Source organism: Limanda limanda, chromosome 20 (genome assembly GCF_963576545.1).
Source record: "Limanda limanda chromosome 20, fLimLim1.1, whole genome shotgun sequence".
NCBI classification, from domain to species: Eukaryota; Metazoa; Chordata; class Actinopteri; order Pleuronectiformes; family Pleuronectidae; genus Limanda; species Limanda limanda.
Window position 1 is genome coordinate 7892647 of NC_083655.1, and position 71029 is coordinate 7963675.

Here is a 71029-nt window from a genome sequence, read left to right on the forward strand (position 1 = left end):
GCAGAGAGAGGGGGGTGCAAGAAGAGGGTGAAGTGTGGGGTGGGGAGGAGAAAAGAGAATGATTGCATATCTGAAGGCATCAGCAGAGCAGGTATGGATGTTGGAGCAGTGACATGCTCGGACACATCTTGGCTTTCTTATTAGTGAGGACCCGTCCGGACACTTTGGGCCCTTTCCTGCAGGGCCGTGATGAAACCCCCCCCCCACGGTGCATCGGTGGAAAATGGCCGAGGGGAAATCACCGATGAGCATCACTCAAAGACAGGGAGATGTCAACAGGCCCATAATGATAGCTGATGGCCCCAGAACCCTCTCCTTCTCCCTCTCAGCCTCACCTGCCCAAGTTGCACTACACTGGAAAACGTAATTAGAGGTAAAACAGAGAGACGGAAGCTTTATCTCTGTGTATTCTGTAAGCAGCTCCCTTTGTTTTTTTATCCATCCAGGAGTCCTCTCTCTCTCTCTCTCTCTTTTTCTCCTCCCCAATCTCTCTTTCTCTTCATGGAGGAAAGGAGGAGGAGGAGGAGGAGAGCTCCCTCTGTGAGATGCCAAGGTGCTCCCAGTCCATTGTGCTGCTGGCTGTCAGGTTAAATTAGGGAGTACAGGCTCCGTGAGTGTAAAAAAATCAATACTTGATGGAAGATTGCTCCCCGGAAAATCTGTTTTGATTCCAGGATTAATTCTTGACCAAAGGCTCCAGCAAAATGACATGCCATTAGCCTGAAAATGAACACATTCTGCAGTGGAAATTGGATGGAAATGTGTCAGGTGATTGCCCCGGCTGGTTGTTTTTGACTCTTTGAGCGAGCGGGGGGGACTGAAGGTGTGGCTGCTGCGAATGAGGCCTCTGGGCAGACTCTGTTTTCCGGCACAGAGACGACTCCTCCGTGGCCTCAGAGTATTCTCAAGGCCATTGTTGTCCAGCGGCTGCAAATGCATTCCACCAAGGTGAAATGCATTTGCCCGCCACCCGGCCTCTCTTGTGTTTTCCATAAAGCGCGGCACGAGGAATGAGAGAATCTGAAAATAAAACAGGGAGGATTCCCCCCCCCCACTCGTTTGTTTACCCAACAGAGAGAAGAGAAGAGTGAGATGCTTTATTGATGAGTGAATAATGTGTTTGTCGTGACGGTCGACGTCTCGTTGTTTGAAATCTTAAACAGGAAGCGGTGAAGATGCACCGGACATTGATTTGAGCAGCCGGAGCGTTCAGGCTGCACTAAACATCTGTGTTCAGGAGTGGGAGGAAAACACACACAACAGGAGACGTGATTTCTGAGGCTCTCACGTGTTTTCTGACCAGAACACGACGGATTCAATCAGAGGATTTCGCTTGTTTTTCATCTAAAACACGGTTTTCATGAAGCACTTGATAAAATGTCACGTGGGTTTAGATCGAATATCTAAATGCAGATCTGATCAATATAAATTATAGATACTGGGTGATTGATTTGTATTGTATTAGATCAAAATCACAAAATCAAATCAGAAAATTATTTAAATATTTTTAATCGTTGCTTTTTATGAGATTATGAATCACGTACTTTTTTTTGATTTGAATCTGATCCATCTGAATGCAAATCAATTACCAAGAATCCGAATATTACAACTTGCATTAATTAAAAGGACTATTTTGAAATGCTATGAGAACATCCTTTATTTAACCTTGAGGATAAAGTGAGATCATATGATAATTTCATTATTATTTTATATTATACATATTATAACATCAAATATTATTATTATTATATTAACAGAGTTGACCATGTAATGAATTTTGAGTCCTGCAGTGAACCTCTGTGGACAGGTTTTACAGTGATGCTTTAGCGCCACCCCCTGGATGAAAAACGCTATTACTCTTATAATTATTATTATTATCTGGTGTGCCTTGCCGCTAGGTGGCAGTGTGCGGCAGCTTTCAGCTTCTCGTTTCAACACCACAGAAGAAGAAGTGTGGACAGGCACGCCCCAAAACCAAAGTTTTACAAATGCTAAATACCGAATATACAAATACATAATGACATTAGAAATACTGTAATTTGAATAATTAAAAAAATAGATAAATAAATTAAATAAGAATTGAATTATTAATCATTGTAATAACGTCTTTTTATATATATATATTTTTTTTTTTTTTTTTTTTCCCCAGGAGTTTCATGTTGTTCATCACCAAGTCTCTTAATGTCCCTTAAGTTAATAATAATTAATAGCGAACACGATGTTTTCTCTTGTGATTTAGTTTCCAGGCGGATCCTCTGTTGACGTCGCGGGGTGATGACGTCCCCCGGTCATCTGTCACGCTGCTGCGGCGCCTCGCTTGTTCTCGTCCCGCAGAGACAACACGACCCGTCGCTGAGACACGTCCTGTCTGTCCCCGGAAGCTGAAGATGTCCTGGCTGAAAGCTGCGTCCCTCCGCTCCGAGGACGTGTTCGATGAGGCCGGAGACGAGATGAAGCTCCAGAGTAGAGAGTGGAGCTCGAACATGAACAAGCGAGTGAAGGTGAGTGTCCTCCTGCTCCTCGTCCATCGTCCACCTGGAAGCTGAGTGTCCCCTGAGCTCATGTGTCTCTGTCCCGGTCAGGACGGGTACGTGGACGGGGTCAACGCCGGGGAGGACGAGGCGCTGCAGGTCGGGTTCAACCAGGGCTTCCGGGAAGGAGCCGCTCGGACTGCGGCTGTGGGTCGACTCAAGGGAATCATCAGGTGATAATCGATCAGGTCGATCAGATCTTAGTCGATCAGAGCTGCGAGTTGTCAGACTCCAAACTTAAAACCTCTGCACACAGATTAAAACCTGAATGAAAGTTTCATATCATTACACAAAGCGAAGCAGCAAGCTGATTCTACTTGAGAAACTGGAGGCAGTATTTTGTTTTTGTAAAAGTATGAATCAAAGATGGTTAAACATGAGAGAATTCAGCCAGGGAAATATCAAATAATGCAAATAAAGGCTGAATAAGGTAGAAAAATACAAGTAAAAAGGGGGAAATATGAGAAAAAGACAAAGTAAAATACTTTTTGTTGCATACAGAGCTTCACAACCCTGAGAGATCATAGTGACCTGATTTTAATCTTCATTTCCAATCAAGAAATTGCAGCTGCACATTTGATACAGATTATTTTGTGTATGTAAGTTCAGAAAGAGGATTTTGAAAATCCTCTTATCACATGGTTTATTATTTTACTTGTTCATATCTACACTTTTCTGAGCACGCAAATAGAGTGAGGTGAAAAAGCCTGATACAGTAAGCCTTATCATATTGTTCTGCCTTTCTTTAAACATATGATAAGATATTAAGGGAAAGTTATTTCAATGTTTTTGTTAAACCTTTCCATGTTGAGCTATTTAAAAAGTCTGATATTATCCAGTAAATATTTCAGCCTCTTTCTCCCACAAAAGCATCATGAGTGTTTTTTTTGTTCCGACCATTATTGAAGTCTCTTTTCTGTCCAGCAGATGTGGGGCCCAGTCCCTTCTCTGATCTATTGTACGTGACGCTGCTGCCTCTTTGTGTGTCTCATCCCAGTGCTGTATGGTGCTGGTGCCAGATCGAGCATCCGGAAACCCCCGTCCCGGCCCGCGTGACCGAGCTCCTGCAGCGGGTGTCCCAGCACGAAGACAGAATCGCAGACGGCATCAGGAAGTCTCTGGAGAATCCTCCGCCCAGCGTGAGCGACGTCTCTGAGAGCATGGAGGACCTGGAGGTAAAGCAGGCAGATCCCAGCTGCTGTGGGGACGGGGGGTGCGGAGAGGGGACGGACTGCTGCAGCCGAGGGGACACAATGGACCAGGACTTTCCTCAGAGACCACCTCGGCTCTGCTCGGGGTCGGCTTCCCGCTCGTCCTCCTCAGATGAAGACCTGAGCCTCCTCCTGCAGAGCTGCAGGGACCTGGTGTCGGAGCTGGAGCTGCCGCAGGAGCTGCTCACTCACATCCAGGAGCTGAAGGACATCTAGTGGCTGAAGAGCAAGGACCAAAACCCAAGGAGGACAACACTTGAACTATAAACTTTGATAAAAGTGTACATTTCTTACACTACAATTGAATACTTTTGTTGTATATAATGTAAAATAGGAATTTTCATTCCAGAATTTGCAGAATGTTTGAAAATAAAAATGGATTTGATATAATGTATTCTGTGTTTCCCACACTTATTTTGAAGAAGAAATGAAAACCCTATTTATATTTCCCCTTTTTATTATTAGGGCCCGAGCCCAGTAAAACAATTGTAAGGATTATTATTCAGGAAAATGAATTGGCTTTTTGAAGGCTTTACCATGCTCAAATTCTTACCAAAATTGGCAGAAAATTTGAAAGTGGTGAAAATGTACATATTCTGGAGGAATTTTCAAGGGGCGTGGCAAAATGGCTCAATGGTGCTCCCCCGAGACCCCTGGAAGGCGTTCACATTGACCGATCTTCACAAAAACGATAAACAGGTGTATCATGACCAGACAAACAAAAAAGTCTACAGGTGCAATCTGTCAATTTTCTTCCTGTGCTTAGTTTCTCATGGGAATGACCAGGTAATCCAATCCTTAATGTTAACATAACTGCTAAAGTTTGGCAGGCTGCTGGTTGGCAGGACTTCAACCACCTATTCATTGCACAATATCTTACACTATGTAAATTTAAAAAAAATTATAATAATTTAACATGCTTCCAAAACCTATTGTTAGAGAATAACCCAGTAGACAATTCATGCAAAACCTTCTAGTTTATAGATCAAATAAATGACTTATTGTTCCCATCAACTAGCACAAGGAGTAAGGGTCACTCATTACTCATAAATCAAATCAAACCTCCGGCCTCCTGAACTTTTACTTTGAAGGTGAGCTGTCTCTCTGTCCCCCTCTGGATGTACTCGTTCAAGTTTAGCTTCTCAGGTTGACTTCCACTTCATGCACAGACCAGGTGAGGCCTCACTACTGCACGAATCTACAACAACAACAAATCCCTGGTTATCATTATTATTCATATATTATTTAATTTTATCCTATTTTATTCTATTTTGATTTTATTTTATTTTAGCTGAAATTCTCTTGGTGAGAAAATAGCAATAATAATTTAATTTGTCAATTATACTTATTAGTTGTTTATGGTTTACTGTGGATTTTCATTGGCACGGTATATTTTTTAACAATGAAGAATATCCACAAATTTGCTGCCATATGTTGGAAAGTGTATAGAGCTTTTGCCAAGTATGTCTTATTTCTTAAACATAATTTATTAATATATAGAAAACTAAAACAAAAGTGGAAAACCCTTTATATTTGCTTCTGTTTTCTTCAATATTTACTTGTACCTCTCTTTGCATGTGTTTCCTTCCTTCGCGTCTCCTTGAACTCTCCCGGCCACCGTAGCTCCGCGCTGACGTCATGACGCAGCCGTGACCCCGCTGCTCGGGCGGAAGCGTCGCAGATGTTCCGCAGTTTGATCTCCGCAGTTTGACCGGATGTGGCGCAGCGGACGCTAGCGCAGCGGCAGCGGCAGCAGGAGGACTTTCTCCGGAGTTTCCCCGGAAGCGGCGGCGACTCCGGTGCTTGTTCTGTGTTTAGCTGGAGCGAAGCTAACAGGCTAGCTAACTTCGGCTAACTGCAGCTAACAGAGTGAAACCGAAACCGAACGAGCTCCAGGTTTGTTTGTCTCCTTATCTCAGCTGTCACTTCTCCAGCTGCGTTTTAAACCGTCACAACGGATCTGACTCCGGATTCAGAAGTACAATTTGTAGCCTTGTTACCACAGCAACATGTTTTTATGTTATATGTATTTGTGTTGTTCACCTTAACTCTTTACTAATATTCTGTTTATATGATATTTACACGTGGTACCATAATCCATTAATATACATTCCAACCTTTTGTGGTGACAGAACAGAAACGTTGGTCACTGAACTGTTTTGTTATTCGATTAATCGTGTCAGTCATGCTACTGGTTCCAGATTTGCATATATGTAAATTTAAAGGGTTTGGTTGATTATATAACATCGGGAACTGACTGGGTTTGTTGGTTTGTCATTAAATTATAAAGATTTATTTTTACAAATCCACGTGGGTCATTCTGTCTTGAGCAGCATTTATTTTTTGGTCAGTTGTAATGTTTTTTTAATATATATAATGTTTTTGATCCTTGATGTTGCTCAATGCTTTATATTGAAGACGATTTGAACAATATATTCAACATCCTCATTAGAATTGACCAAGTCATCGTTTAATCATTAATGAAAATACTTCCTTTGCCAGGTCACAGAATTTCCTGTTACATCCATTTCATCTCACGTGTTTTAGTAATTCATTAATTCATGTTGTACCTTTTCACCTTCTACGTATCGACCTTCTCACGGCACCTGAACATGGTCACTCCCTGGCGTTAGCAGCAGCTTGACCCCTCCTCGCCATGGACTCCTGAAGTCCTCCGGTCCAGCGACTTGTCCGGTTGCTCTGGACCCGAGGTCGCTGATCAGCCTACATCCTGTCTGAGGTCCCGGGTGAGAGGGAGCGATCAGATGGGGAACAGCTGCTGTCGCAATGAGAGTCCCTGTGGCAGCGCGGAGGAAAGAAGTGTTCTGCTGAAGAATGATTCCAAGGCCACGGTGCCGGCGGGTGGAGCGTCGGAGGAGGGCACCTGTGGTCCTGATGGAGACGATGACATGAGGTGAGATGACTGTTGCTACTCTGTGGTTTGGTTACTTGTCCAGCTTTCAGACACACACTGGAGTCCGGACATTTTCTGGAGGGGCTGTGAGTGACAACCCTAATGTCCGAGTCAGTTGGGAAGGGTCCAGAAAATATCAGTGCATATGTGAAAACAGCAGGAATATCACAGATACATTCTAAATGAGCAAGTTGGGGTTTTGATGGAGTTTCTAACATGCAACAGACATAAAAGTGTAAGAATAAATGTAAGTGTCATACATGTAAAAGACACAGATGTCAACTTGGAAAGACAACAAAACTTGAGATCTTCTGACAAAGAGAGTGTGTATGTGCTGGAAACAAAAACAAGTGATTTCCGCAGCTGAAATAATGCGTCCTGCAGGCCCGACCCAGGTGACACCACTTGTCCGAGTGCTCCAGACCTTTTCTCTGGAAAATATGTGAAAGGAAAAGTCTGGGAAATGTTAAGGAGAATAAACAAACTCTGTGTTTTAGATGGGTGGGAGTCAGTAAGATGACCTGATCTCTCTGTGTGACTCTGGACATATACAGGAGGAAAAGATCGTTTTAAATTTCCACTAGTGACTTCATGGAACACTTGACTAGTATGACTCAATGGAAAAGCAAATTAAATTTTAGATTTGTCATCACTGAAATGTTAACTTAGACAGTTTGTCTTTTCTCTGTCTGTTGATGTAATAGATTACAATGTTGGTTTTGACTCAGACAAACATTTCCTCTTTGCACGCAGACAAAAGACAAATATTAGACGACAAACATACGCTTAAAGATTTAACAGGGAATATGATAGCTTACATTTTGTCCATAAGTTACAAATCGCTGAGTAGCGCTGAGGTCACAATTTGGACGGGGGGGTTTCCACAGATCTTGAAAGGTTTCAGAATGACGAAAAAAACATTCACACTGTTGGTGCAAAAAGACACAGATGATAGTGGAAAGCAGAGTTTCCCTGTTATTCCCCACCCACAGCACAGAAACAACCTGGAAACATCTCAGCTTTGGTCACACACACATCTACAAGGGGTTTCTGATCTTTATTACTCATTTGTTATTCTACTCGTTTAAATTTCAGTGGAGATTGTCCTGTGCTTTGTGACATTCACCTCCTCTCTGTGTTCTGACACTCAGGAAAACCCATGAGGAGGCTGATATAAAGGTGGAGGAGAAGTCCGAGCTCGTGCTGGTGAAGCAAAGTCCTGAGAACGGAAAGACGGAGCCCAATAACACTCAGGAGAACGGACCCTTGAAGACGGAGATCATCCAGACTGCGACTCCTTCCACTATATGCAAAGGGGTTGAACTCGAAAAAAACTCCACAAGAGCACAAGATGAGGTCGTGAAGGAACCTTCGGATGACGGCGAACAAGCTGAACCTCTGGAAAGCACTTTAGACTCCGAGCAGAAAGTCAACCCTGCAGCTGACTGGGAGGTTTTTACAGAAACAAATGCGGAGCCAGAAGAAGAAACCCCAGCCTCGGTGCAGGACGAAGCCCCAGATGGTATTTTACTAACAGCCCAGTCCGTCAGCGCTGAAAAGCCTCCAGCGCCTCCTGAGACGACCTCAAACACAGAGCACCTGACAGAGCTCACTTCTCACCAGGATGAGGGAGAAGCCGGCTCCAGGGTTATGTTTGACGAAGCTGTAAACGAGCCATCGGGGGAGTTATCAGCAAATAGTGAAGTCTCGGTGCCAAACACTGAGCCGGCTGCTGGTCAGGTGATGCCCGTCTCTGTGGTCAGTGAGGAGGCCGATGGAGAGGCTCCCAGCTGGTGAGTCACATGACAAAATAAACTCTTCGTGTGTAAACTAAATGGATTAATCAAATTAATGTCAATATGAAGCCAATTACTTTTTGCTACAATTATTTCAGCAGTTTGTCTTGAAAATAGTATTAAATAAACCATCGATTCCTCATATTTGAGAAGAAAACTGTAGATATTTGACAATTTTGCTTAAAAAACGTAAAAATACATTCAACAATTTGATGAATTGATAAAGCGTGCCAAGCAGCTAAAAGGCTAGAAAAGCAGAAAACAGATTAGAAAACATAGATCTTTTTATTTGGTCTTAACTTTTGTGTATAAAATAACAAGCTCTTTTTTCTTGGCCCATGTTCCATCTTTGTTCCAGGTTTCGTAGAAAATAAAACCTCCTTGATGGAGGTAAATAAACGTCTGCCGCTCTAGACAAGAATCTCCCAAACTCCAAGATACTTGAAAGGATAGAAAAGGAGAAAATAAATAAACTGAATAAGATTTACTTTAATTTATTAGATTAAATAAAACTATTTGGATAAAACAATCAGAGAACTTCAAATTACTTTTCCATCAAACTGGTGGTCAATGGTGGATGTTTACAAAGTTCAGATGAGGTCAATTCTCAAAAAGTCACAAGCTAAAAACAACAGAAACCACTCAACTAGTAAACAAGTGAATATTTTTAACGGAATATTTACACAGAGCAATAATCAAGGCGTTCTGGCTGTTTTTGCACATCCAATGTTTTTACCACATGTCTGAGTGGGATTGGTCAACGTTCAGTAAATCATGTGTCTCTTTACAGTTTTTCTGTATCAGGGTCACTGCCCAAGTCATTATCCTTTTTATATCGATGGTTGTATTTGGTCCTCGAGAGCAGAGCTGCACAATCAAGTGATTGAGGCTGGATTTTAATTTGATTTTTCAAGTATTTAAAGATCAGTTCTAAAAATAGTTTATCTGTTGATGTCTACGTCGCATGGCGTGTACACAGAGACTTTAACGGACTAACCCTGTCTCTGCCTTCGTGCAGTCTGTGATGCATTTCTGTCTTTCGCCCTGTGTCCAGTGCTGTGACGGAGGATTCAGAAGATAGTGGTTCTTCCGTGTTAGAGCAGGTCGGTCCTGAAGCGATAGAAAGCCACGATGTGTCTGAGTCGTCTCTTGGATCGGGACGCGACCACAGCGGTGAGGAGAGAGACTCTGTCAACTCCCTCGGGGAGTCAGAGACCGCAGCTCCGGCAGAAGCCAGCAAGAGGTTAGTCGGTTCAGAGTCAGTGAAATCAAAACAAGGCACTTGTTTGTATAGTGTGGATATCTGTTGGTTCTCAGCCTGACCACTAGGGGGTGTAGAGAAACCACAGCTTGTATTGGTGAAGTCATCCTGTGTTTTTCATTCTTCTGTTTTTCAACCTCTTCTTTTCTCTTTCCATATTTACGTTATTTAAAATCTCTCAACATGAAACATTATCCAAGTGACACATTCTGTGCGATTCTGTTGTAATATGAGTTTTAAATATAAAACGTGAAGTTAATTTTTATGTCTGTAAAGCAGGAAAAGTAACAGAACTGTGTCTCTGTCCAGCTCGAAGGCCGATCAGAGTGTCCAACCAGACTCTGAGTGTTCGGACACGAACCTGAAGGACGTCTCTTCCTTGGAGAAAGACAAACAAGATACTGTGGAGGAAACGAAGCTGGAAGAGCAGGATAAAGATGAAAATGTTGCCAAAATGAAGGATGATGAAGCGAAGGAAGAGGAAAAGGAGGAGAAGGAGGTGGAGGAGAACGCTCCATCTGAGACTCAGGTTGCGAAGGATTCTGAGATGCAGGAAGTAACTGTGAAAGAGGAGCAGCTGGCAGGAAGTACAGCCACTGATGTCCAGGTTGAAGTTGAGACAATCCCGGAGAAGGAAGAGTCTGATGAAGCTCACCTGCAGGACAGGTTCGTTAAGATAATTTGCGGGTTGCTTCATATTCTTGACTTTATTTTCAACCTCACAAGTAATGTGCTGTCCGAAAGTGAGAGAAAGTGATAACACAGAAGACACAACACAGGAAGTGGCTCTTGTTAATCTTTTGCTTTGAAAGATCTCACATTCTTTCCCAGAGACAGAGAGATGTGTTATTAATGTCTGTTTATCAACACTGGCACATCACACAGTAACAACCAATCATTTACAGTTCTCTAGAGAGTTGGGGAACAGTCACTCACTCAAAGCAAATACCATGAATCAAAGTTCACAAGTTAAACTCTATTTAATTTGCTACTGGAAGCAAATGTTTTATTTGACCCCTCGATCGCACAGATTGGAAGTGGAGGTGCTATCCTGTGAAAACTAAAGAAAGTGTGTACTAATAATGTTAATCTAAATATTTCATGATTTGGAACATCAGCCACCACATTGATGAATAATTTACTGTGAGTTGGAAGAACAAGGATGTTGAATTTCATTTAGTCAACAAACAAACAAACCTCTTGTCTGTCTTGAACCCTCTGTCCTGTCTGTGGCTCTCAGACTGAAGCCCATTGCTTCCCACTGAATCTATAACATGGGTCACAAATATATATTGTATATTGCTTGTTTTTTTAAAGTTTGTTTTAGAGCACTAGAGATTGTGCACGTAGGATTGAGTCAAAGAAACTAAACTACACGTTTATTGCAATTTGAGGAGGAAGTAGCCACAGACTCAACATCTGACATTTGAGGTCTATGGCACAGAGACATTGGTTACATCACACTTCACCCACAGGGGAAATACCTGTTAGTAATAAGAAACCTGTCGAATACTTTGTCTGAAGTTAGTTTTTGCACTTTGTCTTTGTAGGGCTGAAGTGTTGTGGTCGTGAGTTTCAGTCACATGTGTCTTTTTTCCTCTTTAGTGAAGAAGACCTGTACAGAGCAGCGGAGGAACTCCCAGAGTCTCAACACGATGAACCAGGCCCAACATCTGTGTTTGAAACAACAAGTCAGTACTTTCAAATCAACGGAGTTTAACTGCATCAGGGATTAGAAACAACGCCACCTCTGTTTTGTCACGTAGGACGCACACAGGGCTCCTGTTGTTCCGTCCATCATGTTTCCTTACTCTTCTCTTTCTCTCGCTCAGTTGTAAAGGTGGAGGACAGATGCAGTTTGGCCCCGGCCGTGGACATTCTGTCGTACAGCGAGAGGGAGTGGAAAGGAAATACTGCCAAAAGTGTTCTCATTAGAAAGGTTGGTGCCTGTAGCTCTTAGGACAAAGTGTTTTCAGATTAAGGACAGTTGTGTTTTTATGTTCTCACACCAATGTCTTCCTGTGGTGTCCATGTCTGCTGCTGCAGGGTTATAAAGAGATGTCCCAGAGGTTCAGCAGCTTGAGGAGAGTGAGGGGGGACAACTACTGTGCACTAAGAGCCACGCTGTTCCAGGTTCTGTCTCACAGCACCCAGCTTCCTGCGTGGCTGCAGGAGGACGACGCTACCATGGTAACCCCCCCCCCCCCCCCCCCCCGCCACCACCACCACCACCACCACCTTTAGGAGATCGGATCTGTTGACCAGTGGTTAAAGCTGCATTCCTACAGTGTTGACAGAATAAGGAAACACTCAATGGTCAAACTTTGGACTGCTCATAAAGTATTCCGTGCTAACGTAGTCATAAGAGTGTTAAAGATTATAGAGAAGAATAACTGTGAAGCTCCTTTATGTTTGAGATGCAACACGATTTTAAAATCGTTTATTAAAGGTCCTGTAGCCCAGGTTGAGAAAATCCTCATACCTGAGAAAATGATGCATCTACTAATTATAGTGTAATTTCCCGTTCTTTCTCTAACAACTTAAATCTACCAGAGGTTCACAGTCGCTGTTGATGCTAACTGTTAATTATATTTAATCCTTAAAGCACAGGATATATTTAAATAAAACAACTTTCCAGAAGACTGGATACCTTGTCTAACGTCTGTGTTTATGTCATTTTTTTGCCTCAGCTGCTGTTTATTCAGCTGATTTTTCATCTTACCACTTATATATTTGGGTTCCAGCTGCCGGAGCATCTGGAGACACAGGAAGGTCTCATAAGTCAGTGGACGTTTCCCGACCTGTGCCTGCGGGGAGACGGGACAGGAGACGTCACCCAGCAGCTCAAAAGCTACATGGAGCTTCTCCGAAATAAGGTAGTGGATCTGCTCACTAACCCGTGTGTGATCACAAAGTATTTCAAAGACGCGGAGCGAGAAAACCGCTTCACTACTTCAATGCCATCCGTGTGCAGTGAGGGTATTGGTGTTCATCTGCAAGGCTTTTGGAAGTGATTGCTTCCACATGTTGGAGGGAGGGCAGTTTCCTCAGTGCTGCACGGCTCCGGCCCTCATGACTCTCTCTCTTTTTCCCCTGTGTCATTAACGCAGCCTTGTTATACTCTAAAGCTTTTGCAGGGAAAGACGAACCCTCAACCTCAAAGGCGTAGTTTCAACTGTTAAAACCACAGTGAGTCTTTACTCCGACAGTCCGAGGCCGGTGCTGAGTTTATAGTCGCCCTCTGCAACAGGCGGCTTGTGAGGAGCTGGTGTTTACAGCACAAGTCAGTGGCTTTAATGAGAAGAAGCTGTGTGCTGCTGTGTCTGAAGGTCTGGATCATATATAGTGGAGAAAGACCCTTGACCCTGAGAACAGCACACACACCTTTGTCAAGACCAAACAATCCCACACATCTCTTCAGCACTTATACTAAACAAATACAATTATATAATCTGCACCAACTTGTTCCAACTGATAGATCTCAGTAAATAAGGGATATTGTTTCACATGCAAATTCAAACATTATCTCCTGAGTAATTTAAGGAAAGTCTTGAAACATGTCTCGTGTTTGCAATCCTGGGGAAAGGAATTTAAAAATTGCCAGGATCATCTGCCCCTTTCACCAGAACCTCACCCAAAATCAACGTGTACTTCTCCAACACTCGTCTCTCCAGCAAATTTGCTGAAAATAGGTTCAGTCACATTTGTTTAATCCTGCTCTAATCCCTGGTTTGCCTTCCCACCCCCCCTTTCCTCTCCTCTCCTCTCCTATCCTTTTAAAGGCAAAAAACTTAACATACAAATGTTGCAGATAAAAATTCTTGCTTCTAGACGTTGAGTAGTTCCTGAATAATTCTCTGCCTAACACTTACAGTCAGACTGTTGTACCCCCCCCCCCCCCTTCCTCCAAGAGAATTTGGTTTTAAATAACCTTTGCTCTCGTACAACAATCTGGATCCTGATTGGGCTACAACATCTTTCCCTATTGGATCAGTTCAATCCTGGTAATTGATTGATTACTTGGGCTAGAAAATGTTCACAGCAAACGTTCACAGGATCTAAAACATTATCTTCAAATTGCTTATCTCATCTAATGATTGTACTGGGAAATTAAAGCTCAAATGGCAGCAAATCCAGCTAAAAAAACAGCTAAAGTTTACTTCCATGATTGTTAATCAGAGCAGTTATTGATTAATGTAATTGATTTCTTCCAGTGGCAGGCGGCCGTGGACTGCTCCTCCGATGCCGAGCGGCATCAGCTGTGCGAGCGAGTGTTCCAGGGCGGAGAGGAGGAGCTCGGGCTGCTGGAGGCGCTCAAGCTGCTGATGCTGGGCAGAGCAGTGGAGCTGCACGGCTGCATGCAGGCCGGAGGAGATGTTCCACTCTTCTGCTGGCTGCTGTTCGCACGCGACTCGTCCGACTGCCCACGCTCCTTCCTCTGCAACCACCTCAGCCACGTGGGCCTCGGGGCCGGGCTGGAGCAGGTGAGAGAAACCCACCAGGGCCCGGTTTGCATTTGTTAATCACTCAACCGCACTTTTAAAGATTGACCTGGTTGCATTACATGAACCATTAATGGTAAACAACTCTTCCAGATATCAGCTGCTGAGATTTTCTACCAGTAAATGTTTGTCACGCTTGGTTAAAAACTAACAATGAATGTGCGCTGTCAGGAGACTGGATGTGTAACATTCTCGGAAAATTATGGCGAGACTAGTCTGTGCTTGCACTGCTGCTGCATGATGCCTGTTATGAGGAGGTTTCAGCAAGGATGTGATTTTCGACAAAGGAACCCCACCTCATAAATATCATGTGCTTGAGCCTCTGATTAAACACTGAGCTGTTCGAACTGCATGTTCCCCTGTAACCGTGCAATCATCCCCCTGCTGTGTGCAGGTGGAGATGTTCCTGCTGGGCTACGCCTTGCACTGCACCCTTCAAGTTTACAGACTGTACAAGGCCGACACGGAGGAGTTCGTCACCTACTACCCGGACGACCACAAGGACGACTGGCCGTCGGTGTGCCTCGTCACCGAGGACGACCGCCACTACAACGTCCCGGTGATGGAAGCTGCAGAGCTCCACGAGGAGCTCGACTCCAGCTGATCCGCTGCAGAACAAAGTCTCCTGCCATAAAAACAAAACACTCCTCAGGTTGATCAAGAAGAATAGATTTACACCAATTAAAAGAATAGTTCAACATTTTAGGGAAGATGCTCATTGGTCTGCTCAGACTTGATGTGAAGATGCTATCACCCTGGGTTCCTGCACGGCAGCCGACCCACAGATTTAGCCGAGATAAGGGAGAAAAGAATCCTGGTGCAGGTTTATAAAGGAATTGGGAATGATTCATAAGATGTCGTAAATAAACTCTTATGACAAAGAGATGTAACTTGATATTTTACAGTTCAACTATTAACTTTGAGAACTGTAAATAAAAAGAAAAAACAAATACATAAAGCTTGACTTAATAAAATACTGTCCTGTTTCCAGTCTTTATGCTAAGATGAGCTAACAAGCTGCAGGCTGTTCTGTCATGTATGCAGAATATGATATTCATCTTCTCATCCATCTCTGTGAGAAAGCAAATAAGCCACTTTCCTAAAATGTTGGAGACATTTTTTAAAAAGAAATATGCTGATCGAGACCCTGTACAAGTTGTGGTTTACACACATTTGTACACACTGTACTGTATACAGAGTTTTCTATTTGAGTACATGTACATACAGTAAATTTGTTTTGCTTTGTTTTGAAGGAGAAAAATATGTTTCTGAGCAGCCTCCTTGAAATCCTGATCAAAACACAGTTGAGCCGTCGACGGCACCAGATCATCAGATGTTTGGTGTTTACACTGGAATTTGGGCACTTTGAGTTGTGTGTTTATTTATTGTTTTTCATTTTGTAGTAAAAATGCGTTTGAAATGATCTATGACAGTCAGAAGTGAAACAGCTGAATTAGTCTGAGAGGAGTTGGATGATTTATCAGGTTTACACCAGATGGTATCACAGGACTCTGAAGATGAATCAGCCTCTGTGTCAGAGGTGTGATGTGTGTGTACGTCTGCGAGTGTGTGTGTCAAACTCGATGTGTAACATGCTGCCTTTAACCAAGCTGTTCTGAAGGGACAAGAAAAAAATGTGCCAATGTTGCTTCAGACGCTGGCATCAGTCCAAACCACCAGCCACTGGATTCAGTAGACAAGGCTCGCTTGGTCCTCCATGTTGCCTTAGAAATAATGCACAATAAGAATGAATGTTGGGTGTCAGTGATGACTCGAGGCCGTTTCCCTGCCCTGGTCTCAGAGCCGGTGCAGGTGATGAGTCAACAGTAAAACAGTGATTATGCCAATCTGCAGGAACGATCTCGCACTGTAATACTTTTGGATGGCATTTAAAAATAAAATGGGAGTACAATTTTTGCAAAAGTGTTGTTTGTCATTTCGACTCCCGTCCAATCATCTATCCATTAATTATCTGTCAGCATCCTTTCAGGCCATTGGGCGAGAGGCACCGTTCCTTCAACCTTCAATGTTTGTGTAAGATCATTTTTGTGGCAAAGTATTTTTCGACACATTTTACTTTTTATAAGTTCATAAGAAAAAGATACAACAAGAAAGCCAGTTCCAGCAAAGCCAAGGAATTAATATTAAAGCAATTTATATGTCAAATAAGAATGCCTGTACAGTATATACAGTACGTACGACAGTCTGAATACTACCAGGGAAATGCATGGCAACACAAAAGTAGATGCGACTCCCAGACTGCATGAAGAGTGAACAATCAGAACTATTCTGTAACACGCAATGATATAATGAGGGATTCCTGACCCCTCGAGGCAATTAAATATACACATTGCATTACCTATATAAAACAACAATAATCTGTACACCATGGTATGTAAAACACGATTGCACAACCCAACAAGTCCCACAACATATCTATATTTTAATTCAAGCAAGGCCTTGCCACTTTAATCTCGATAAAACAACATAAAATAATGAACTCCGTAATTTGGCAACTCCACCACCACTCGACAGACGCTTCATTCCCACTGGTGAGGAGGAAAAGTTCTCCTTTGTGGATTTCCCTTGTTTACCAGTAAACACATGAAAAGTGGTTATTACACCCGCTTATGGGATGATGCAAAACTATGAGAACTGTTGGAAACGTCGGAAGACAAAGGTATTTACTCTGATGGATGAACACTTGGAAGTGCATGGCTTTCTTTACAGTGTGCGTTAAAATGGTGTGTGGGTCGACACGGAGAAGTGTCTTGTACTCTTGTTCTCAAAAGTTCAATTCCGTCGAGCGAAACCTCTGAAACCAAATCATACTCGGGTCATCTCTCTCCAGTACCGTCGCACTCAGCGGCCTCCTCTTCCCACGAGGAGCTCGGCTCTACCTCCGCCTGCTGTCAAGAGTTCACTGCTGCTCCTCCTCTTCCTCCTCCTGGAGCTCCTCGATGGCGTCCATCTGCGTCCTGGAGCACACCTCGCTCATCGGGGCAGAGTCCTCCCCCTCCTCCACCACCAGCTCGCTGGACATCTCGTTGTTTCTCTGAAGACAACAGAACCAAAACTAAATTATATAGGACTCTTACGGTGAAGGGACAGTGTGAGTCGTATGGTCCTCACGTGATCATAGTGAATCATACAATAAGCTTCCTGAACCCAGTAACCCCCCCCAACAGAAGTTATGTTTTCATAATGGACAAACTACCACAAAACCTGGTTTAAGGGGAAACAGTCTTTACTTTTTAAAGCGGATCTGGATCGATGAGAAGGTTTCAGAGTTTCCCTACGTGTATTCATGGTTTGATCTCTTTCAACAACATCCCCATTCAAACCAGACAGGATGATCATAACTGAGACACAGTTAAAAATGGCTGCCGACGGGATTTTCCGAAAGAACAGAATAAGGCGTGTTTGTACAGTTCTCACCTCTTGTCGATAAACATAGCCCGCTGCTATGGCAACCATCACTGACTCCCCTATGAAACCGGCCAGGAGGGATCCAACCCCGAGTGTGGCCCCGTGAACCCTGAAAAACAAAGAACACCACGTTGTCAGTTGCGTTTTTATAAATGTAAGTTTGTGGAGGTGAATTAATTTTCTTATCTTCCTCATGCTTCGTGTTTTTTCAGGCATAAAAGCGCAACAAAAAACATTTTACCAGAACACCACACAACAACACTAATAAATGCCAGTGGGCCTGAGTCACGGTGCTGACCTTTGTGACCCCGACAGTGTTCTCTGAAGTGTTGACTTACCCCATATAAGGCAGCACAACTAAACTGGTGATGAGGACAATGATGCGGAGAACCGAGCTGGGGGCCAGCACAAAGGTCTTTTTCAGGGTCATGAGCCATCCAGTCAAATGAGCCCGAACAGTCACTGCGAACACACACACAAAGTGGAAACATCACCCCACTGGTCCCAGGTACGCCCGGGATAAAGCCACAGCAGGAAGGAAAATACAGCAGGTGAAAAATAAATAACATCGGAGTGTCTTACCTGGTATGGGGAAAAAGGAGAAAATTCGGAGCGGGACCACGCACAGCTCCGCGAAAGCAAAATCCACTCCGATGACATCGACGAGGATCTTCTCTGATACATGTGGACTCCAAAACACCACGAAACAAAGCTGGACACAAAATGAGCAAAAGGCAAATTCATCTTTTGCGTCCGCTGAACCACGATAGAGTTGCCCGGCACGCCTCATTAGATCTCATTAGTTCATTAACTCGAGGGGTTTCAGATTGAATGTCGGCCTGTGAAGCTCACACAAAATAAGCGAGGGAGCGAACCCATGACAGACAATGTTATTGTTTCTAGAATCAGAGGGCAACAATTTCCAAAGCATCTCGGGGCTACGACTGTATGAGCACGACACCAGGGGGCGTTAAACAGAGGAATGAACTCGCCTGATCTGAATAAGAACACATAAGTTCTGCATATGAACACATAAGGAAGCAAATGTATAAAGATGGAGTCAGAACAAACATCAAGGCCCCTCAGGACACATTAAAGGTGATTTTCTGGTTCCAGTCCAACTGACAACACAACCACCTTCACACTGCTTGTGACTGGATGCTTTTATGACACTTGTTGCTGTACTCACACTAGTAGCTGGTCTAAATTCAAACCTCAAATCTGCATACGTCTACAAGCAGGAATCTACTATTGCTTTGAGGGTGTGACCTCAGAGGACAGCAGAAAAGCCCAGGTGTCCCTTGTCATTTAACTGGTGAACCACAAGGATCCAGGCTTGGTCCCTTTCACTTTCCAATAAACACCACCTGGTTATTCTTTCCACCTCAGTGCTGATTATACAAAGTCTTTCTTTCTATGAAAAGACTGAGCTCCCAGCCAGTCCTTATGTTTAGCTACACATTAATGTCCAGCCTAGCTCCACCTCTTTCTCTCTCTCTCTCTCCTCAACAGATCTCAACATCGTGATTGATGACTAATTAATGTTCACTCAGCCTGATCCATCTGTCACTGTGGAGTCTACACTGTACAGAGTGTGTGCTCGACGCCTTTTCTAGCGCTGGTCGTCTTGACTACTGGGACGGCCTTCTGGCAGGGCTACCAGTGATCCCAGTAACACAACACTGAACCGTTTCATAAAGTATTCTGGTTCACTCTGATGAGCGATGAGGAACTGAAAGTACAGTTCTACTGGAAGGAACTCTGTCCTAACTTCTCGTCTCTTGATAGATGACGAATTACCAAACTTGAGAGGGTCAGCTTAATCTCCTCCTCTTAATCCTCCTGCTCTCCGTCTTCAAATCTTGTTCGAAAAGACCTGACTCCTCCGAGAGCCCTCACTCAACTAATATGCTCTCTATACTGCCCACTATAAAATATTTTCTAAAATATTCTTGAAGAATTACACATTAAGCAGAAGGTGATTAATTACACAAAAAGCTTTTACTGCAGTTTTGTTGTTGCTTTTCGATCTCCTGAATCAAACGGATAGGAAAAGATTACTTGTGACTGATGATTTCACTTCTAGCACGATGTCGTAATAATTAATTTCTATTGCTCAGCGGAAACCCCTGTCTCCCCTGACTCAGCCGTGGTTTAGTCTAAACCAGTGAGACATCCACACTCACTGCCTCCGCATCCTCACGTCTGTTTTCATAAGAGGACATTTGTTTGTCGCAGTACGATTCTCATTTCCCTTCGTGTTCCTGCTCTCTGCTGCTTTTCGTGCCGTTGTCCTTCCTTCACCGGGACAAGCCCGGGCAGGCAGTCGGCTTGTGTTTTCAACACCGCCCTGGCCATACCTATGTGCCTGTTGTTTCGAGCTGAACACGCACACCCTCACACATGTGTTTACAACCTTGAGCTTCCACATCTGGTGGGCCACTCTCCTCCTCCACCTCCTCTTTCTCCTCCTCCTCCTCAAAAAAAGGCCCAACCTCGGCCGCACACTTCCTGTTTTTCTTGTCTGAGCTCCCAGGATAACTGGGGCAAAGGCTCCATTTTACTTTCACATTAATTCACTTTGGACCATTTTAAATTGACAAGAAGGCTGATATAAGAAAGCCTGGATTATATTATGTTCTTGCCGATATGCTCCCGTAATAATTAAAACATTTATTCCAAAACAAAACCGCTCAGCGCCCATAATGCATCTGCCGCGCTCATTACTTAACAGGAAAGTACACCTGCAAGGGGCTTTAAAAGTGTGTTAACGGAGAGGTTTTATGTGAATGCCTATTTCGTTAAGCTGTTAAAGCCTGGGTGGGAGTGTTGCAGGGACAAAAGTCCCTTTGCGTCTTCACAAATTCCACCTTAATGTGTCTCCCTCCCTGTGCAACCTGAAACCACAACATGACAGCAAAGTACATTCAGTGAGCCTGCACCCCAACCCTTCACTGTGAGCATGAGCAAGCTGCTGAACCAACACAGCTAAATATAATAAAACATGAGGAACCGGAGACTTTTTTATAGAATTTCAAGATTTTGCCAGTTCCTTAAATAAAACGTCATGTTTTTGTGGAAAACCTTTGACCAAGTTTCGCAAGAACTACGACACATGTTTTTATCTGTAACACTGAACCAGTTAGACGAGTCTTGGACCTGGAATCCTGACTGAAACACAGTATGTTCTAATCTGTGATACAGCAGATTGAAAAACAAATGTGAACATGACAAAAACACAACACAAAGTCTGATACTGTGCGACTCCAAAAACAAGCCACAGCACATCTGCAGTCATAAAATCTGATATTATGATGCATGTTAAAATGAAAAGAGTGCAAAGCCTATAAGGTTTTGCAGGACGCCATGGAAGGACAACTGACGCCCACTGTGGGAAAGGTCATGTCTCAAAGGAGGACACCTTAGATTGTAAACAAACATGGTGCAAGGGAGGGGCTGCCTGTAATGAAATTGAAAACTGAAACTTTACCCTGACTGTGTCATTTATCAAAGTGGCTCTACAAGTTTGAGTAACACTGTGTCTGAATGACAGAGATGCCTGAAAGGAAACTGGATGATTTGTTTTTCTCATAAAAACATATCATTATATTGTCAAAAAGGCATGTTGCCATTTTGGAAAAACAAACACACAACCACGACTTCTTTCAGACCTAATTCATAGCATTATGTGAAAAGATTTTGCATCATCTTACCGTGAGTGATAGGACCAGACAGCAGAGTGTAAACTTTTTAATGTGGGACTTGGTGATTGAGTGGCTGGAGTTCAACTTGTTGCCGGGATTGGTCTGTTGGCGAAAGAGGAACATCAGAGGTATAAACAAACCCATCTACATTTAAACTGTCACCGCTGCAACAAACACATGTAGGTGGGAGTGGTTTACCTTGTCGAAGGCAGGGTACACTGCTCTCAGTTCAGTTAACCAGCCGTACGGCATGTGACCCACAGGGTACGTGGCTGTGAGCACGGCAACAGCCTGGAATGACAAAGACACGGTGGCTATAAGTCATCAGCTCACTGCCGCTTTAATGCTGAAAATACCACAGACAGCACATATGGTTAGATGAATGACAGGTGACTAATAACAGCCGACTTGAAATCCTCCCTGTGTCCCTCACTTTCCACGAATGTGCGGCTTTTCAAGTTCATAATTGGATAAACAGCCCGGAGCTCTATTTTGTGCACGGAATAACAACTGGCAGCGGCAGGTTCACGCAGGAGCGGCAGCGACGTGTGGGAATGTTTTCGCTCGGTGTTATCATGCCCCGAGTCTCACATGAACACGGTGAATCACCCAAACCACTGGCAGCCAGTGTTGTTGATGATTTCCAGTTCATTCTGGTAAACAGCTATGCATTGTCTCTAGTAGTTGGGGTCTCTGTAAGCCAGAAAGCTCCAGAGGGAGTTTGTTACCATCTGGCATTTCATCTGCAATAACTTGAGAGGCGAGTTAGTCCACCTGCTTCATGTGGCTGTAAATTCCCACTTAATGATCCCTTACATCAGAAAATACAACAAGTAGAACCATTAAGAAATGGTTTTAAATAAAAAAAAGCCAGATTGAATAAGTGAAAATAAAACAACTGCTTCAATCAAGTATTAAACCTAGTTGCTGTAGGAAACTGCATTTTTGATTTATTTGGTGAATGTAATCCGGGACACACCCACCTCTGTAGCGTCAGAGGTCCCCTTGAGGTCACGCGACACAAAGAGGTTGACGATGGGTCGACTGATGCGCTGAGTGGCCAGGATGAGGGCCAGGGGCCACCAGAAACTCAGCATCTTTTTGATGGTGGCATCGCCCTGCAGGGAGCAAAACACACACAGTAAATCACTGCTAGATTCTCTCTTACTCGTAGAAAAAACATAATTCATATTCTATTAACTAACAGCACTGCTCCTTTGGTCCCAGTGGCGTATCCAGAATGTGTGTCAAGCATCATGTAGGAAAACACAAACCCTCATCTAGCTCTGACCCATTTTCACCTTAGAGTAAAATAAACACTCACCCCAACGTCAAGTCCACTGGAGTCTGGGATGTTGTCGTGAATGTTACAGTAGTAACCCAGTCCCACGATGGTGAACCGGACCAAGGCTCCCATATACAGGGAGAGGATTGGGATGAGTAACGGCTCCACACACTCCAGGTTGCTGTGGAGGAGGATGGCCACGAACACAATCTGCAGGAAGAGACAACAAATAGTGGATAAACGCCAAAAATCGAACGCTTAATAAACTGGATTTCTCCTCCGCGTTAGATGGGGAAAGAAATGTTGGACTGGACGTTGTTACCTGGGCCACGACATCAGAGATTGAGGCCGAGCCTACGATGACGCTGTACTTGTGCTTGAGAAGGATCCCTGCATGGATCCACGCCTTCGGGCAGAACACAAGAGCAGACACACGTTTTGAAAGCTGGACATTTTCTCAACCACAGCTGGGACGGGCTGTACAATGAACAGGGGATTATTGCTAGAGTCAGATGTGTTTAAATCCATCTCTCTCATTATAAAATGTCTGACTGCTGCTGCAGAGTAATCCTGCTGTACTGAGCACTCACCATTGCATCCAGCAGAGGGAATGCAGCCAGATATAAGAAGGCCTTTCGTGTCTTGTTCCCCACAGAGTCATCCACATGGTGGAGCTTATTAATGATGTAGTACCCCAATTCTGTGTAAGCTGTGGAAAGAAAACAAACATAAGGGGAAACCACAGGTTAGCATTTCATTGTTTCAGATTGCAGGAGTTGTGATTTTTTCACAATAGAGGAAGTTGAAGAAGGGTGTGAAGGGTGCGACAACGATAAGACTTCAGGATGTGGTTCAATCACAGCATGTCATCACACAACCTGTAAACACACACCTATCAGGATATGGAGGATGAATGCGATGACTCCGGCGGCCACCATGCACAGCACCGCCTTCCTCCGGTCCCTCTTGCTGTTGACAAACACCAAACCCACATTCTTGAAGTCGCTCATGGGCCCCGTGAAGAACTTCATCAGGGAGTAGGCCAGGCCGTAGCTGGCCAGCATCTCAATGGCATCTTCTTTGACTGTGGCTATACCCCGGTTCAGGGCCTGGAACAGATAAGGCAAGGGGGTGGGTGTGGAGAGAGAGAAAGGGTGAGACAGCACATAAAGAAGAAGGAGGAGGAGGGCGAGTTCAGCCAGGCCACATGACCGTGACTGTACCGGACTCTTATCTCTGACCGGATGGTAACGGCTGGTCCACCACAGCCCTGGAGCAGTCGTGCTTTTCACAAAAGTAAAATACCTGCACGTGCTTTTTACACAGACAATAAAAAACAGACCTTTGGCTGGTGCCGCGGTAATATATCGGCGCAGGGAAACACCCACAGCACTTGATCCTTACAAAAATGATTTCCATTCACTTCTTAGCTTCAGAGCAACTACAACAGCTGCCCCCCCCTCCCCTTTTCCCTTTGCAGGATTGTGTGCTATTTATACCGGCTAACAGAGCCATTACATAAGCTTAATCCTGACATCTCCGCCTCGCTCTCTCACACTATCTGCCTGCTGTCTCCTGGGCAAAGAGGGACGAGCCACCCGTCGTATGGCAGACAGGAAAACATCACAATCACAGGAAATTAAACACACAAGTTTGTGTATTTTTGTTAGGACTTTGCATCAGTTTCCATTCATTACAGACCAGCCTGAACAAAACCTAAATGTAACCACAATTCACATCTTAACCCTACAATTAACTAAGGACCTGAAGACATGATGATTGGCCTCATTAGACTTGGTCCTGCCAAGGTCAGTGTATGTACTGGAAAATGTCCTAAAGAGGTGACACACACACACACACACAGACACACGCACACACAGACACTCACACACACACACCCTTAAGTCTGAGCACATGATCCTCCATCATCATCTTAATCATCTCCTCCAAACAGGTCGTGACTCCAATCAAACGACAAACAAGGTTGAAGCTGGGAAAATAAGGGAACACAAATCCACAGGAGCTCAGACATTAAGATGGATTCATGTGTGTAGTTGTGTGTTTGTTTACTTGTGTGTTCGAACCCCCCCTCCTGAATAAACACGACCCTTCCTGTGAGTGTGTGCGTGTGTTTTTCCTCCCCCTGAATAAAACATGTTAACGGATCTTATCTCCACACACACACACAACACACACACACACACACAACACCCCCGGCTGCTGCCAGCTAAGCTAACGGTGGCTACACACACACACACCGACAACACAGGCCGGAGACACCCGGTGTCAGGGACGGGTTTGGGAGGTGGGGGGACTGGGAGGTTTAGGGTGGTCGGTGATTTCTGTCGTTTCAGAAAAAACCGACTGCAGCGGTGGAAGATAACAAACATGAATAAAAAAATGAATAAATAATTAAATAATAGCGAAGTGCAGCGGGTTAGCAAAGGGACGAAGAGGACACACAATCAACCCACAACCCAGTCACCTGTTCCCCGAGGTCGATGGCGATGTTGGTGATCGCCAGCGGCACCAGGAAGCGAACGAGGGGCCAGTACGGGCTGAGGAGGGATGGAGCCTCCACCATGGTAGAAGCCGGGGGGGGGAGCGAGGGGCATCTGCCTCGGTTCGGAGGGATGGACGGGGACAGACGGAGGGTCTTACCGGCTGGAGGGAGGGAGACAGAGAGAGAGAGAGAGAGAGACGGAGAGAGAGAGAGAGGGGAGCCTGGTGTGTCGGTCTATCCCGGGAGGAGAGGCGAGGGCCCGGGGATGGAGCTGGAGCTGGAGCTGGGTCCGGAGCCCGGGCTGCTGGAGCTGGTTCTGCGGCTGCTGCTGCTCCGATGCGGCCGAGCGGAGGCGAAGGTCACCGGGAGAATCACACGGAGGCACCGGCCCCGTGGATCATGGTGGAGGCGGTCGGTGGGTGGGTGGGTGGGAGGGACAGTGGGGGGGGGGGAGGTGTCCCGAAGCTGGAGGGACCGGGAGTCGGTGCTCGGCAGTGTGATCGCTCCGCGGCTGACGGAGGGTCTGAGGCGGGACTCGAACCCGCGCCGCCTCCAGCACCACGTGGGCCAGGCGTCCCGGCCGTGACGTCAGCAGCAGGGCTAAATCTGGCCCCGCGCACACACGCACACACGCATACACACACACGCATACACATGTTTGTACATCCGTCTTAGGGAGGACACTCAGTGGCATTATGCATGATCTGGCCCCTTACATAACCTTGACCTTAACCCTATAGCCCTAACCCTATAGCCCTAGCCTTAACTAAAACAGAACCCTAACCTCAATGTAAACCTAACCTATTCTAAACTAAACCAGAACCTTAAATAAACCATAACCCTAACCCTATAGCCCTAGCCTTAACTAAAACATACCCCTTACCCTAACGTAAACCTAACCTATTCTAAACTGAACCAAAACCTTAAATAAACCTTAACCCTAACCCTAACCATATAGCCCTAACCCTAACGTAAACCTAACCTATTCTAAACTAAACCAAACCTTAAATAAACCTTAACCCTAACCCTATAGCCCTAACCAAAACAGAACCCTAACCCTATAGCACTAACCCTATAGCCCTAGCCTTAACTAAAACATACCCCTAACCGTAACGTAAACCTAACCTATTCTAAACTAAACCAGAACCTTAAATAAACCTTAACCCTAACCCTATAGCCTTAACCAAAACAGAACCCTAACCCTAACCAAACCAGAACCTTAAATAAACCTTAACCCTAACCCTATAGCCTTAACCAAAACAGAACCCTAACCATATAACCCTAATGTAAACCTAACCTATTCTAAACTAAACCAGAACCTTAAATAAACCTTAACCCTAACCCTATAGCCTTAACCAAAACAGAACCCTAACCATATAACCCTAATGTAAACCTAACCTATTCTAAACTAAACCAAAACCTTAAATAAACCTTAACCCTAACCCTATAGCCCTAACAAAACAGAACCCTAACCCTATAGCGCTAACCCTATAGCCCTAGCCTTAACTAAAACATACGCCTTACCCTAACGTAAACCTAACCTATTCTAAACTAAACCAGAACCTTAAATAAACCTTAACCCTAACCCTATAGCCTTAACCAAAACAGAACCCTAACCATATAACCCTAATGTAAACCTAACCTATTCTAAACTAAACCAAAACCTTAAATAAACCTTAACCCTAACCCTATAGCCCTAACCAAAAAAGAACCCTAACCCTAACCCTATAGCGCTAACCCTATAGCCTTAACTAAAACATACCCCTTACCCTAACGTAAACTTAACCTATTCTAAACTAAACCAGAACCTTAAATAAACCTTAACCCTAACCCTATAGCCTTAACCAAAACAGAACCCTGACCATATATCCCTAATGTAAACCTAACTTATTCTAAACTAAACCAAAACCTTAAATAAACCTTAACCCTAACCCTATAGCCCTAACCAAAACAGAACCCTAACCCTAACCCTATAGCGCTAACCCTATAGCCCTAGCCTTAACTAAAACATACCCCTTACCCTAACGTAAACCTAACCTATTCTAAACTAAACCAGAACCTTAAATAAACCTTAACCCTAACCCTATAGCCTTAACCAAAACAGAACCCTAACCATATAACCCTAATGTAAACCTAACCTATTCTAAACTAAACCAAAACCTTAAATAAACCTTAACCCTAACCCTATAGCCCTAACCAAAACAGAACCCTAACCCTAACCCTATAGCGCTAACCCTATAGCCCTAGCCTTAACTAAAACATACCCCTTACCCTAACGTAAACCTAACCTATTCTAAACTAAACCAAAACCTTAAATAAACCTTAACCCTAACCAAAACAGAACCCTAACCCTATAGCGCTAACCCTAGCCTTAATTAAAACATACCCCTTACCTTAACATAAACCTAAACTATTCTAAACTAAACCAAAACCTTAAATAAACCTTAACCCTAACCCTATAGCCCTAACCAAAACAGAACCCTAACCCTAACCATATACCCCTTACCCTAACGTAAACCTAACCTATTCTAAACTAAACCAAAACCTTAAATAAACCTTAACCCTAACCCTAACCATATAACCCTAACATAAACCTAACCTGTTCTAAACTAAACCAAAACCTTGACCCACAAACAGTGGGTCCCAAAGTGAGGACCTGTCCAAATGTCCTAACTCTGTAATGTCCAATGTTGAAAAAATAATCCTCACAAAGGTATAAGTACACACAGACACAAACACGGTAAACACACAGGGCAGCATAATGTGTGTTTACATGAAAGCAGAGGCTCCACAGAGGCTGCACTGTCCAGGCTGAATACACACACACCTTTCTAGCACTTTTATAAATATATATATATATATATATATATATATATATATATATATATATATATGTAGCAGATATTTAAAATAAGCAATGTGTGAATTGACTCTGCTGCAACGACTGTGATTTTAAAAGATCACTGATTTAAACCATGTCCCCTTTTTTCATGTAAATGTTGTATTAAAACACAACACATTAATGTGGCAGATGTGTCCTTAGACAGAAAAACTGAATGGTTTGCTCCTGTATAAGTTTTCTAAATGTTTACATGGTGCCTCTCCTTTAAGGAAACTAATTATATGAAGGATCAGTTAGGTTGCACCTATAATTACAGAATATACTGACCCCTGGTGGACTAGAGGGGGAAGGAGCATTAGACAGCTTTAAAAACATATACTCAAAAATACATCAAGTTAGAGAGGGTTAGGGTTAGTACTCAATACTCAGAATAGACTATATTTACTTAACCAGATCTGGGCTGACAAAGAGGAAAAACGTGTTATTCCTCAAACAGACTTGTTTCACCTGAATACATCATACTACTGTATATCCTAAAAATAAGTGTTGTTTAATTTCAGTCCAACTTCAGCTTATCAGCTTTTTCTCAAATTTGTAACCACATTCCAGGATGGTAGAACACGTAGTAAAAGTTTAATGAGTCCAGCTCGTGTCCAGATCTTTGTTAATGATTATTTATTTCCACAGCCTCTTGTACATTCTCTCGGTGCAGGTTCTCTGATCTGCTCTTTGTACGGTTAGTGTGACCTGCTGCTGTTTTACAGGCAGGGAGCTGTGAGTTAAACCAGCCTGAGTTATGTTCAGTCAAAGCACCAAGTTGTTGTTGTTGTGTGCTGCTGCCTGCGGCTGGAGGGAGGTTGTGTAGGGACCTCAAGTTGACACAGCATTTTACACGCCAGCACTCAGCCCCTGGGAATCAGCTGGAATGAAAGTCACTTTGCTAAGGAGCCTGTACCTGCAAGTTCCATGTGAAGGTTCAAACCTGAAACTATCTCTGGATTGTTTCCTTACGTCAGCCGCTCACCCTTGACCCAGTTCCTTATAATAAAAACACAAAAAATATGGAAAGTAAATTATTGACTTTTGTGAGCAGTGTCTTTTTGGAGTAAACAATCCAGATGTGTGTCTATTGGAGCATTTATCCAACTATGTGCAAGAGTCAGAACTACTTCCCTTTATGCAAAACTTGTACTTGCAAACAATGATTTCATTTTGTCACGTGATATTTGCATGGATTTGTTTTGCATGTTCTTTTTCCCAGTAAACAGTGTTACCAACATTGTTAAACACCTATGCCACATTTATTTTATTATGTGGTTTGGAGATATTGCAGTTTTCCCTCTGTAGGAAAACTTTTTTTTATGAGCCGAGGCCTAAAAGTTTTTTCATGGCGGCAGACGTCTCTTATTTACACTCATCGAAACACCTCTTTTCTTTGAGCAGTTATTGTTATTACCATATTTAAGATTTCCACAGTTATCAAGCTCCAGGAGGTCTGTGCTCAGAGCTCATTTGTCCACCAAACATTTGCAAATTGACATTTTGACGACAGCATATTTGGAATCAAAAGGCAGTGATTTGTTTCCCCACACCTGGACTCTCTTTGTGAAAATGCTTTGCAGAAAAACATATACAAATTTTTGGAAGTCTCCGAATGAGTCCTGTAAGAGATGTGCAATTGTCAAATTTAGGTTTCGTATCAACATTGGGTTCCAGGTACATGGCACCCTCTAGTGGCCAAATTGGATAACAGCAGCTCCTTGCAAAAATAGCTGGAAATACCTCCCCCCAAATTTTCATAACATATTTAGTTTATTAAATAATGCACATTGAAAAGCAGCTCTCAGCGACTGATTTGTCCATTATGTTTACAGCAATGATTGCTCTCTCTGTTAAATAAACCGATAAATAAAATAACATCTACCAGAATGTTCTTGCATAGGAAACTCTGCTCCTGTTCGAAACTTTACATAGAAACATAACAGATAACAATATCTGTCTGGTTTATAAAAGTATATAAACTGCTTCCTATAGTATCAGTGCTTTCTCAAATGATACTGTGATGTACAGTAGTGCATCAAACCTTTCATGGCCACATAAACATGCAGCCACTTAGCAGATACATCCAACCGTCTGATCTGATGTTATGAGATAATGGATTATGAGACAATGGACTCCTGGGAATATACAGTAGAAATAAAAGGCTCTGGCTGTATGAAGCATTGATTTTATAAAGGCCTGGCTGCACAGTTTAACAAAGATAATTTAAAAAAAACGATGACATTGAAATTTATATGGGCAGAATATTATAGGGTTTATTTTATTTTGAAGTTAAAGGGCGTGAGGTGGAACTGTGGTTATGAGGTGTCAAAGCAGGAGGGGGTTTATATACAGGATATTTGAAATATAAGGGCAGACTAAACTATATTTTCTTGCTTCACCTGCACATTGTTTGTTTGTGTGTGTGTGTGTGTGTGCGTGTGCAGCTGTGTGCAGTGTCATCTCTCTCTTTCTCTCTGACCTCATTCTGCAGGTTTCTTATCATACATCACTATAAATAGCTTTTTATCAATATCAGCATTATTTTTGTCATTGCCAAATTAGATCATTACATCTATAAGTTGTCTGACAGTGCTGGGATACAAAAATTATCTAACTATGGTTTCTTTGGCCACGTCCCCGCCCTGAGCCTGGTTTTGTTGGAGGTTTCCTCCTTTTTAAATGCATGTTTTCTCTCTCCATGTTCATATAACCTGTGTGTGTGTGTAACTACAAACACTCTGCAGGTTGGACTGCATGCAGCGGTCTCAGGCCGTGTCAATAACTGTCAGTTGTCACCGTCAATAATTAATGACACAATTAGCTCTTGAGCCGTCTGACACACTCTCCCACTGTCGAATGCTTCGCTGGCAGCCTCCTCCCTCCGACTGAGCTGAACACTTATTGATTTCCTGCCTCATCATGCTGAGTCGTGTCCCGGCCGTGTGGGAAGAAGCACACCCTGGACTTTTCTCTGTGTCTGCTGATGTGTTGCTCTTTCTCTGTGTGGCTGCATTTAACTGGATCTGCATGTTTGTCAAACAGTGTCGTGGCCGATGCAAATCTCAGTGGAAGACCATGAACTGTTCTCTGGTTGGTCGCTGCACAACAGTGGTGGAAGTGAGAGTGAGAAAGTATCATTGAATGAGAATAACAAATATACAAAACATTCAAATGCAGGAGGTCATAGAGGTTTGCAACTAAAGATTATTTACATAATGGTCAAGTCGTCTTTGTCCAACCAGTAGTCTGAGCCTCAAAATCATAAAAATGTATTAATATTAATAAAATAATTAAACCTAAAGCATAAAAGTCACATTTTAGAAAAAATGTCGTTCTGTCAGTCCCCCTCATCAAATCAATTTGTTTTTGTATACAAAGTGGTTCGGAAGTACAATATAGAGTTGAATAGAATAGATGATATTTTATTTACTTTGTGTTGAAGTACTCTTTAAATTTTGGGTTTATTTTGATTCTATTTTGCTATTGTAAAACATGTTACATATGGTTGAGAGATATAACAATAACATGTTAAGTGATTATTGGTTTGAAATGTAAATTTCAAATGTGCAGTTTGTATTAATCTAGCATTGTGTTATTTAACCCTTTGATAGAATCAGTTAGATTAAGTCTGCCGCTCTCTGAGGCTCAAGTGGTTTATTACAGTCATGGACTCAGTGTCGACTTCTTCAGGCTTCACAGCCAAACAAACCAAACAGAGGGAGAAGGAGAAGAGGAGAAGAGTTTCTCTTGTTATCAGTTTAATTCCAGAGGAAGTGAAGAAAACCCCCCAGACTGAAATGACACCTTCTCTCCTTTCCTCTGCTCTCGTTCCTTCATCCTCTCTGTCGGGGGATAGCGATCATAACCACCAGGCTCATGTGCTGTGGTCGTTGTGTTTATCGGCTCTGGATGTTTCTTGTGTTACTGTGTCTCGGAGCCGCCTGGAGAGTCGGGGGGGAAGCCGTGAGACCGGATCTGGCATCGCTTCCTCTGATAAGTGCCGACTGCAGGTGCTCAGGAGACCTTTCATTGAGTTTTTTAATCTCCCTAAGTCAAACTGGTTCCTCCCATCGGTTGTCTGTAAAGTAAACTCCACTCGCTCTGTTTACTGTTTTCTATTGAGGGCAGACATTTCCATTCCATTTGGATTTAGGAAACCAATGTTAACAGTTTTATTTACCAAACCCATCACAATACAAACTGCTGTATTCATGCATTTTACAAGTATTCAATCAGCCATGCAGATATATGGACCTCAGCCTCTATTGTCTGTTATAATAAACCTTATCACAGCAGTGCACCCAGTAACTGTTCTGCCAATTCACTGTTGGTTGTGTGAGATAACTCAGAAACACACTGCACTAGGGTTTGTGAGACATTCACGTGTTTATTCATATGTCACTTCATTTTCTACATAAGGAATAAAAGGGCGTATTTAAAGCAAAGTTATGCTGTTTTATTTATATTAAGGTCAAAAAGGAAAATTCGAAACAATGAGAGATTTAAAAAAGAGCAGAGTAAAATGGTAAAAGTAAAAAGAAAGAGGGATAAACCTTTGTAAAAATAAGTTTAACGAATAGAGGAGTGCGAACCAAATAGATAGAAATATGTAAAATAATAACATAAGATGCAATACAATGATGCTTCAAGCAAAAGAAAAAGAAAGAAAGTTAATCAGAGAATTTAAAAATGACAAGCAGTGGATGAAAGTGAAAGGTTTAAGGGATTTACGTTATGTGGTTTTCTACATGTGTTGTAATCATTCAAGACTCAGTGTGTACTTGGATGTTTGAAATGCACGGGACCCTCCTCTCACAGTTCTGATATGTGACTGTTGAATTAGTCAGGCTGTGGTGTGAGGTCCTTCCTCCCGGGTTTTCTGAACTTCTCTAATTCTTGACCACAAATCCAACGTCCTGACTTCTGTGGCCTGTGCAGCGTATTCAGCAAACTCTCCTGATGAGGACATGAGCTCCTACTTCACAACCAAGAACATTTGCTCTACAAGTGTCTATTGACAGAGGATTTGATGTTGCATTGCAAACCGATCCATCTGTTTAGTTGTGAAAGACTGTTTCCCACCCTGAGGCCACTACCTGTTTGACCCTCTGCCCTCAGGGAGGCGCTACAGGTGATTAAAAACTCAGACCACCACATTCCTGAACAGGCACCCTCTATATCATTGATATTTGCATAGGTTTTATGATTCTTTTTATGATTCTTGTATTATTCTTGTATTGTGTGATATCTTACACCTGTCTATCTGTCTGTCTGTCTCTCTGTCTCTCTGTCTCTCTGTCTGTCATACTTGAACTATTAGAATTATTGCTGTAGCCCACAGCTGTCTGCCAAAGTGATGATTTTAAATAGAACCTGATTATAAATAGCACAGCCTACTTTAGCAAGAGGCCGCTCGCTGCCACATTTGTAATCTAATGCCTCTATTTTTCAATGAAGTGACCTAGTAACCTTAATAAACAGCCCCACTAACCCACTGTGTTGTCACTGAGACGTTCAGGGTGTCACAGCCTCAACGAGCAGAAACAAACTCCCTCACCTCATCGTGGTTTGTGTCTTTCACGTTTCTATCTGCATTTCTTTGTTACTTTCCTTAAGTATATTTTTCATGTCTATCAACACTTTAAGTGGGTTTATTTTCAGGTACTTTTCACTTGTACACCACTACATACATGAGCTCAAATCTGTACTTTCTACTCCTCTACATTTCACAATGCGTTGCATGTTCAGTCGCTCAGTCACGCTCCAATCAGAGCGAGCCGGTAACACTAGACTCTGTCAACGAGAGTAAATCACTCACTGATGAAGAAACTGCTGAAATGGATTCAGAGACTCGGCTACACACTGCAAGTACTTTCAATATGTAAAGTATATATGTAAAATCAAACACTTACTTTACCTTTTCTAATTTTATTCAATACAGTTAGTATGTTTAAAATTAACTGCTTACTTACTTAACTTGTTCTCCCTTATCTTAAGTTTAAAAGTACTTGAGCACATTTTTGTGTATTTGCCTGTACTTTTACTACTTTCATGTTATGGCGATCGTGGTGGTGGATCATGACAATAACTTCTCTATTTCATTTGTCATCGCTGGGCAGCAAGGGGGTAGAGGGGTAGAGCGGTCGTCCTCCAACCTGAAGGTCGGCAGTTCGATCCCCAGTCTTCCACATCTGCATGCCAAAGTGTCCTTGGGCAAGATGCTGAATCCCGAGCTGCCCCTCATAGAACAACAAAGTGCTGCTAATAGATGCACTGTGTGAATGGGTGAATGTAAAACTGTACTGTAAAGAGCTTTGAGTGGTCATCATCAGACTAGAAAATCTCATATAAATACAAAACTATTTACCATTTACCATCTTTATCGGTCATTGTCTGATGTATTAATTCTTTAAACATTGACACACTTTTCCACTGTAGAAAAAACTGGTTTCTTCTAATCATTGTTGAGCATCTATTGAACTTCTGTCAGTCCTGGGTGAGGGATCCCTCTCATGTGGCTCTTCTACATTCAGTTTTTAGTTTTTTCTTACTCTTGGATGGATCGATTGATTGATTGATTGATTGATTGATTGATTGATTGATTGATTGAGGATGGATTGATTGATGGATCGATTGTGACCCCTGCACCCACCGTGCTGGTGTCAACTCCTGGCTCACTTTTCCCAGCAGAGGGCGCTCACAGCCCGTCCTATCCCTCCCCGCTCCCTCCCTCCACACCACGGCAGAGACACCTCCATCCAAACTGCGGTGCCCATCTGATTCCTTTAATTGCTTCCTTCCTGTAGTTAATTGATGCCAATCTGTCCCTGGCTCTAAAACCACCGGGCTACGTTACACACACGGCCCTTGGGGGAGTCGACTTATTTCTAAAGTGTGCATGTTAAACTTGCAGATTCGTTACGCGCAGACATCAGTGTGTGCTTGTGTGTATGTTGTGTGTGTATGTGTGTGTGTAGCAGTGGCTTTGTGCAGGAATCACCTGTTCCGGTGCAGTGTGGCTGTCACAGCCCGCAGAGAGCTCGAGGTAAGCGGCTGCACCTGTGCACCTTTCCCCCCCATTCATCTAGAACCTGGTGCGTAAAAGGCACAAACCTCCTGGCACCGTGCATTTCTGCAGACAAGTGCACATAAAAGAGCGATGTTATATTTTAAAAAAAACAATGTAAACTAGTCATTCAATTGCATATATGTTAGATGATAGATCTGATTCATAGATCAATAATGCTGAGGGTATGATATTGGTGTAATTGGGTGATTTGCTGATGATATCAAGTAGTAAACTAAGTCCAGCCTACTCTCTGTCACTACTACTTACGGTAGTGTTTTCCACTGTCTCCAGTCAATGGCAGCTCTTTACTCTACTATGACCCCTCCCACTTCCAGCCCTAGAAGTAGACCCGGTGCAAAGCTGGAGAAAACAACACCAGCTGGCTGTGCAAACATCTAAATAAATGCGTGTGTGTGTCGAACGTGCATTGATTGTTGTCATGCACGAAAACTCGATTGTGTATGCAAAGGCGCATGGAGAGGGGTGGGGGGGGTTTAGGGCGTGTTGCAGAGTCAAAACGCCGGCGAGGGATTTTCGCGCGAAAAAAAAAATCGCGGAGGGATCCGGCGGCGGAAGGACGCGGGGGAGGTGATCCGGCTTCTATTTCATTGCAGCCCGGCGGAGCTCAGCTGTGATTCTCACGCTGCCGGTGACAGAGTGCACGTCGCCCCCATCGGGTCGCTGGCTGCCCACCCACCCCCCCCACACCTCCTGCACGTGAACATCCCGCGGAAGGACTTAATGGTTCCGGTCGCACTGGAATACAAAACTCTTGCTGGTTGTGTTGGGGTTTTTTTTATGCGCATTTTGGCTCCGATTCCCAGCGTCTGTGGATTTGGACGAGAAGCTGAAATCTGAAAGGTAAGAGAGGAGGGTTGTGTTCTGGAGCACGCACAGACATCTAGTCCTCACACTGAGAGGGACAGTGTGTGTGTCTGCGGGACAGTGTGTGTGTCTGCTGGACAGTGTGTGTGTGTGTCTGCTGGACAGTGTGTGTCTGCTGGACAGTGTGTGTGTCTGCGGGACGGTGTGTGTGTCTGCTGTCAGCTGCAGGTTCCTCCGGCTGCAGGTTATCTGCACCTGCTGCACCACGCACCCGCAGCGTGCACCGGTGGATGTTGTGGAGTGACCATGTGACGCTTCCTCCTCCAGGTTCAATGCCCGGCAGCTGTTTGAAGCCGCACATCTGTATAAACAAGCTCTAACCCTCTCTTTGCTTTGTTGTGCCCCCCCCCCAGGAGGACCAGGACCCTCCGCTCGGACGCATCATGCCGCTGAACTCGAGTTTAGCGAGTAAAAACTATGACTTGGACTACGACTCCCTGCAGCCCTACTTCTACTACGACAACGAGGAGGAGGCGTTCTACCCGCAGCAGCTGCAGCCGCCCGCACCCAGCGAGGACATCTGGAAGAAGTTCGAGCTGCTGCCGACCCCCCCCCTGTCCCCGAGCCGACGACCCTCCCTGTCCAGCCTGTTCCCCTCCACCGCGGACCAGCTGGAGATGGTCACCGAGTTCCTGGGCGACGACGCGGTGAACCAGAGCATCATCTGCGACGCCGACTACTCGCAGAGCTTCCTGAAGTCCATCATCATCCAGGACTGCATGTGGAGCGGCTTCTCTGCCGCGGCCAAGCTGGAGAAGGTGGTGTCCGAGCGGCTCGCGTCGCTGCACGCCGCCCGGAAGGAGGCTCCGGAGCCCGGGGCAGCCGCCGCCGGGGCAGCCGCTGCGTGGAGGCTGAACAGCAGCTACCTGCAGGACCTGAGCACCGCGGCCACGGAGTGCATCGACCCCTCCGTGGTGTTCCCCTATCCCATCGCGGAGACCCCCAAGCAGAGTGTGGCAGGGTCGCCGCCGCCGAGCAAGGACCTGGGGCTGGACACGCCGCCCAACAGCGGCTGCAGCAGCTCCAGCAGCTGTAGTGAATCAGGTGGGTGGTGGATGTGTCTCCTCCAGCAGGCACACCCCTCTGTGCATCACACACACATCTCAGTCACACACACACATCTCCATCACTCACACACATCTCCATCACACACACACACATCTCCATCCCAGCCACTGATGAGGAGGATTATTGTTTGGATGCATGCAATCTGCAGACAGGCGGTAGAGCCGAGCTGCCATGTCATGTTGTAGACAGCTGTAAGATCAGCAAAATGCATGTTAAGCAATCCACCCATGTGCAAGGGGGGGGGGGGGCGAGAAATGCATTGCAGGGATTTTAACCCCCCCCTCCCTTTTCCCCTTACTGCTGTGACATGCATTTAAGACCGGATTGCTGATGCCGGAGCCGAGTGTGACTGTTTCTTTTTGCTTTTTTGCAGAGGATGAGGATGGAGACGAGGATGATGAGGAGGAAGAGGAGGAAGAGGAGGAGGACCAGGAGGAAGAGGAGGAGATAGACGTGGTCACCGTAGAGAAGAGGCAGGCGGTGAAACGGTGCGACCCCAGCCCGCTGGAGACAAGGCAGCCCAGCCCGCTCGTGCTGAAGAGGTGTCACGTCTCCACCCAACAGCATAACTACGCCGCCCATCCATCCATGAGGCAGGAGCAGCCGGCGGTCAAGAGGGTGAAGCTGGAGAACAGCAGCAGTGGAGGAGGAGGAGGAGGAGGAGGTGGAGGCAGCGGCGGCCACAGCAGGGTCCTCAAACAGATCAGCAGCAACCGCAAGTGTCTGAGCCCGCGGACGTCAGACACCGAGGACTATGACAAGAGAAGGACTCACAACGTTCTGGAGCGCCAGAGGAGGAACGAGCTCAAGTTGAGCTTTTTCGCGCTGAGGGACGAGATCCCGGACGTGGCCAACAACGAGAAGGCGGCCAAGGTGGTGATCCTGAAGAAGGCCACGGAGTGTATCTACAGCATGCAGTCGGACGAACAGAGACTCCTCACACACAAAGAGCAGCTGCGGAGGAAAAGCGAACTCTTAAAGCAGAGACTGGCACAGATGCAAGGCTCCCGCGCTTGAAGTTTGAATCGAGACTTTTTGGCCTTTTTTGTTTTTTATGCAAGTTCAAGACTTGAGGGTGTACAGTTCTTGTTGCATGCAAATGCAAAAAAACGGATTAAGTTGTTTTTGAAATCTCGTTTGATTTCGAAGTTGAAACTGCCTCAATAGAAGTTATGGGTGGATTAAATATTTAAAAGTTTATTTTTATTAATAAAATATTAAAAATTGGGCCGTCCCGTTGGGGGTCCAAACTAAAATATAAATTTTTATGTTTTGTATATAATTAATATTTCCTAAGAAAATGTATTTTTGGATCTCAATTGTCTGGATGTTCAGACCCAGTGTTTGGTTTTTTCCATTATGTTCATAGATTCTTTTTGAAATATAAAAAATGTTTCCTCTTGAATTTGTGTCCTTGTTCTTGCAGTGAAAACAAACACACAAACACACACACATTACATTACATTACATGTTGGAGGTGGAGTTTGGTCACAACAGAGAGAGAGAGGAGACAAACCACATCCATGATAAAAGCATCATGAGTGACGTCCAATTCTGATTGACAGGTTTATGTGATGATGATTGATGATGTTCAGGTGAAGACGACCATCTCCCACTGACTCTTTCTGGTAAGACATGAAGGGATTCAGGGGTCAAGTCCATATCTTCACTGGAAGACGCAGTTTTAATGATGGGTCTCGAAGACAATCAGGTAATTTTTGTAAACTGCCACCTTAACTGTTTTTAGAAGAGCCTGTTAATAAAGGCATGGCATTATAATAAACAACCATATCCCTCCTTTGTATTTTCTGGTTTATTTATTCAGAAACACAATAAATATACCAGAAACAGTTGAAACATCTGGTTTTACACAAAGCTAATATCTCACAGGACTTACCTATTGAACATTGAGAGCTTCAGGTCACTGGACTAAAATAGCTTGTATGACAGATCTGTCAAATAACTTAAAGTCAAGTGTCAGATTTATAAGAACACAGATGCAGTGTTTCAAAGATAAACAGGTTGGTTTACAGTTGCCTTATTGATAAAACTCATAATATAGGATTTTTATCAAAATAAACAAGTTCACATTCCTCCTCGAACATTGCTGATTCCTCTGATTCTAATCAATAATCACTTAATGTAGGTTTGAAATGAAACACAATGTAAATGTGGTGCAGTATAGTTGAACAGGTTGTTTTAAAGTTGCATTCATTAGTGCAGCATCATAATAAAACTCAATGTATGATATTAACTACTCAAACCAAACCAGGTGAAGTTTAAATTCTTAGTTTAAACAAACCTGCTGCTTTTATTCTGATCAATAATCACTTCATGTCACGTCTCAGATGAGATTTGCACCAAAGTAAAACATGTTGGTTTACAGTTGGATTTATCAGTTCAGCATCTTCGTGAAACTCAAAAGCTATAAAATAATATATGAAATATAGAAACCAGGCTGAACCTACATCCCTGAAGCTTCCTGCTCAAACACACCTGCTGCTTCTGATCAACAATCACTTAATTCAGTTGCAGCATCTTGATAAAACTCAAATAACTCATGAAATCAATCATAAATACAAAGTATTATCATAAGCATACTTCTGATTGTGATCACTTTAGGTCATATCTCATGTAAAAGATTCAACTGTAACTAAATAGTTTACTAACATTTTGTAGGTTTCAGACTAGAACTGTTTGGAATAACTTAAAATAGTACACGTATAACAAGTTAAATTTAAATAATTACGGGGAAATTAACCTGAAAATAACCAATAACAACAAAACAAAAAATATTTTAAAAAATAAAATAAAATAACCTCTCAGTTGCGCTCCTGTGTATTAAACTATTCCTCATGTATATAAACTCATTTATAACAGTTTTTAATTTTTTTTTTTCCTAACCGGCTTTCCACAGTCTCCCCGTGACGTCACGCGCCGTATCCCGAGCGCTACCCTGAGCGCGTGGTCCCGGTCGCGAGCACATGGACCGAGAGACACGCGACTGATCACCAGGCAGAAGAAGTGGAATAACACAGAAAAGAGAGAGAGAAGAGGAAGAAGAGGAGGAGGAAGAGGAAGAGGAGGAGGAGGAGGAAGGTAAGAGACGTGTTTTCTATCGATCAGTCTGCGTGTTGATCCAGTGTCTGATCAGAGTCACTCAGGCCTGATGGACTCAGGGAGCAGATCTCTCTCTCCTCCATTCTGACTGGAACCTTCATCTGATGAAGAAGAGTGAGTGTCGGGACTGAGAGCGACTTTCACAGCTTTGAATCTGAAATCTGAATCTGGTGAGACAACTCTTTCTCATGCAGGACAAGTGTTGTCTTCGTCTGGCTTCTCCATTGTCTCCCCAACTCCTGCTGTTATTATCACGCGTAAAAGCAGATCCTCAGTGGGTTTCACGCATCCCACTGACTGCTACTTCTCTACATTCTGCACTAAACGCTCGTTCAGTGCAGCCTGTTCTATCCTCCATGCACCACAGAGCCTGCTGCTCCAGTGCTTTGTTTTATCTGGGATGGTGCAGCTCTCCTGGCTCATTACAGGAGATAATAAAAGGCATCTGCTGGGTTTATAGGCTTGTTTGTGTGCAACCAAAGAAGAAATGTATCTCCAAAGTGTCCCATGTTTTTATTTCCCTGCTCTGTCACTGCCTGCAGAAGTAGTTGGGTGGAGCAGCGTGTCTGAGACGTACAGTAGCAGGGACACAAAGTGTTGGTGTTGGTTATTGTGTGGACTTTGTGGGTGGGTGGGTGGGCAGGGAGGTGTATATGCAACAGGCAGGGATGGGTCAATCCTCCATGAAACCATGTTGTGTCCACCCTGCAGGAGACGTGTCCAGTAAAACGTCAAATCCCAGTTTAAAGGAGTTGCTCTGATTAAAATTTGGCAGTAGGCGTTGGGCTTCGGTGAAAATCTGGTGAACGCAGACATCTGCAGGGAGACGTTCGGGGTGAAATGAGCTTGATTTGAGAAAAAAGTGAGTGGCGTTGTCGAGCTGTCATTTTAAAATCCGATATATTTCATCATGTAGTTCGGACGATATGTTGATTTCTGATCCTGACATCTTTACTCCTGCAAATCACAAAAAAGAGTTATCATCAAATGCGTCAAGTGAAGCTTTTCGCGTTTTTGCAAAATGGCCTAGTTCTTTTTTTTGTTTTTTTGTTAGGCTAGTGCTAAATGAGCGATACGAACTCCGGCTTAAGGCTCTTTTATGCTGACGAAGGCTTCTGTCCATAATCTGTGGTCATTGGGTCCTTATTTGTGAACATCCTCTGAAAGCTTTCGGAAACGGATGAAACGGAACAGTACCAATGGGAATGGAGGGGGAGCATCGGGCTAGTGGTTCCAGCGAGACAGCTATAAGACGTGAGCAAGACATTTCAGGAATAGCAGAACTTTTTGAATAGTTGCATGTAAAAGTTTGTGGGTATCAGCGGTTGCATCATCTGATTCACACGTATCTCTTTTCGTACATGAAGGCAGTAAAATCAGCGTTTGTCTGACGCTAAGGATTTGTCTTCATGATCCATGATCTGATGACTGATCTGTGGGTTGATGGACAAGTCACTGTTCTCCAGCGCTCAAGACGATATGTTCATTTGTTATATTTCTTCTGACGAACAATCAATATCTCAAAGATTTTCAAGAGAAAAGCAACACATCCTCACTTCCAATAAGCTGGAGAAGAAAAATAACACATTTCTATTGATCTGGTCTATTGATCGAAACCTTCATCCGTACGAGCCAGTTCCTCCCAGGGAAGGATTCCTCTGTAGCTCCTAAAAAGGAGGTTTGGCACAAAGTCTGAATTGTATAAATATGAGAAACAGCAGTCAGACTTGGAGAGGGATAATTTAGAGCTGTTGGACTCAACATCTGGACAGAGTAGACGTGCCCGTGTTTTCAGAGTATGTGAGTATCATGTCAGTGGAGTTCCACGTGAAGTTACATCCAAAGATCAGTTTGATTCCTCGAGCGAGGGAAAGGAATTCTCCTCTGATCACGTCAGCTCTTTGCTGGTCTGGGGCTGTTTCTCGTCCCTGGATCTGATTTACAGTAACACTCTGGTACGTCGGAGCGTGACTTAGGGATCTGTGTGCTTTCCCGGCAAACTCTGGGCCAGACTCGACTCCCCTCACCACAACGGCTGCACACATACTTTTACGAATACTTCACAGGTCCAGGAATACACGGAGGTCTGCTGTTATGCAATGTGTGTTTTTCAGGGTTGGAAGCTGGAGTCGATTAGAGCCGTTGATACTCCTGAAGAGAGAGAGAGAGAAAAAAGAAAGTGTAGCTGCTTTCCAGTCCAGAGTTTTCTCTCTGGCTGCGTCTCGTTTTACGGCGTCATTATTATCACATGACATCACTTTCCTCTTTGGGAGTGCGCCGCCTCACTTGCACATTTGCATGCTCTGTCTCTATCCTCGAGCTGTCAGTGTGTTTTTTATTAGCGGTGACGATCGGCGCTCGGCTGCCAGCTCCTTGTCTGCTCTGTGTTTTCAGAGCGAGTTTTATTTCACCACGTGAGAGCGTTTAGGAAATACGCTCCTGAGAAATGTGACACGTGTGCGTTTGGACGCAGCAGCAGCCGCCGCCGCCAGATTCTTAACATCACACAGACTCTTTGTCTGAGGGAATATAAACTATGATAACTCTGGAGCTATTATGCACATTTCTTCCATTTTTCCGATGCGGCTAAAACTTTCTTCGTAAACATGCAATTAGCGTTTTGGGCCGTTTCCCGTGGCAACAGATGACTGACATCTGAGAAGTGGAGATCCACTGTTAACAAGCCCACATAGTGTTTATGTATCACAGTGTCGACCGCCTGTTGACAACATTCAACCGAAGCTAGGACCTTTGCGAACTATGTATTCCTCTTGATAACTACATGTAACAGTTATTCAAACAGCTGCTGAGTCAGGTTTCCATCCAAATGTAAAATGTTCACAGAATTTGCAGATTAATTGCAGTGATTGTGCGTTTGCATTTACAACAATCGGCAAATGGCACCAATTCTTGTGCAGAGTAAGAGGGTAAAATGGTAAATAAAGATGGCCAACTTGACAGCTCCTCCAAAGTGAAGCCAAAGGATCTCGATGACGCCTCGGCTTTGTACATTGGTCGCCGCCTCCTATTTATGCTGATGTATCTCTTTTCGTACATAAAGGCGGCACAAATAAGTGTTTATGTCTGATGCTAAGGATTGTTGTCATGATCCGTTAATCTGCTGACTGATCCGTCTCTCGTAAATGTGTCCAGCTGTGCTAATGGTAAATCTGTTGACTGCTAAGGCTCCTAGCATTATACTCAGTATTCCTCAAACCTGGCTGACTTGCATGTGGTTGGAAACTCCCTGTCAAATGTACCTCATCAAATTATTACCAGTATTGTCGATGGAAAACTCAAATCTGAAGAACCAACTTAGTTAAATGTGAGTTAGAGCAAAAAATTCCTGCTATTTTTAACTTTTTACGTCTTATGCATCTGTGGTCATGAATTTTTATAACTGAGTTGGAGTCCAACGTGTCCCTCAGATCAGCATCTGGCTTCAATGTTCATTTTTTAACATACATGTGCTGTGTGGACGCTCGGAGAGAGAGCGTATGGAGCTGTGCTGTGAGCTGCTCCCTCTCATGTCTGGATGTTATGTAACTGCATTGGTTCCCCTGGTGAATGATGTCATCAGCTGACCTCATGTGCTTCTACAATCCAGCCGGTATTTAGATAGAGACGAGGAGGTACAAAGAGCCAATGTCAAAAAAATGGTATTTCAGATGTCAATTTAGAACTCTCATTTAAAAACTTGATGTTATTGTTGATAACACTTCATGCTTTCTCTCCTGTCAAGGGTGCAAAGTTAAGTCTCGATCGCAGCAATATGACGACAGCTCTTTCTAACAAGACTTTTCTTTTATTTGGCACAATTACACTTTTCGATCTGCTGCTTCATCTACATTCAGTTAAAAGCTGCTGAGCCATGTTTTCTCTTTGCCTGCCGGGGACATCAGTGTGCAGGAGAGCACACGGAGCATTGGGTTGTATTGTAATGATGAGCCCCATCAGATCAGGACGGTTGGATCAGATCTGATTCTCCCGAAGGAGTTTCCCCTCAACACGGAGCACAGAGACCTGCTCACAGAGAGAGGACAGGAGAAAGGTGCACAGAGAAGGAAAATCAGATGTAATGTGATTATCTCCGGTCTGTCTGTGCCAAGCTGTCAGATGTAGAAGGGATGTAGCACTGAGATGATTTGGCAGATTAATTGATTAGTTGACATTTTCCTTGCTTTGCAGGGAGATTATCGTTGAAGATGTCAGCTCAGGCCTTCTTCACCATTTTCCGGCAGTTTATACATTAAGTTATTAATAAATAACATAAATAGTCCATGATTTGCAGTCCTGCAGGCTGCTGCGGAAGGACAAACAGTTTTCAACCTTGCGTATATTGGTTCATCGGCTGTGGCGCCAGACTTCTGATTGATGACCCCGGCTGCAGAGATGTGACCTGCGTACTGAAATTACCAGAATGTGACACATGAGCTCAGACATAATCGTAATAAAAGCTGTGGTGTTGAGTTTAAAGGCCCAAACAGTGCAGAGGAAGAGAGGAAGGACATATTGAGTAACAAGTATAGATTCCCCTGTAAATGTTCTATTAAGGAACAAAGCCAAACCATCCAAGGACTCATCAGTTTGTTCATGCACATTAACATGTCCCCCCCCCCCCACGATTAAGAATGAAAGCCTCCATATTTCACTCAGTCAGACTGATGATGATGTTCAGCCTTGATTTGCTCCATTAGCACAGAATGAAGAGGATGTCGTTTAACCTTCGTGAAGCTTTTTGGAAGGACTCGTGTTCCTGTTAGTTTCAAACTGAATAAATTTAAATCACCAAAGTCACGTTTTTTTTATCAAGAATATTTGAGCTGCATCTATAGAGCATCCTCATCCAGAATAGAGTTCATCATCCATCCCTCCATCGTTTATACTGGTTTCGAGGAGGGTCACTGGGAGGCTGAAACAGATCTGACTCACCCATCTACGCTCATAGTCACACCCACGGTCAATTTCGAGTCTCCGATTTAATGTCCTGTAGAAGTTTATTCTCAGGCAGATGTGGCTCAGGAGGTTGCACGGGTCGTCCACTAATCCAGTGGGTAGGTGGTTCGATACCAGGTTCCTCCACTTCTGTACTGAAGCGTCCTTGAGCAAGAGTCCTTAGATGCACCGTGTAAATGCCTCTGTGTGTGTGAATGGCAAAATTGTAAAGCACTTACAATGCGTTATATAAATACAGACTATTATCCATGTGTGTTGAAATGCATAGAGCAACAAGGTATGTGTGTGTACAGTCATGACTATTTCACTTGGCTCGTCTCCATAATAACAAACTGCTTATGTCAACAAACGCCGTCGTAGATCTTACAGGTGAAATTCTCCATTCACAGACCTGGTGGATATTTGTGTTTTTAAAGAAAAGGACTGAAAATGTCAAATAGAGATTATGACTCTTAAACATTCACGTATGAATTATATCCTGTTTAACTTCCTGAACAACACCATGTATTTCTCCACTTCCCTTTTGAGTTTTCCACAATGGACGACATTGTCTTGTATCTTCCTGCTCCACAGAGGTTTTGTCACACTCACATTATGTGTAACGCACAAATCCAACTGTATTAGCGCTGTTCCATTATATCCAATGGGAAAAACGGATTTGTCGGGTTTCATCCCATGAAATCTCACTCTCTCTCTCTATACCTGCTTCCTCTTCTCACAACAAGTCGCCCCGGCACAGTTTGTGTCGCCGAATGACACAAACGCAGCCGGAAGGTTGGCAGCGATCTGTCAATCAGGAGAGAGAGAGAGGAAACGTGATCCTCAGCTGCTGTCAAACCATCGGTCTGCCCGGCTTGACGGTGGCAGGTAGATGATCGGGGGGGATATCACACCAAACGTTCCCACTCAGAAGGGCGGCGTCGAGGTGGAGGCGAGCCCAGCTTCCACTCCCCCAGGTTGTCCGGGTGAGATGAGTCACAACAATGTGTTTTGATTTGCCGCTTTACCTCAGGCGTGGAGGGAGAGAACAAGACACTAATTTTTTGAGTGACCTACATTCTGTGTTTACGTGTCCTGCCACTGAAACATGCCCACACATTTAATAAGCAGGTTTCACAAACCTATTGTGGAGCTGACGGAGCCGAGGGAGGAGCGAGAGTGGGAGACACCCTTTCTCAGCCTGTAGCGGTGAAGGGTGAAACCCACGCTCGCTGCCAGGACGCCGACTCCATGCCAATGCGACGAGTGAGCCGACATGTGGGACCAGTATTTTCACCTGAGCCCCTTTTCAGATTTGAAACTGTAACGTCTGTGGGAATCCAGCAGGTTCTGTAATGGTTTCTCTTTCCCCAGTGGTTCTGCGGTTCCATCTAATCTGTGGAGTTTTATCTTCTGAAGCCTAAAAAATCATTTAAATCAGACTATTATGCTGCTTTCAGACCTGAACTGTCCGAGTGAGACGCTTTTAAACTAACACATTTACCCTTCGTGAGTGAAATGCATGTGTGAACGGAGGGTGGAGACGTTTACTTCTCCCTCCATCAGTTCGTCTTTGCCACAGCGAGCTGCAGACTGGAGGACGTGAGATCAGATGCTGCGGGCGGAGCTCTTGCTGCAGTTTAATGATCACTGTCGCGACCTTAATAAAATATGAGGTGTCTCGTCAGTGCCAACTCTCCCCATCACTCACTCGTCAGGGGTCGGAGGTCACGCTGCCGTCTGTCTGCCAGAATTCATTAGGCTGATTAAAAGTCCCCCTGCAAAATGTTGATGTAGTTTAACACCTGTGAGTGAAACTGGTGGTGTGGCAGCACCACTCCCAGGATGAGGAGCCTCCTCGGATTCCTCAGGTTGCAGAGCCGAGTCACTCCATCCTCCGGTGGATACGGCTTCCTCACATTTCTCCTCCTGTTGTTGTGTTATTTAAAGCGACTGGGGAGCACGTGTGAAAGCCGGCGGCCTGCAGGAGGAGCACGGCCGCGGCTGGCGTACAGCGAGCTGAGGTGTCACAGGACGTCCTCCGACACCTGGACCTCAGACACGGCTTGTTCAGTCGCAGTCAGGACACATTAAAGCTTGTTTCAGACAGCGGGAGGTTTTCTGTGCAGGCACGTTCACAACAGCGTCAAATCCTCATTATTCAAGCGAGAGGTGGAGCATCCGGTAGGGGTGGGAATTGGCAAAAATGTGACGATTCATTAGTATTGCGATATTTGAGCCACGATTCAATAGCATGGCGATTCTGCGATATATTGCGTTTCATGTCCCCCACATTATTCAAAGGCATTACAAAAAATGAGGAAAATTAGACTGCTCAACTCACTTCAAAGGACAAACTCGCCTTGTCATGCTTTGCCAGCCAGAGGCTGTTACATATATAATTGTAAATAAAGTATTAAAAAAAAATAAATAAATAAATACAAAAAAAGAAAAGATATTGCAATACTTTGTGCTACAGTATCGATATAATCGCGGGCGCAAAATATCGTGATACTGAACCGAATCCATTTTTTTCCCCACCACTAGCATCCGGGCGCAGGAGACAGAGGCAGGAAGTGACGCATTAACACCGGCGCGGAGATCACGTGATTTTGACCCTGGTCTCCAGACATCTTCGTCTGTTAATGTCTTTGTGTGAGTGGCACCACTTTCTACTGTTGTGTGTTGTGGTGAATCCAGCCAGGCCCAGAGTTCAGTGCTCGTCTCCAGATAGAGGAACGTGGCATTTCAATGTTTGGGTTTTATTATCTGCAGTTCCTTTTCTATTGAAATAGCTGCATTGATTGGATTCTGTGGTATTTAGGCCGACGTCTGCGTCCTGGACTTCACAGCGCTTTGCATTCGTTCTTTCCCACTTTGGTGAGCTGGGGCGTGCTGATCCCCCCCCCCCCCCCCGTTTGATGTGCTGACTGTCCGTCCCTGGGGTGGTTTTGATTGCCTCTTTACTCCCCCCTCCTATGTAAGTCAATAGGAGCCGGCTTGCCATCTGTGGGAATTGATACCACTGCTGAATCATACTATTAAAGTGCTCCTCCATCTTTCTTTTCCCCCGCCTCTGCCCTCTCCCCCACTCCCGCCTCCTCCCCTCGGGGACACGTCTTATCTTACTGCCAGAGATGCTGGAGACATTTCTGCGAATCGAGGGCTCAGGCCGCGTTTCAGACTGGAAATAGAAACGCATTAGAAAACCGCAGGGGGCTGCATTGGTGCGGGCAATGCTGCTGATACTGGTGACACGAGGGAAGTCCATGTTGAGTCAAACATCTGAGTTAACCTGTGTACAGCAGATTGTTGCAGAAGAAGAAACTAAATGACTCAGCAAAGTGCAAACCTCCGCCAAGACCCAACACTCCCCTGAATCTAAATACAGTCAAGCAAATCATAGATATCAGTTCCCTTAACTTTTTTCCATCAAGATCCATTAATTATTTCCTCGGAATACATATTACAATAATAATCCTAGATCCAACCAATGACCCAGATCTGCACCAAAATTCAAAAGTTCCTCCCTGACCCACACGTCCTACATCCGTCCACCAAGTTTGATCCATTCAGATGTTTTTGCGTAATCGTCCTTACAAACCAAACAAGGGATGACAACAGAACCTTCTTGGCTGAGTGAATATTATGATGTTTACACAATGAACTTTCTTCCAGGAATATCTGCCTGTGGGTCAAAGTTAACTAGGTTCAGAGTTTGGGAGAAAGAACCGTTATCTCTGCTTTCACAACTGTCTCATAGAAACGAAAGAGAGATCCTGAAAACTTGTTGGATGATTTTTGCTGACCAGGGTTGGATTTCAGAAGCAGATCTAATACTTATGTGTTTTAATCTCAGTCACAAACTTGTATTTAAAGAGCCATAAACATCAAATTGAATGATTCACACAAGGCCATTTTATTTAAGTCCATGTCAGCGAAGGCTTATTTTTTATTACCTCAGGAAGTTATGTTCTCCCCCCTCTCCATTTGCTTTGTTGTGTTTGTTTGTCACCAGGATTAAACCGAAACTACCGAGCGGATTTCCACCACACATGACTCTAGGATGGGATGTGGGTCAAGATGTAGTTTCCTCTTTCTCTCACATTGCGAGATATTGCATAAATTTCCCTGGGAATAATTCACGGAGGACTGATATCTGTGAGTGTGTAAACCTCGGTGCAGATTTATTGAACTTGCAGGGACAGCTGGACCTTGGTAGAGATGCCTGTGATCCACTGAGAGGTAGTTTGAGCTGCGATGGTAAACACAGTCCCTGTTGAATAATGCTCAGTGTCCCGTTGCACAGTCAAAGTCAAATCTAAATTTGTGGTCAGATGTTTTGAGAGAGTCATTTGGTCGCTCGGCTCCAAACCAGCTCCTAAAACAACTGTTTATTTATTGGTGAGTTTAATGGCAGCTCGTAGATCACTTTGCTCCTCCTCCCGTTGTCACTTCTTTCCAGTTATTCTTGGAGCACAGTTGTGAAAACATCAGCAGTGACAAGAGAGGAACAGAAGTGGCGGTGAGCTGACACCTCCAGCCTCTAATGGAGATGCAGTGTGAGGAGAGTTTGTGCCACCGCTGACTTGTCACTGTGGAGCCAGCAGGCTCGTCCCGCTCCTGATTAATGGAGCTGTCTGCTGGGCCTCGCAGGGGAAGGGGGGGGGCTGTGTTCCCACTCGCCGGAGCCCCCGTTTATTTGCCCACAACAGATGGACCCCCCGGGGGCCCCTGGCTCGTTTGCACCTCCCCTGCCTTATGGGCTCAGCGTCCTACATCTTAATCAGTGAACACGTTCCTGAGCACGGCCACCTGACCTACAGGTGACCTCTGTGGCACCGTCGCAAAGTTACCAGATTCTGTAAAAGCCACAGCTCATTAGTTTCAGCTACAGACTCGAGGTTGTTCAGAATGTCCTCTTCCTGTTTTCCTCTTGTTGTCCTCGCTCTGCTGGAGGAAACTATTGTCATGGTTCCATCTCCAAAGATTCACATGGCGCTTCTGTCCATTTTACCTTTTTTCTTCCCCAGTAATAAGCAGCATTGGTCTACAGCTTTGTCATGCTTCCTCTAAAGGGCACTGTAATATTTTGCACATTATATACCTAGCTTTTATATAAAACATATCTTTTTTGATAGTTCTGGGACAATTTTACGTCTTTATTAGACAGAGGAGTCAACAGGAGATGTCACATGAGCAGCGTAAACCTCTTGGTCATCAGGCGTCTCTAAAGGTCACAGGGCGTTGAGTCTCACTGTCTCTTCACCATGAAGCATTGGGCTGAAACCAGTAGGTCATGAATGGATTAGCTCATTGACTGGCTGATCATTTGGGTTGAGGAATGGTTGGTGGAAGAAAACAAGTGTTTTGAAAACCTCACTTGGCTTTTTGGGAATCAAGCTGCGTTCAGACGTGCAGTTTCTCCACAGGGGCTGCATATGCAAATGTCCGAGTGAGAGCCTCTGCACTTTCTGTGGACTTTCTCCATCTGGCCCCCCCGAGTATAAAGTCCGCGGAAAGTCTGGAGGAGCTATATGAGAACACAGCAGGAGGTCCTCCACAGGGTTCACCTCAAAGAAGGGTCTGTATGTTAACAAATTAAAGAAATTAAAAGGATACCAATATCTTAGAATGAAAAACTGGAGCCATACACGTAGATTTGATTTGAGCCAATGCTGGTGATGATCATTATCTACTATTATAAGCATTATTTACATATCGCTTAATCCGCCTATTACTTTCTTAATATAAGTCGATATATTCACTTTGTTCCTTGTTTCCAAACTTAAAGATCTTCAGTTTTCTATCATATAAGATTAAGAAACTGTATTTATATCAGAGAAACCAGAACATTTTACACATTTTGTTTAAGAAAATGACTCGGTTGATAAATTAATGAATTGCAAAGTTGTTTTAAATTTAAATTCCATTATAATCTGTGAACCTGTGAGCTCTTCCCACCTTATATAAACACGATGTATTTAATCTATTGATGGACTGTTCTGCAGAGGATCAGGTTCCAGTAACAGACTCTGAATTGGAACTGAGCTACTGGTCGATCCAGACAATCTCAATGTAGAAATAAAACAGCCAATTAAATATTTTTTGGTTCCAACCCTTCAGCTTTTAACAGTTTTCAGCGCCTCCACGTTTAGTGTGCCAGATTTTTTTTTCAGATTTTGACTGATTATGCACTTGTACTTGTAAATCTAATCACCAGATTCTGCCAAATGAGACAAATGCGGCACCAGACCCTTGCCGGCAGCGTCTGTGCTCCTCCACGTCTCATGAGCCTTTTCATTCACACAGCAGATTGTCTGTGTTTGCCTGAGATTTAAGATAAACTCCTACATCTTGGATGGAAGACGACGGTTTTGGAAAACTCCCGGTTCATTGTCTGTCTGGACCAATGTGTAAATGGAATCCTTGTGTTTCACCTTCAGATTCTGAGAGAGCGGGACGTGTTTTATCCTCCGTGGACTTTGTTTCCTCTTCCTGCTGATGGCTGTTGTTCTTTTCTCTATCGGGGAGAAGCAGGGCGAGACTGTTCTTCAGTTGCTGCTGATCCACCACAGATTAGATTTCTGTGCCCAAGTGGGAGATTGCTCGGTTTCCCTCTAACATCACGTGAATCGTTTACAGTATGGGACACCAAGCAGGTCATTACATGGAGCTGCTGCGACCACAGAATATCAGGAAAGAGCTCTTTAATGTTTTACAACCTAAGGCTTTTTAAAACGTGTGTCTAAAGCCTTGGTGACCGATTTGGTGAAGCCCGGACAGCTGACTGTTGTTTCTCCGTCATATGTAATAATACCTCACTTCCCATGATTATTTCCCTGGAAGTTGAACTCTCATCTTCCTCTGACCCATTTCTTTACTTCATTTATGAGAATAAGCTCAGTTTGCAGGCGTATTAACTGATTATGGATTAAGAATAAGAATAAGAGAGAGAGAGGAGTCACTGAAACTCTCTCCCTCGCCCTGTTTGGCTCAGCGAGTCTTTATACTGCAGGTGACCAGGCTGCAAAATGTCAAAGGGGCAGTTTGAGTTGCTTTATTACAGAAGGAAGCAGCTTAAAAGGCCTTTAAATCCAGTAGATTTTCACACTTGCCATTTGGCCTCCACCAAATACAGGTGAACAGATAAATTGACTGTTAAGACTCACCCCCCACCACACACACACACACACACACACACACACACACACACACACACACACACACACACACACACACACACACACACACACACACACACACACACACACACACACACACAGTTACTGTTGCTATGGTTAGTGTCTTAAATACACAATTCTGCTTCCTGGAAATTATTTTTCTTTTCCATTTATGTTTTGGTAGAAAAGTAATCACTGGCTGAACTCTGTGTTCAGAGGCAATTTCTTTTTTTTAGAACGAGCAAATGACTGTCACACCAGGGATTATCTTGTGTTTTGGCAACAAATAGATTTTTTTTAAGGATGGTGAAAATATTGGGGACACTGGTTAAATGCAAATAAACATCCTTTGTCTGAAGTCACTGTGAACCTTCAGTAAATTAACACAGACCAACATTAACTCGTGAGGTTGTGGACGATTCTGCATGTGTACATTGTTTGCTACTTACATTAGAGAGTAAGTTTAATCCATCCATTACACTTTCTCTCGTGTTTGAGGTTTTCTAACTCTCTAATAAATCTGTCACGCCCCTCGACACTCTAAATAAAAGGAGAATCGCTCTTATGTGGAGGAATGTAATCCCTCACCGACCTTTTGAGCCTATTGTCACTAGATGTTTTGGAAAGGAATCTATCAAACGGTCATTAAAGAAAAAGTATAAAAAAACCCTGCTAGTAGCACACGTCTTTGTAGAGCTCATTCCTTTGTGATGGTGAATCTGGTCGCAGCTGATCAGATGGCTTGTTGTCTTTGTCCGTAATGCCCTCACATGGTGTTCCAGCCCACCTCCGTTTAATCTCTTTGGGCCCGCGCCAACTCTAAATGCACAGATCGTCTGTTTTCACAGAGACAGCAGTGTCAGCAGGGCTGTGCTTCTCCGCTGAGCCCCCCGAGCAGACCCCCGGGTCCCTGTCTCCCATGCCCTGAAAAGGAGGTCGGACCTGTGGGAGCAGCGCGGCCAAGCGGCCTGGTACTCATCAGCCGCTGGAGGTGTTTTGTCTAAAGCTCTTTCATTCAGTTACTCTCCTGTGTGAGTGTGCCTTTAACATTAAACAAGCCGAGGCCGACGTGTAAATATTTAGCCTTCCACGTACGGGAGAGTTCAAAGCCGGCGAAGAAATGAATGGGAGACATGCTCCGACTTCTGCGACCCAGATAAAAGAAGCCGAGTTAAACGTCCATAAAGGAACTTCACGGCTAAACCAACAGTATGAATGGGCGCCAATTAATCACAAACGTGTCTTTAATGTGGAATAGAGGACACCGGAGCGTCCAGTTTCTTCTCATTCACTTCACTTTCCCACCGCGGTTGTTGATTAATTTCGGTGCCTCACGTTTGAGCTCCACTGTCTAGTAAAGCTGAGTTAGCTATTTGTTATTACTCACAGTGACAAGCCTGCTGGGATGTGTGGCAGAGAGGGTCAGAGGTCACGTCTGAGGGTTGTGGAAGGTCATTTTAGGCACGAGCACGTTGCTGGAAGATGGAAGGGTCTCTGCCCTCCAGACGGTGCGGTCAAAGAAAGGTCACGACCCTTTGGAAGTGTCGGAGCTGTGCTGTTGTTAACAATCAGACTCCTTCTATGAAACCAAGGGGAAATGTCTGTGCACGACATGTTTCTTTTAGATTTTTAGATAAACTGACTTTGATATTGATACATGAATAATAAGATCTTTCCCTCTCCCGGAAGTTCATTTGTCATTTCATGTCTGTAGGTACATGCCTAGACTGTTTCTGTCTCTCACCCCCCGGGCACAGAGACTGCTCGCAAATTGACATTTAGATAAATCAGACGTATCTTCATCAGCATCGGACGGTTCACGGCCGGTTCAACCACATGATCTTACATCATGGAAAATGTCAAAGCTGTCGGTGAAATGGAGATGAACTTCAAAGACCGGGAAAGTTCTAACAAGTCTGTTTCCTAAAGTTTCAACTCCTCTTTAGACACAAGCGGCAAATTCATGTGTCTCCTAAATTCAATCGCAGTTTGTCCAAATATGTTTCTTTTAAAGATTCTCCAAATAATCTCCTGGTATTCTCGGGAGGGGCTCCAGTAGTTTCACCGGACAGCCGCTTGGTAAAAAACGATGTGAGAACGTAGCAGAAGCTCCTCCGCTGGATTCACAGCGAGCGAGTGAGCGTGTTCATGATGTTTATCTAACACTCAAAGTCCTACATGTAGGAGATACTAAGGGCCAGCAGCGGAATTAATATGTCAGGCCTGTGCCTGCTGCACCAGCCCCTCACCTGAAGGCTCTGGAGATTTATGTTGCTGTAAACACGGCTGAGTGAATAATCTCCTGCCTTCATCATGCGTGAAAGGCAAACTCCAGTTGTCTCCTTTGTCTGAAAACGACGCAAGTTTGAACTCCAGTTTAAACTCGTGCAGCGAATTCATGTTTCCCCCTAAATGAAACGTCCGTCAGTCCAGATATGCGTGTGAAGGACAGAGGAGTCGTCTCCAGGTCACGTCTCTGTGTCCTTCAGGATGGAATTAGGAGGCAAGAAGTGGGAAGACCCAAATCAAATTGTTTTGCCTGATGTTCCGAGAAAGATAATGGTGTCATTCTTACAGCAGGAAATAAACGCCGGTCCCTCAGAATGCTAATGTGAGGCCGGTTGTCTTTATTGGATTTGTGTGGCATGTGTCCTAATGACTGGAAGTGAAGATGAAAGAAGAATAAACCGGGTGAAATTCCACGAATGTCTCAGAGAACAGTGGCTCTTATGTCACCATGGAGAGCGTAACCAGTTGTCCTCAGGAATCATTTGCCTCTTCCTGCTATTTATACTGTGTCTTTCAGAAATTTCACACAAATGAACTCAGAGGAAGTTTCCTGTTTTCAGAGGAAGTCGGTTGAACACCGCACATTATGTACATTATCAGCAGTTAATCAAGATTCGAAGTGACCCAGTTCGACTGCTAGATGAGGTAAACTCTGACTTCTGCCTTCGTAAGGCTCTGTGAAACTTTGTGTTTTACACAAGAGCAATTTCTTAAACTTCTATCAGTTAGAATGGATCCCTACATTAATACATTTTTCAGAATATGTCCGACACGTCAGACTCGGCAGAAGTGGCTACAACACTGAAAAGATATGAATGTTTGCATATGAAGTATTTTCCTAGGAACACAAGAACAGCCGTGAGAAGAGTTATGTTTTCTCCTTTGTTCATGTGTGTGTATTTGTACTAAATAATTAATGGATGTGTATTCACCAAAAGTCGGTTTGAATATGACTTGGCAGTGTGTCTCCTGCAGGAATTACTTCATCATGAAGTCATGAAAGTCAGAAGATTATGTCACACCGCGACCAATAAGATCAGAGAGACAATCAATAGCTTATTGTTTCCTTCGACATCACAGGGTTTATTTTATCTTCACAAAATGTCATTATTACAATATTTAATAAAGTTAGTATGGCCTAATACAGCAGGACATGCATCGCCTTGCCAATGGTTTTTATTTACAGACTCTGTCTTGAAGTGTCAAATGGAAAAAAGGAGGAAGTAGCAACAGACCTGGAAAGTTTACTCAGTTTATTGCAGAATAACAATTTTAAAAATGTATTTATTATTATTCTTATAATAAATTGTGACTGAATCCGATCTGATCAGTCGCCGTCCTTCGTTAAGGACAAAACCAGATTTCACAGCCACTCCTCAAGTCTCTTTGTCCTGTTTGACGACTGAAGGATGAATTAGGCGTCACCGTCAATTAATACTGAGAATTTTTCACAGAGAATTGGAAATCATCCCTTTGAACTTAAACTCAGAACAAACTAACATCTCAGAGTGTTGCCAGCTCATTTTGAATAATGTCGGAGCTTTCGAGGAGAGTGGAAATTAAATGTGGATCATCAAAAAAGATCAATGTTACAAAATCCCGAACAAGAAAAACAAGCATTCATGAATTATTCACGTCCTGGAGTCTGCGCTGGAAGACGCCCTGGACACAATCTCACTCTCATTAGACGCAGCTCTCGTGACATCTTTTATTAATAGGGAGCTGACAAGAGCGGGACTCTGCAAATGGACGTGACGGCTTTAAATCTCACTCCGGGGCCCGTGTGGTCGCGGCGTGTGGAGGAGAATATCAGATCTCTAATTGTTTACAGTCGTCCATTCACGGAGCTAACGGCTTCACATCGACTCACACGAGCCAAGTTTGTGTCGCCGTCCTTTAATTTGCGGAGGCTCCATGAAGGACGACCTGTGTTTTGACCGAGGCCACTTTAGCATCATAAGTTCTCCAGTTTGAATGCTCCTGTCTCGATCCTCTTTGTTCTCGCTCCTTCACCGGAGAGAAAGAGGGCGGCCCATTCATTCTGGCCCTGCACCTGTTGAGCGGCGTGTACGTCGCTCCCATTTTACGTCCTGAATTTACGGCCCTCAGCTGGAGGGACGACCTTTCACTCGGCCTCTATGGGAGAGCCGCGGCAGCTGCGATGACTTCACGGGCTCCTCGTGTAGAAAGACGTCGCAGGGGGGGAGAGAGAGAGAGAGAGAGAGAGGGAGCGAGAGAGAGAGGGAGGGAGTGAGGGCCGCTCGCTCTACCTTGAACCTGATAGCAGCCTGATTTGACACGGTGCTGCCAGCAGCTGTTAGTTTCTATCCGATCCAACAGTTTTTCTAATAATTAGAAAAGGTGCAATCATTTCTCCTTGTGGCCTCGTTAAGATCCATTCACGCGACTCAAAGAGCGACAGGAAGCGACCACTAAAAATGTCCCCCGGTTTTTTTTTCATATGTGTGGTCCTTGGCAGCGTACAATTTACTTTTTTTTTATTTTATGAGGTTAGCAGCTGTGCGAAGAAGAAACGTTAGCAATGCTGAGTCATTACACAGAGCGGCTGAAAAGGCCGAGCCAATTTATTTCTGGTGTTTGGCAGTGAAAGGAGCATGGAGCTCTCTTTACACTGGATCCCAGTTCCAGAATGAGGAGAAGTGTCCGCTTTGTAAACGGATGATTTTAGGAAGTGCCCCATTACTGGGCCGGCTCCTCCCGCCTGCTGGCTTTCCTCTGGAGCAGCTGTCTGTCGGTCACTGTGTCAGCGGGTGAATCGCTGAGACACAGATTGATAATGAGCTCTTGAGGAAAGACCCGGCCGTGAACTAACAGTGACGAGGATCCCCTGGCCGCCGCCGCCGCCACATCTGGAGAATGTTTCAGACGTGAGCATTATGTGCGTCACATTAAACAAGCTACTCATCTGCGGCTCTCCTTCCTGTTTACTCACACTCTTTTCTGAGTGTGAAGGAGCCTCAGGGTCTCAACGTGGTGGTCCTTCAAAGCCGGGACAGTCCGGGTCAGACCTTTGACCTCCCTCCAGGACTCTTTGTGCCCACTGTTGACCTCCTATTAGGGTTTGGGGTTAATGAGCTTGTTGTCGATGAATGACGTGTCGCGGATCATGGTCGGCAGCAGCCGGCTAGCTGCCGCGAGCATCCACGCTGCTGCGCATTCCTGCCGGTTCGTGTTACAGCGGAGATATGAAGCAGCTGGAGTTCAGCGAGTTTGGTAACTGGTGAGTCAAAGGGGCTGACGCTGCTTCCATTGAACTAGTTGTAAGCAGCTCGTTGCAGATCTGATTTCCTGCCCCATCCTTCCTGTCAGTTTGTTGGATACATACACTGTGAATATAGAAGTTCACTTATGAGTTTGGAAAACATCAGTTAACATCATTGAGCACTTTAACAACTTGGTCTCATGCTTTTCAGGTCAGAGACATAATTCCTTTTTAGCCAAGTGTTCGTATAGACGATAGAAATCCATCATGAGCGAATCGGTGTATACCACGAGAGCATGTATCACAGAGATCAGACCGTACAGATCTTCTGGGTTCGCATTCTGGTATTAAGAAACACCTGATGTTAAGTGCTTCTCCTACACTGCCCCTACTGGTCATGTACGTATTGCATCTTGCGTAACACAAAGCGATAATTTCTGAGGTCGAGCACAACCGTCTTCATGACAACTGGGGAAAAATCTAAAAACGGTTTAAAGCTCCAAGAGAGGAAGGAAAATAGGGCCATGTGGTGAGATTGTTTTATCGGCTGAATCCCTTTTTGTTCCTTTCATTTACGCACTTAACTTAGGATGTAAAAACTTCACAGTAAAACTTTGATCTGGCCTCAAACTGGAGTTAAAAACATTAATCCACAGCTGCTGTTCTGTTTCGGTCTCAGATCTTTTTCTTCTCCCAAAACCTTGTGAATTTCCCCTTTTTAAATGTGTAATAAAGTTAAATCTGATTCGATTTGAACTTGGATGGAGATTCCAGTCTAATGTGTCTCCTCTAATACGGAGAAATCCAGCTGGTATCATGGCATTAGAGGTTTTGTGGACGGCCGCCAGCCACTGGCCTTTGTGTGACCCATTGTAGTCGAGACTCTCCCTTCGAGCGCCGCTGTCCAAGCGACTGACCTGGTTTAATCAACATCAGATGAAATGGGATTTCCCACAGCGAGCCAAAGTCACCGTGGGAAACGTCATAGCAGCTCTCCTGCCTGTGTTTCAGCGGCGTTGGCGTCGGTCGCTGCTTATCATGTTTAAACACGAGTGGTGCGTAGCAGTGAGTCGAGTCGGGCCCAGATATGAGAGAGCAGCGCCTGCATGTCCATAAGAGCCGTGGCACACTGGAAAGGTGCATGTGACTGACTGCACTTCACCCGGGTGCCAGTTTTAGCCGGACCGCACTCGGATACCAAATCGCCACAAATAGGGCGCGATCACGTGAGCAGGCAGCAGGGCACCGTGCCAGTTAGGTCGTGTTGGTCATAACCTCGCCCACATTCCGTCTAATACTGTGTCAGCCCCCTTGAAATACACTTTCACTGACACATGGCGTTCGTGCTTTTATAGCCACTCAACCTCTGTATGAACCACATTAGGCCCCAATATTATGCAATGATGGAAACACCGAATCTGAGAAAACAGGAGTTCTTGAGATATTTGACTGTTTTACTGTGGAATATTTGGGTTTAATATTTAAAGGGACAATCAACTGGATTGATTCGCAGTGCTCAGCCTGTGGAATGAGAAGTCTTCTGTGGCTCTTTGAGAGAGAGAGTGAGAACAGAGACATAACAACCTGGATGTGAGGGGCTTGAAGTAAGAGGCTGATTTGAAGGAAATGAAAGATGCAATCAAGGTGCATTATGGGAAACGTAGGATCCAGGGTTGCAGCCAGCCACCAGGGGTGAGCAAGACACTTTCGGCTTCACTTTTGTAGCCATGAATAGTTTTAACTTGACAATTTCCTCCCTGGTTGATATGGGGACACCTGTGGACACTGGCGGTAAATACGGTGACACCGCTCACAGGTTTCTGGGGGCCGCAAAACCAACTTTTGTCATTTTGATTCACAAGTGGAGCGATAATTGGCTTTTTCCATCAGGTTGCCGCCTGTCGCCTGCAGCTCTTCATCTCACGGCTCGCACTGGTTGCTCGCTCTGTACCGATACTCCCTGCAATATTTCAAACTGATGCGCTATCACCTAAAAAAATTAAATGACAGTTCTTTTGTCAACGCATGTTTGAGCCATAAGCACAATTTTCTTTTAAACAAATTGCATTTTTTCCTTTGGCGACCTCGGCTCTTCATCATCAACCTGTCGCTATATTCTTATCCTACATCATTTGAATCTTGATTTTATTTCTCTATGCATCCAAACCTTGTTAATGCAAATATCTTGTATCTGCTCCAATATCCTCCCCAGGAAGGGTTAATATTATATTCAACTGGGGCAAGCACCTTTTCCACTCACACAACAATCAAGGTGACGTCCTCTGGCGTTGTTGCTTGAACTGTTTTAACAACCCACTCGGCCCTGAGACGACTCGACACCTTCATCATATGACGAATGTTGTTTTGGATTCCTGGGCCACTTTCCCCCCCAACCACACACACACGCGCACTGACAGGAAGTGGAGGAGGATTTTAGCAGTGACACAGAAACTCCAGTCAAGAGCAGAGCTGTCCATTTAAGTTTCTTTGAAATGCTTCCCATGGCTCTACAGCCAGGAGCTGCTGTAAACTGTCGTGTGGTCCACAGCTTCGTATAATGATCGTATAATCACTGGGTTCATCCATGTGTTTAACCACCAGCTGCAGCTTAGGCTCTTGATTTGTAGAACATTTGAAATATGTCAGTGAAATGTGTTTAAAATACAATATTTTCAACTTGAAGGAAACAAGGTTAAAGGGTTTGAGTTTTAGTGAAGTGTTTATGTAACATAAATTATACATAATTAACCCTTTTAAGCTACTTACATGGTTATTTGGGAAATTAGAGTTTGTTAACAAGAATAAATACAAAACATTAAAAAAGGAGCTGGAACATCCCATCTTCACTCGATTCAATACACTCATGGGTTTTACAGCTCTGGTTGTATTGGGCCTCATATGACCAGTATAGCTAATGGTGACTAAAATTTGATTTATAGATTCTCTTATGTAAATGAAATTGAGTTGGTCCACTCATTTATTTTTTAACTGACTGCCATTTTACTTCGTTTTTTAGCACATTTGTTATTTTTGCCATAATCTCCTACTGATCAGACGTTTAGAAGTTGAACTCTAAAGCAACATTTTATATTTTAAAGTGTTAATGAAACTCATAATTAGATTTTACCCAAATAGAGAACAATACTTATTTATATTCTTTGCTCTGTCATCTCTTAATAACGGAAGCTAGTTCAGCCGACTACGCTACTTTTTTACATGTGTCTTTGTTTCTTAACCTTTCAGATAAACTTACATCTGTGTGAACCGCGACAAAGATAAGTCTGATGTTTTTTCGTCGGCTCTTATCTGGATTTCACAACCACTGTTTACAACCACTTCTCTCCCAGCTCATAGTGAAAAGGCCCCGGCTGCAGAGCTGAAAGTTTGCATGGTGCATAACGAAACGACAGGTTTCTTCTCAGACACTCATATCGGGACTGAAATGTTTTCATCTGGTTCTGTGTTCTGTGTTTTGCAGGGTGGGCGGTGTTGAGGACCCTCGGGTGCTTCTGCTGCAGCCGCTGGGCTCTTGAGAAGATACTGATCTGAATGGGAAGGATGCAAAGGTGGAAGCAGACAGTGTTGGATTTGGTTTCACTGCTTCCATTAAGACGCAGTGGGACTGAATGGAGACACACACACACACACACACACTCTCTCTCTAACACACATGCATGGTTTTTAATACTATCTACTTCCCCCTTTCTATGAGAGGACACAGATACACCCTGCCTGGGCCCCTGCGGAGGTCCTCACTGTGGTTGGGAAGTACCTAGTGTTACAACTGTCATGCTGGCTGCTTTTAAAGGGGCAGCGCCGCTTAGTCTCATTTACTGTAAGCTCTGTTTTCACTCACCTTAGCAAGAAGTCATATGGTCGGATAGTGGGTGAGCAACTTGTCTCTGCAGATCACTGTGGTGTTCTCTGTGTTATAAGCTACTAAATGGGCTTATTGAAATGTTGTTTAATTAAAATATAGATTAAACAGGTTCAAATGTATTTAAATTCCTTCAAAATTGACTGTAGACGGATTGATTCATTAGCTGGCTGATAAAATCAATCCATATGAGCTTTCACAGACATATTAGTACCCTTGTTTATGCTTGTCAATATTAAATCTTATTTTATAGAATAAACAATGGTGCCTTTGTGTTTGCATTTTCTGTAAAAAAAAAAAAAAAAAAAGTAATGTTTTTCAACTACTACCTTTTTTAATTCCAAGTCCTACTTCATTTGGTTGTATTTGTGTTTTTATTGAAAGATTTATAATAAAGTTTATGATAAAAAAAATCTCAAGCCTCAAGTACATATTTTTGTCAAAAGGATTTGATGACATCTTAGGAATCATTTCCATTTGTTTTTCACCAATATATATATTTTTGCACGGTATCAGCATCGGCCCATAAGCATGAGTATCGGGCTGTAAAAACAGACTTGAACTTGTGTCCCTACTTTTGAAAAGAGACATAATTGAACTATAGTCAAATTCTAATGAGTCACAAATGTTTTTTTTCTAAATCTCATGTGTTTGAATTTGCATGTGTTTTTTCTGGTAAATGTCTTTGTCTGAATAAATGTTTCTCTCTGGCAGATGTTCACAAAGTGTGAGTTTCTCTTTCTTCTTGTTTTCCTTCTTTCTTTCCAACTTGTTCCCGTCACACTGAAGCTGGCTCCTCACACTTTTCACAAAATCCTAAGATTAAGACACAAACATTGTTTTGAGAATGAGGCGTCGTCCTGCCGACTTCCCAGTTATCACAGTTTCCACAAAGCTCAACATTGTTTAAATGTGACTCACAGCTGATTTGAGTCAGTGGAGTTATTTGAGTCATTCACAACAGTTGAGTCTGTTCAGGCTGCTTCATTACAAACTTGGATTGCACCTTCAATGGTTTCACTACAACTTATTTTAATGATGTCAATTTAACTGACAGGAGTAAAGACTCAAATAAAGAGCGGGAAAAATATCCCACACTCATCATGTCCGATCATTAGGATTAAACAAAACACACAGAATGTTGTTGTTTTTTTAGGCGATTTACAACACTTGACTATTTGACAGGAGGTGTTTGACTCCTGAAAGAGCCAATTGCCAACAGTTCAACATATTCAAATCACCAGGTTTCACATTTCTAAGAAGCACCTTGTGAATCTGGAGCTGTGAACCTGAAGTCCGGAAGACGCTGACGTCAACGAGATTCAAGAGCTTTTGGTGATAAGAGTCATCCGGACATTTTCCTGGTGTTCACACGTCTGACTCGGACAGTGAAAGATAAACTCTGACATTTCCCGTAGTTAGTATCTGAAATCAGCTAATGAGACAGTTCGGTTAAAGCTTTGCACAAAACAAGTGTAACCCTTTCAACAAACAGTTTTCTGGCTGCAGCTGAATCACGTGCAGGTCAGGTGCTTTGCTCGAGGGCAGGTGAACAGTGATTGGACGACGGAGCAGGTGCTGGTTCACGCTACTTCCCAGCACAAAGCTTTTGGTTGTGGTCAGCTGAGTGGTTGGTCACGCTCACTGGTCTGGAGATCCTCCTGCCACCGTTTATGTCCCCTTCACCCTTCACATATACGTAACCCCCCCCACCCTCACTCTCAAACCTCCCCACTCCAGCTCTCCCACTTCAACACTCACCCTGCAGCTTTTTCACTTGTTCTCATCTGACGACCGTTACGAGTGTTCGCCACCGGCAAACCGTGCCAGGTCAAGATGTCTGACTTTCTACTATCGCTCGGCTTTCATGTTGACTCGGACCTGGAAGAGGAGCGAGGAGGTTAAACAAACACAAACCTCGTTAAAATAAACTCCCACTCCCTTTTTCGTTTCTGTGCGGAGGTGCAGGAATGTGCGGTCTCGCTTCAGATCCCACGCAGAATTACTGCAGGACAGGTAATGAATCGATGCCCACCCAGCAGCCAGGAAACCGCAGCACTCACTCCCAGACTGGTGATGGATGAGTGAGTTTCCCACCGCTGTGCCGCCTCATCATACAAGACAGTTTAACACACACAAACACACACACTTTGCATATAGTGCTATGTTTACACACCACTTATGCACTCACCATTCATCTCTGTACAGAGTTGTACACAGCAGGGACTTTTTTTATGACGAGATGCTCATGGTGTTTACTCAACCTGGATTTATCATTTATGATGTATCAAACTGTAGTGTAAAGGCCCTAGATCTGGAATTTTTTGTGTGATATGCACCAAAATTCACAGACTCGTGCAGAAAGTCAGTCTCTTTAACGTGCCAGTTTTTATATTTCCTGAGAAATAAGCGAAAATGTTGCTTATAGGCAAACGGACCGGGGTGAAAACATAACCTCCTTGGTGGAGGTAACTATAAGCGTGTAGCTTTTCCCTTAAAGGAGACAGTTTCTGCCCATATTCAGATTCATAATTTAAATAAGTGTTAAAGGTTTTCATGCTTCGATATTTAGAAAACGCATCACTTTCCTCAGACTGTCCATTGCTGCAGCTCCTCTTTTCAGCCTCTGTCTGAAACACTTGGTCTTAGCTCCTGTCTCTGGGCTTTGTTGGGAGGGGGAGGGGCTTAATCTGCTCTGATTGGCCCCGCTCTCCAACTCTGTAGTGATTGGTTAACTATTTCCAGCGTGTTTATGAAATATCGCTCGTGTCAGACAAGGAGCTAGACGTGCATTATGCAAATGTCGGAGATTCTGATGTCACAGTGATAAGGAAATATTGGCCACACGACCGACGAGGTGTTTAAAGAGCATCCGGAGCTGTGTTTATATACACAACAAACCTATATAACAAACTGAAGGGAAAACATCATCAATCTCCTTTAAGTTTTAATAGTTGTGGTTACTCAAACAAGGATTTTTCCATTTTTGGATCCGTTATCAGTGATCTTAAGACGGTCGGACTTGTGTTGTGTTGTATTTCCAGTCAATCAGAGTTTGGCAGCACTAGAATCTAAATGACGACAAACCACACCCACACAGCACAACGGATGAGAAAGTCTGACACTTCACTCTCATTAAACAATACCTAAAGATGCTCTCTCTCTCTAAGCTGTAAGTTAATATTTGATTCCGGGGTTTTAATGTCAGATCCCAGGAAAGAGGATACGATAGTGAAGTTTTTAATGAGCACCTAATGGGCTGAAAACGTGCAGTGATGCTTTACAGCCCAGTAAACCAGTTTAAATGTCAGTTTAACCAGCTTGCAATGTCAGCCTTGTTTTCTCTTTGCCGGGTCACCGAAGGGTGGGCAAGGTGAGGTGAAAGTCAAAGGCAGGGAAAAGGTAAAAAGAGGAGACTTTTCTTTTTTTAATTTTATGTCAGTTCACTTAACCACAGTTTGTCTTGTAGATCAGATAAATATCTCCTTTAACAGTGTATTAGAAAGGATAAGAACTCAGCTCATCTGCATTCTAATAACTTCACCTAGTCTCACCGTAATCAGCTGGAGCTTTTCACTTTTGGAAAATGTCCTGGCTGTCTGACCTTATCGTCTGTGGTCCAGCCCGGCGCCTTTTGATGTGGCTGCTCTGTTTGTTCACCAGCGCCAGCGGTCTGCCCTCTCCCATTCAACAATCTGCCACTTGCTAAATCCCTCGCTCCGGCCCGGTCGCAGCCGCCGCATTGTTTGCGTTTTGCACCAGGAGGTGAGAAAACATGCGGCCTCAGTCACACCTCGGTGGCTGCAGGGCGGCTTTCTGCAGAGAATCAGGTGTGACTTCTCACCTGCATTCAAATCCAGCCCGAGCTCTGTGAGACTCAACAGTGTCGTCACTACTGGAACACACACAGAATCCTACTGCTCCACTTTGTGCCTCTCGTGTTTTCATTTGAGATGTTCTCACTGATTGCATTTGAGTCACAGAACAAAGCAGCTGTTTTTCTTAAAGTGAAATTAAACTACATCAGAATAAAAGTTATTATATCTCAGACTCTTGTTAAGCTACAACAAAAATAGTGTTTGTGTTCTGGACAAAAAACAACAAGACTAAATTCTAGTATATGGCTTCACCATGTCTGGTCGATCAACAATACTTCACACTCATATGAGGGTATGTCCATCCTTCTACATTTTTGTCTACAAATTGTGTTTTCAAACTAAAACAATGTTGTGTACGTGACATTTTGGCGGCAGTTTTAATCTCTGTCCATACTAATCCGCCTGAGAAAGCATATCACGTTACGTCCTACGTGCGCATGCCTGGTTTCACAGGTTGTGAGTTGCAGAAAGGGCTCGGCTACAAACAATTAAAAGCTCCTCTCTTACAGAAGTAAACAGTTCATTGTAAGAATGCAGAATGTATCTGCACAACAGCAGGGTCAGTGAGGCTTGTAATTGCTTATCCATGTGAGGTTCCTCGATGGTAGTCGAGGCAAATGCTGGTTGTTTTCTTCCGGGAAGTTCAGAGAGTCAGGACTGGTTGTGTTCATGTGATAGAAGCCTGATGAATAAGGTAAGACGAGAATCAGCGAGCGGTTGTATACGTCTATGTCCCCAAAACATTTATGCTTCTGTCCGTCCAGACTAAAATGCTGCCCCAGCGTTTTCAAACTGAAACGGGACCAGCACCGTTTCCAAACCTCTCCGGCTCTATAGCTCAGGAGCAGTGTGGACATCCGGTGTATCTGTTGCAGAGTTGATGCATTTTCAATCAAAAATGTTGTCATGTGGATGGAGCCTGTAGTCTTTGGTTGTTAGATGGAAGAGCAGGAGAGGCTGAGGGGCGTCTCACTGCAGGAGGCGTGGGAGCACTGAGACCGTGACGCTTCACAAAGTCTCTCACTTCATCCTCTCTGCTTTCTCAGATTCTTCTTGGAGCTGTGTGGAGATCCATCTGCTCAAAAGGGAGAGCGCGCAACAGGGGCCGTCACTTTCCTCGGGGTCACACGCCACCTCCACCAGAGTGGCAGCGACACAGACGTACGGTCTCCTGGCGTCACCCGGCATGTCGGCCGCAGGAGGGTCTGATGGCAGCGGAATATTTCATCCCTTCTCCCGCTCTGCTGATGATGTCTGGGAGGTCCTGGAGCAGATGGACAGCAGTTGGAGGGGGTGGGGCCGGCATTCTGCTGCACCTGGCGAGTCAGACTCCATGTGTTCCACTCGGAAGAGGAGAGGACCACGAGGAGAGCCGGTGAACTGGGTCAGAGGACTGTTTTCCTCCTGGTCGGGGGAATCCAGGATGTCCAGTGCCTCCTCGCTGGTGAAGATGGATCACTTTGCCCGGCTGTCATCTATATCATCATCGTTCTCCTGTTGCCTCTCTGTCGCGGGAGAATGTTCACAGTAAGGGCATGTGGCAGTGAGGGCCAGCCCGGGTGCTCTGGGTCCAGGGATGACTCCCAGCGGGCGTGGGGGTCAAAGGGCATGATGCAACCAGCACGTCAGGAGGGGCAGGAAGGGACACGGGTGGCACACCACCGAGAATCATCTTCACAGATGCACAGCTCAGGTCATGCAGGTGTTTTAAAGCGTAGATGCTAATGTAACAGGGGTCACAGGATGCAAAAAGCAGCTTGGTGTGGGGGAGATCTGACGTAAACGCCCCCTCTGGTGATAGAAATCAAAACCCGACACATGAGTTTGAAAGAGCAACAGTCAAAGGGGAAAATCCAACAAATGGCAGATCAATGGTGCAAAAATTCAACAAAATCCCCCTCCTGAGAAATGTTTTGCTTAATGTTGCTGCAGAATGAGTTTGACATTTGAAGCTATTTATATCTTTAAATTTACCCTGTGTAGGTGCAAGATGAGTTTGTGACATAACAACAACAAGCAGCTCAGACATCAGCGTGGGAAAAGGAGTAATTGTAATTTTAAGGATTTTTCATAATAGAGACATCACTTCAATATCTATCATATTTATAAAAATAATCCCAAACTTGAGGAAATCTTCAAACTTGTTTCCCAAGTTGGAAATTGCACAACGTTTGTGCAATGCTAAAACGATATGACATTTTGTTTCCTATTAAATTGAATGAAAAAGAACACAACGTACTGAAATGCTCTCAAACAACCTTCAGGGGTTTTTCAACGTTTGCTCTTCACTGGTTGTCAAGGAGAACACACGCTCTCTGACTCAAAAGATATCAATACAAAATTTTTAATTGAAAATTATAATCACAAAGGAAGCTCAAACAACCTGAAACAATGAGTCACTGGATGCTCACTCCAAGTTTCACAATTATTCAGTAAACGGTGAGAAACTGTCGAATGAAGAACTTTGAGGTGCGGAGACTCTAGAGAGCAAGAAAAGTAAAAGTGCATTTGTTAACAGGAAAGTCTCAAAAATGAATCGTCACTAACAGGAACCACTGAGGTTACATTAAACACAAGTGGGTTAATCTGAAAAAAAATGACTGCAAGACACCAAGAGGATTCAATGAAGTAAGTATTAACATTTTGAAACGTGTTGTCACCACAGTGAGCGGCTGAAGCATGAAAGCACTAAACACAATGTGCACTGCAGTGAACTCATGCTGCGGTGGATTTTACAATTCATTGACATATTGTAGTTGAAACTGACGAGAGAGGAAACCATCAGCATCATGTCAAGTTCCTCTTACCCCGACGACTTCACCAGCAGTATAACTGGAAGGAGCTTCATTCACAAACTTTGCACTCTGTGAACCCGTGACAGCAGCCAGTGGCCTCTGATACTGAGACTGACTCGCGACTGGAAACATGCACACAGCAAAACACATGCATGAACACAGACACATCAAATATACTGTTTTCTCTTTTCCTTGCAGGGTGACATCGAGGCTGCAAATACAGTTCATGCACACACAAGCAAAACTATTGATTTTAAAGGCAGTTTTCTTTGCAGGCAGAAGGAACACGGAGCTTCTGATTAACTGCATGCTGAATTAAATATAGTGTCGCCAAGTAAAGTAAACTAAAGTATTTTTCATTACATGTGGCTCCACAGATCAGATTCCAAAAGGTTAAAAAGACACAGCAGACATATTTAATGGTATTAAAGTCCGTAACATAGTTTGCTGTGACTCTATCGGCCTGTATTTTTACTACTAAAGGTCACAGAGGGTAAAGTGAGATACAAATAGAAAGGACCTATTAAGCATTAGTTCGTCTCGATCAGCAAATCTTCAATTAAAACAACCGCTCAGAGCGCCAGTCATTTAATCCCTTTACTTAAAGGATCTGGTCACTTGCTCGTGAGCACATGTGTGTGCGTGTAGACATGTACCTTTGTCTTTGTATGTGACCGCATCTTCTTATCCCCGCCATCATGTAACATTATACAGCGGCCCTCACTACAGATGATCTCATTTATCTTTTCCTTTTTTCCTCCTGTTCTGCCCAGATCTTCCCTGAACTCCCCGGAGCAGCGTGTGTGTGCGTGTGAATTAGAAAGTGTCCAGACTTGCTGCAGGTGAGCCGTTAACCCTGCGTTCCCAGGCTCGGCATGAAAATAATCAGACAGCTGTGGGAGGTCTCTGAGTGCCTGCAACTTGGCAGGAGTGCGTTCCAAAGTATGCCCTCTCCTGAGTCAAACATCATCACAGGCTGCTACTTGCTCCCGTCCCACCGATCCGCCCGCCCACACATGGGAAAGCACTCTCCAGGAATCATGCTCCACCGGTCTCCGTGCCCCGCCAGGCACTTTTATTTCATTTAAACCCATCACTTTGTTTGGGTTAAAAAGATTCCTTAACATAACATTCTGTACTGTACGGCACAGTAAAAGGCTATAAAGTTCCAACGTGAATTTAAACAGCGGCCTGTAATCAAAGGCTTGGCTCCGAGTCGCAAATAACGATGATACAACCAAAAGTGAAACCAAAGTATACAGAGCTGTCACAGATTGTATAGACTGAAACCTCTTTATATCAAAATGCTGCGTTTGAGAGCCGGGCTCATTCCTGCCGTTGATGGACAGTCACGGACATGACGGCTCAGCCTCTCATTCAGAGCTAACCCTAACGCCACAGACTGTATTATGACCTATACTGCAACCAGCCACTAGGGGGTGATCCAGATGATTTGGCTTCACTTTTGGCAGCTGTCATGTTAAGACTTATTGAGAAATGTCCCAAAATGTATTCTGTTGGATAGAAAAAGTCGGATAGAAAATTAATAGAGTGCTTCTGTGTACATGCTTGCCATGAAGCTGTAGCCAGAATCCCATTAGCTTAGCCTAGATTAGCATATTTCCACAGCTCAAAACATACACCTAGCAGAACCAAAAAAGTAAAATAACGTTTGTGTACATTTTAAATGAAATACACCGTCTCCTGACAGCACGGAGAGTTAGCTAGCGGGGTTTTCCACTGTTTCTTGTCTAAAGTTAATATAGTTACTCGACTTCACACTTAATGTACATACGTTTCTTAAAGGCACGTCTCGTAGCCTGACAGTATTCTTTCAACACCCTGGGGTATTTTAGGCTTAACAACACCAGGCTTTACAAATATTAAACCTTTATGAATGAAATCACCGGTTTAATCTGGTGAGAAGGTTTTAAATAGCGAATAGCTCCCTCTACAGGTTATACTTATACTATACTACAGGTTTCGCTTGCATCGGTTGAAACAACATGATTGGTCTAGATTTGACTTCCTGTTTCGGCTTTTTGAATGCAGACGACTTCAGGGGAGTGACACGTGTCATGTGTCCCTCCTCCATCACATCTTAACCTTGCCTTTAAGGTCAATGTAAACCGAAAGTGAAGTGAAAATCTGAGTCAACTTGTTTTACTTGGACAAACGAAGTTTCCAGACTTGTCGCAGTGTGTGTGTGTGTGTGTGTGTGTGTGTGTGTGTGTGTGTGTGTGTGTGTGTGTGTGTGTGTCCCTTGTTGCACCTCAGATGCTGACTGATCTCAAAATGTCACTTCTTTATTTTGTATAGCTTTTCTCGTTTGTGTACGTGCATTAACTGTCATCATTAAGTTACACAACCATAAACAAATTGGAGAACACTACATCTGCATATTGACTTCATTCATGACAAAGGTTTAAGTTCATCTCTATGTGCTGCCAATGTTATGATGTATATGGGGTATTGCTTAATCAGATAAAGTTGTATCATTATATTTTTCATTGTTCTTGTATGTTTTATTGTTGCTGAATCAATAAATAAATGAATTACTGCGCTGTTGTTTTTCCTTTTCTCTTTGTGTCAACTGTATTAAACTCATTTCACATCCGGACACGAGGAGAGTCCCCTTCAGATTCTCTGTAGCTGCCACATAAAACTCAACAAATGCTATTTTGGA

General features: G+C 44.0%; 4 protein-coding genes across 6 annotated transcripts; 3 read left to right on the forward strand and 1 right to left on the reverse strand.

Annotated features, from left to right (window-relative positions):
• The first annotated feature begins 2315 nt into the window (after positions 1-2315).
• otulina (OTU deubiquitinase with linear linkage specificity a) lies at positions 2316-4085 on the forward strand. Its single transcript, XM_061094042.1, has 3 exons — positions 2316-2501; positions 2583-2704; positions 3529-4085. The coding sequence occupies exons 1-3, from the start codon at positions 2388-2390 to the stop codon at positions 3956-3958; spliced, it is 666 nt and encodes a 221-aa protein (XP_060950025.1). The 5' UTR covers positions 2316-2387; the 3' UTR covers positions 3959-4085.
• A 1303-nt stretch (positions 4086-5388) lies between these two features.
• Positions 5389-16138, forward strand: LOC133026618 (glutamic acid-rich protein). 3 transcript variants are annotated; one of them, XM_061093518.1, is made up of 11 exons: positions 5389-5638; positions 6376-6656; positions 7808-8449; positions 9507-9695; positions 10023-10379; positions 11319-11404; positions 11546-11652; positions 11760-11903; positions 12458-12589; positions 13928-14197; positions 14610-16138. In XM_061093518.1, exons 2-11 carry the CDS (start codon positions 6508-6510, stop codon positions 14817-14819), a joined length of 2286 nt encoding a protein of 761 aa, XP_060949501.1. In that variant the 5' UTR covers positions 5389-5638; positions 6376-6507; the 3' UTR covers positions 14820-16138. The 3 variants fall into 3 exon arrangements, with proteins under 3 accessions (XP_060949501.1, XP_060949499.1, XP_060949500.1); XM_061093516.1 differs by having other exon boundaries at positions 6379-6656; XM_061093517.1 differs by lacking the exon at positions 5389-5638 and having other exon boundaries at positions 6146-6656.
• Positions 16139-16330: 192 nt separating this feature from the next.
• Positions 16331-25551, reverse strand: ankha (ANKH inorganic pyrophosphate transport regulator a). Its single transcript, XM_061093519.1, has 12 exons — positions 25119-25551; positions 23526-23742; positions 23224-23342; positions 22956-23039; positions 22673-22843; positions 22332-22466; positions 21547-21639; positions 21358-21450; positions 18227-18356; positions 17983-18106; positions 17654-17753; positions 16331-17270 (listed from the first exon to the last, which is right to left on the reverse strand). The coding sequence occupies exons 1-12, from the start codon at positions 25215-25217 to the stop codon at positions 17136-17138; spliced, it is 1500 nt and encodes a 499-aa protein (XP_060949502.1). The 5' UTR covers positions 25218-25551; the 3' UTR covers positions 16331-17135.
• A 10245-nt stretch (positions 25552-35796) lies between these two features.
• Positions 35797-38447, forward strand: myca (MYC proto-oncogene, bHLH transcription factor a). The gene is made up of 3 exons (XM_061093731.1): positions 35797-35950; positions 36328-37018; positions 37416-38447. Exons 2-3 carry the CDS (start codon positions 36358-36360, stop codon positions 38057-38059), a joined length of 1305 nt encoding a protein of 434 aa, XP_060949714.1. The 5' UTR covers positions 35797-35950; positions 36328-36357; the 3' UTR covers positions 38060-38447.
• The last annotated feature ends 32582 nt before the right edge of the window (positions 38448-71029 follow it).

What these genes read in the sequence shown, in the direction of transcription:
- LOC133026618 (XM_061093518.1), top strand. Translation starts at nt 6,508, where the DNA reads ATGGGGAACAGCTGCTGTCGCAATGAGAGTCCCTGTGGCAGCGCGGAG. An exon ending in GATGGAGAGGCTCCCAGCTG is followed by an intron (nt 8,450 to 9,506) that starts GTGAGTCACATG and finishes CCCTGTGTCCAG; the next exon opens with TGCTGTGACGGAGGATTCAG. An exon ending in CCGGCAGAAGCCAGCAAGAG is followed by an intron (nt 9,696 to 10,022) that starts GTTAGTCGGTTC and finishes GTCTCTGTCCAG; the next exon opens with CTCGAAGGCCGATCAGAGTG.
- ankha (XM_061093519.1), bottom strand. Translation starts at nt 25,217, where the DNA reads ATGGTGGAGGCTCCATCCCTCCTCAGCCCGTACTGGCCCCTCGTTCGC. An exon ending in CCATCGACCTCGGGGAACAG is followed by an intron (nt 23,743 to 25,118) that starts GTGACTGGGTTG and finishes TATCTGTTCCAG; the next exon opens with GCCCTGAACCGGGGTATAGC. An exon ending in TGTACCCTGCCTTCGACAAG is followed by an intron (nt 21,451 to 21,546) that starts GTAAACCACTCC and finishes TTTCGCCAACAG; the next exon opens with ACCAATCCCGGCAACAAGTT.
- otulina (XM_061094042.1), top strand. Translation starts at nt 2,388, where the DNA reads ATGTCCTGGCTGAAAGCTGCGTCCCTCCGCTCCGAGGACGTGTTCGAT. An exon ending in ACATGAACAAGCGAGTGAAG is followed by an intron (nt 2,502 to 2,582) that starts GTGAGTGTCCTC and finishes TGTCCCGGTCAG; the next exon opens with GACGGGTACGTGGACGGGGT. An exon ending in CGACTCAAGGGAATCATCAG is followed by an intron (nt 2,705 to 3,528) that starts GTGATAATCGAT and finishes GTCTCATCCCAG; the next exon opens with TGCTGTATGGTGCTGGTGCC.
- myca (XM_061093731.1), top strand. Translation starts at nt 36,358, where the DNA reads ATGCCGCTGAACTCGAGTTTAGCGAGTAAAAACTATGACTTGGACTAC. An exon ending in CAGCAGCTGTAGTGAATCAG is followed by an intron (nt 37,019 to 37,415) that starts GTGGGTGGTGGA and finishes GCTTTTTTGCAG; the next exon opens with AGGATGAGGATGGAGACGAG.